Source organism: Spinacia oleracea, chromosome 3, assembly GCF_020520425.1.
Source record: "Spinacia oleracea cultivar Varoflay chromosome 3, BTI_SOV_V1, whole genome shotgun sequence".
NCBI classification, from domain to species: domain Eukaryota; kingdom Viridiplantae; phylum Streptophyta; class Magnoliopsida; order Caryophyllales; family Amaranthaceae; genus Spinacia; species Spinacia oleracea.
The window spans coordinates 29,153,554-29,225,642 of record NC_079489.1 but is presented as its reverse complement, the minus strand read 5'-3'; the positions used below and the strand labels follow the sequence as shown (position 1 = coordinate 29,225,642).

The following is a 72,089-nucleotide window of genomic DNA, read 5'->3' as shown; positions in this document are numbered from 1 at the left end:
AAATCACCCCGATTATTGACACCATAAAAGTCTTCTGTGAAAGACAATTCAACAAATGCGTCCCGATTGACGACTTTTGGATTGACTTGTTTCTGAAAAGAAAGTTGTTTTGAACTTTGTGATTTGCTTATTTTGGGTTGAACTTCACTCTATTTAGGATGGATAGTAATGTGCTATCTGAGTGGATTTTGAGGTAATGTGTTTGGGGTTTATGAAATTGACCAGATAAGTTGGGACACCTGATATGGCCTAAAATTGAATAATAGTTTCATAATAGAAATCATGTCATACTAGACTGAGAGTGATTCATTATAGGTAACAAGATTTGATGATAATAGGTTTTATAGGTGGGTGAATCACTTCACAATCCTATATGACTAAATTTTCAATTTGACCCGTTTATTCAATTCAAGGTCATAAACCATAAGTCACTAGGTTTATCTCATGCAAATGCGAAACGATATATGGATCAAGCATGCAAAGTGATTTAACCAGTTTAATAAAAAAAACACTCGAATAATTTATTATTAAGAAGTGTGTATAAGATAATTCCTTTATTGTTTTATCAATTTGATGGTGGAACTTTAGTTTACAAGTGCCATAAATACAAAAAATGTTACAATAATCATAATTCCTATCTAATGAGTAGCTTCAAGTTTTGATCCCTTCGCCTTAAACTGTATTGCCTTGACTAGTCTTCATATTTCTTCACTTTGGATGTTTGGAAAGTAGAGACCTAAGTAATAAAACTTATATTTAGATTTATTTAGAATTTTCCACTTTACTTAACTTAACCTAAATTAATTTTAGGTAAGTATAACGAAGTGGTAAATGGTTTGGAGTATATATACTTACAAAATCTGTTATCTAAGAAAAAATAGGAATTTATTTTGGGTAAATCGAATTTTATAAGAAAAAACCAATTTTCTTTAAAAAACTGTTGAGAAAATTACATCTCGTTGACTTTAAATTTGATACCATGACCTTCTGAACTCGGATTTGAGCGTTTAATACTTTTTTGGAAAGATATAAGTGTTTTCTTTAAAGTGTTAAAAAATGGGATCAAACTCAAAGGTAGATAATTTATAAATAATTTTTCTTTAAAACTGCTCCTTTTTGAGACCTTGAAGTGAAATTAAATTATAAATTAATTATTTGAAAACAAAATCAAGTTTTTATTTTTAAAATAGACTTTAGAAACATTTTGGAGTAATGTGTATAAAAAACTCATATTTTAAAGTTTATTTAATATTTTTAATAAAATAAAACTTATTTATTTGAAACTGTCATTTTCAAGAAACTGTCTTCCTAGATTTATATTTTTGAAAATATTCTATGAAATTGAATAAAAATCTTGTGGAGGTGGGAGAGGTCAATTTGGAAATCTTAGGATTTTATATTTCTATGGTATTCTTTGAGATTTTAGAAAATAACAAGTTAACCTGGTCGAATTTCAGCAAAGAAGAAATCGGAACCTGAAAAAAGCAGTTTTGCTAGTCCGAAGTGTAGGATTTATTGCGATTTTTCCAAAAATTATTTTTGAAAATTTCCAAATGTCGTGGTCTTCTAAATACTTCAAATTTCTGTAAAAAAATTCTTTTGTGAATTTTGAAAAGTGACGATATTTTATATAATTATCAACAAAATTGACAAAAAGAGAAAATGAAGAAATTGGCTAGTACTAAAGTTCCACCATCTTTCTCTTGAATTTTCTTATGCACCTTCTCACTTTAACTTTATTTTGAGAAAAACATTTTTTGGTGATCAACATCAGGCCCAGCCATTGGGCGGTCCAATCGGACCTACAGCACTGGGCCACATCATTTTGGGGCCCAAAATAAATATTATTGGCGAAGTCCCCCAGAAAATTAATACAATATGTTTTTAGTTTCTTTATTGAACAATATATAAATCTTGTCTTAGTTGGTAAGGGAGACAATGTGTGTAGCTACCAACCATAGGGTTCGATCCTTGCCACATTCCCTTTTCTTTTCTTTTCCTCCTTCTTTTTCTCCTTTATTTTCTCCTTTATTTTCTCAAACTAATCCACATAAAACAAAAAAACCTTATTATTATTTTAACTCTATATTTTGTATAAACAAAAAAATATTAATATATTAATTCTATGTTTTACATTAAATGATTGTCCGTAAAAATTTATAGGGGCCTAATATCCGTGTTTAGCACAGGGCCTCCAAATTGCCGGAGACGGCCCTGATCAACATACAAAAAAAAAACTTCACATACACTCACTCTCGAATCTCACCCGTGGTCGGTCAAATTCTAGTTTGTTTCCAAATTAGGAAACCGGCACGTATAATGCCCTAACAGGTTATAGAGCACACATAAGAAAAGAGTTAGTAATGTATGAAAAATAATCGGAATTCACAAAAATAAAAGGAACAAGAATATTACATTTGGCTCTGACTAGCAATGTTTGAGAGGTTAATCCAAATGATCAATTGAAATAAAATGTGACTGCAAAGTGAATTGTCCAAGAAAATTAAATAACTTCTTTTTTGATTTTCTGAAAATTGATATTAATTAAACTAAAAACTTGTTTTTTTTATTTTTCTGATTTTTCTTTAACTAAAACTATTTTTTGACTTGAATGAAACTTTTTTTTTTATTATTGATTTTTTAGAGAAAGTGAGTGAATGAGAGCTTTTTTTTTTTAGAGAGCTTAGAATGATGGGGGTTGGGCGCCTTTTGAGTGAAAATGATGGTGGTATTTATAGGGGTGAGAAGGGACTAAATTGAAAATAAACAAAAGTTGAAGGTTATACGAAATAAATATAGATTAGTAGGAGGATTTTGTGAATAAAAAAGCAAATTTGAGTAATCATGACTTGATTGACCTCTAACCGCTTTCATTTTATTCGCCAAACTGATAAAGTATACTGTCCGGGAGCTCAAACGGGCTAAACAAGGTACGCGTCTTAGAGAAAAATGAAGACCATTAGCGTCGTCGGCTTAAGAATGTATTTTTATGGCATAATAGATCAAAAATAAGATAATTATTTTGGAAAGAGGTTTGTTCGTTAAAAAAACGTCGGGTGTTAGAAATGTAGGCCCATTATTACGAAAAGGGCGTCATATGAAAATTGGTCGTACGTCATTTTCTTTATCCGAGAGCTCGTTTTAATACTGCATATTAACAAGGTTGTCGTCATATTGTTAGAATAATGACGTATTATACTGTATGTTAATAGTGAAAGTACTTTTGGGAGATAGTATTTCTTGGGAAGCAGTATCTTAGAAGTACTCATTTCATGGTGTATATTCCGATATGGGTATCTCTCTTTTATGAAAGCACCTAACACATTCCATATTAGTAGTAGGGAGACTAGCGATTGTAAAATATATCAGTTTCGCGATTGGATAAGAGAAGGGAAAAAAAAAAGTACGTATACCAGTTGTGTCCAATACATGAACTCTATTTCTATTCAGATCGAAAGACGTTACATAAAAAAAAAACGCTTCAATTATGTATGAATGTAAGTATCGTGCATTGATATTGTACGAAAGGATCAATTCGGTTATTTGCAGTTGATGATGACTCAACTGATTTATGGATGAAAACTCCTTCATCATAAGTTGATACTGAGCTTCTTACCTGTTGCTCTGAATCTGATTGCTCACAAGTTGTGTAAATTAGATTTGAAGATACAAAGAATCACAGATCTTAATTTGTTTTACTGAAAAAAAAGTTGTGGGTTTCATTTATTTTACTGAAAAAGAGTCACATGGGTTTTTCATTCACAAGTTTTGTTTTGTTGTTAGCTTTGTCCTTTAACAGCTAGTTCATTTTAGGTAGTTGATTATTTAGTTAGTTAGGAGTTAGTTTATTAGTAATTAATTAGTTAGTAATTAGTATATAAAAAAACTGGTTAGTGCTTAAAAGTAATGAGTATTATTTCTAAAAGGCATTGTTTTGTTGTAATTAGGCGGTCTCGTATGTTGGTAGTGTTACGTTAGTAGTAAGTAATGTTAAATTTGTTAGTTTGTTAATACGAAATTTTTAACCCGGTCATAGTACGTTATTATTCCGGGTCCTATGAATTGGAGTTTTTGTCTTTTTCGGGTACAAACTCATGGTAACATATAAATTTGTGCGACCCTAGACATTTATACACAACACCTTAAGTAGTGATATTGGATAAGGGGTAGACACAAAAATATTTGCGTGCCGCTACATATAACAAACTCGAATTAAGTTATTGTCAGCGTGTTGGCGTATTATACGGTAGAATCAAAGTATATTATACAATATGGTATACGGAGCACCCCTTTATAAAAGGAGATTACCCCTATCCAATTCACCACTCACCACTTATTTCTTATCTCCACCTTATCCAAAAACATCAAAATCCTCCATTTTCACGGCACATATGGCTCCCAACAACCAAGACCAACCACTTCCTTCTCCTTTCGATGAGCATTTTCGGATGCTAACTTTGTATTTGAACTTGATCATGACGTTATTTGTGCTACTAGTGGCGCTCGTGGTTTTCATAATTATGAAGCTTGGAGGTTTCCGGCACGAAATGCGCACGATACGAGTTGTACTTCAATTTTTTGCTATTTTGGTAGATTAGGAGTACAATGTAAGGATTTTGGGCATTTAAATAAAACGTCTTTGTTTTATTGTTAATATTTTCGGATTTTTAATTACCACCGTTGTTACTCCTTAAATCGTCTTACCATTACCGCCGAGGTAATAAACAAAGAAACTCGAGCAAAAATTATGTTAAAAAAAAGAAATATATATTTTCCTTAACAACGGATCATAACAAAAATTAGGGATCAAAATTTGGCGTCTACAACTGTGAGTCAAGAGTCGTGTCAAGTGTCGAGTCTTGTCTCCATGTTTACTTGTTTATTTAATGGCTTTTGCATGTGGATTATTAATTCGTTGAGTGAAGCATGTTAGGATAGAATGTTATTCTAGCTTGTTCGTACTCAGCTTTTGCTGACTTCGTGCTTCATGTCTTTTGGTCATGGTCTTCGCCTTAATGACCCTATGATGATCCATCGTTGCATTTGCGTTGTTGGGGAGTAGATTTTAATAAAGCAGGTTTGTAGAGATGACTTGCGGGAGAAGTTATCATGGGATTCGTATTGAGAGTTTTTTCTTCCGTATTTTATAAACTCTATTTAATTTCTAGTCATGACAATTACTTAATTTATTTGAACTATAGTTAATGGATTTTAAATGATTAAATACTTTGGTTTTGGGCCTTAGTGGTTCCAAGTTGTTTTAATGACCATTAACTATTTAATACGTTTTGAAAGTGAGTTAAATTCCGCTGCGTAATTCTGGTAAATAGCCTTAGCCGTTATCACGGTGGCGGTAATATCTTGGTAATTCTTTTATATTAGTCGGAAAAAGGTAATTATAAATATAAGGAATTATTAGGGTGTTACAGATTGAATTTCCCCCCTTATCGAAGAAGGCTCGATGTCCTATATGGGATATGCGTTTCCTCTTTTTCGAGAAGCAGCACCGCATCAGAGCCCCCATTTTTTGGACTACTCTAAATTTAAAGAGGCTTTCTGGGGATTTTCTTGTCATCTTTGTTCCTCTCTTGGGGGTAGAGATTGAAAGAGAGGGAGGGAAAGACTTTTGATTTAGCAAACGGCCGAACCGCGGGTAAGCTTTTACTTGGCATGTTCCTACATGGCCCGATCAATTCGATCAAACACTTCCCCCTCTTCAGTTCCCAGTAAACAACATTATCTTTACCTATCATTTGTTCAGGTCTAAGGTTCGAATCCTTATACCCCCATTTGTAACTTCTACTACCTCTTGTGACTCATTCACACACACACACACACACACACACACACACACACACACACACACCAAACTGCTACGTGTACCATTCATGTCTTAATTAAGTACGAGGGTGAACTTTAAGGGCAAAACCATCTTTTTCGCACATTAAATGCGGGCGTTTTTAGAAAACGCATGCATAAAAATATTCAAATTTAAAATTAAAAAAATTAAGATTAAGGCATATAGTGATAGGATCATTCTACCATGGTCATCATAAAAATGACCATTGTTTAGAATTAATATGGGCCACACAACATTCTTTTATTTTATCTTTAAATTTAATAAAAATAATATATTTTAATGAATTTAATTATTATCTTTATATTTAATTACACAATTTCATTTATGAAAATACCTTTTGTAATTTTTGAATTTCCAAAATATCTTTTGTATTATCTGAAATTAATAAATAAAATAATTAGGAAACTTAATTAACAATTAAGTTTATTAATTAAAAATTAAGTTTATTTTTATTTGCCAAAAAAAAAAAAAGTTTATTTCTCTCTCCTCTTTCTTAAGCTAATCCAAGGTTTCGCCGGAGTTCCGATTGCCGGCAAATCGGCCTGCAGTGAAGGACCTCACAAAGCTCGTTCGTCGTTCATCGTTCATGGGTATCTCCGGAGTTCTTTTATATTCTCATAGTTTCATCCTTGTTTCTTACCACGGAATTCTGGGTTTTGGGTTGTCAGATCTGGAAATCAGAAGAGGGAGGTGTTGTGAAGCAAAGAGCAATGAATTTCGATACTTGTTCCATAGAATTTGCAACAATTATCGGTAGCCATGGCCGTAGAAACGAGAAATGACAGACTTTGGTGGCCGCCAGAAAAAATGGAGTGACGACGGAAGTTTGGCAATTCGTCAGGAGTGTTAAATATGTTGAATAATAATAATGTTTTATTGTTAAATCTGGAATTTCCGTCGATTTAATGATGGTTACCATGCCTGGAATTTGTTTGGAAAAAGTTGCAGGTCTGCCGTTGCCATGGGAGAAGGAAGGAAACGAGGTTTTTACTGAATATCCTCATGTTCTTTTGGACATTATCAACATCATTTACGGATAGTATCCAAACACTTTGGTGATTATTACCATCCTTACGTCTTTATGAAATTACTAACATCTGCAGGGGTAGTATCCGTAAACATTGTTGGTAGCTACCTCTCTTAAGGTATTACAGAAACTACCAACATCAATCAAGGATAGTACCCAAACACAATTAAAAATGTTGAGAACCTCTGATTCACGGTCATCTTGTCATGGGTCAAAGGAATTGTCAGAGTTTTAAGTCCTCAGTCGGACATTCTGTTTCTCCGTCCTCAGCCGGACATAAAAACTTTTTTTCACACCCATCCAAATTTTCTAGTCTCCTCTTCATCTCTTAATTTGGTGTAAATTAGTTATTATACCAAGTTATCTAACTTAGTTCAGATCTGCTGCTTTTTGAAATTTTTCATGAAGGATTTACCTTGCTTGGCTTCGATTAATTCGTACAAGCCAAAAGATGAGTTCTTGATGTGGAAATTTGCAGGTGGTGGTTTCATTGTAAACTCAGTTATTAATAATTAAGTTGTTTATAGGCTCGGTGAATATTTAGCCTTTTTTAATTTTATTTTTTTATTTACTCTTCTGAGTTCATTATATTTCTTGTATATATTAAGTTAGTTTCTTTGTTTTTGTGAGTGTATTTCTTGGTTTGCTGTGCAGTTAGTTTATAGTTTAGATTTAGCATTCTTTTTTCTCTAGTGTAAATATAGTGCCGGGTTTCAAATTTGTATTCTTCCGGAGGATGGAGCGCCATCATATACCGTTCGGCTAGTCGTCTATCTTTGAAGTCTATTCACCAAGTTATTTTACTTGGAACTGGGGTTGGGGTAGTACGAGGTTAGAGCGTAGTTTCATTGTATGTTTTGTTACACAAGAATTTTGTTATAATTCGGAGTTATTGTAATTCACCCATTCGAAAGAATGGTGTCAGGTAGTCCGCCAATTTGCAGGTGGTGGTTTCATTGTAAACTCAGTTATCAAGAATTGAGTTGTTTATAGGCTCGGTGAATATTTAGCCCTTTTTTTTTTTTTTTTTTATTTTATTATTATTATTATTATTATTATTATGGGAAACCACCAAAACGTTACAAGCTTAACAAGCTACAAAGATCAAGTAAATTACAAGAAGTTGGAGGGGAGCCGAGATACAATCTGGGCCCCCACTCCTCTAGCTATGGCGAACCCGATCCTGCTGAAAATGTGGGCAGCTGCCCGTGCCCCAATGTCTTGAGCCCTAGAGTACGCCTGGACCCGCTTCAGTAACGAAACAGCACCTTTCTCTAATTCTCCAAAAGAGGAGAAGGAAAAAGGAAAGAAACCGTAACCCAAAGCCCTACAACGTGCCGCATACTTATCCTGCTTCCGCTGCGCTGCAACCGCCACAACCCGACCCGGAACGAAGTCTGACAACCCAGATTGCGTCATGGGGGAAGACCCAGTCAAGTCAACACACACATCGACACCGCCATCCCAAGAATAAAGCAATATATCTGCAGGACGAAGAGCTCCATTACTCTCACTAGTCAGCCCAACATTAACCTCCTTGCGAGCAGAAATCCCCGACCGATAGAAAATATCCAAAAGGGTATCACGAACAACATTATGCCGATGTTTAATACCCACAATCCCAGCACAAGACACGGCATGATCCCCATAAATGTCCCCATCGAAAACCCGAGAGCAAGCAGAACAAGGCGCCGAATCAGAGAACAACGGAATACCCAACCGATAGCAAAGAACCGAACGATAAGTCTTACCGTTCATAGTCTGGCCCAAACCCGAGATGGGGACTGCCCGCAACCAAGCTGAGGAGGAATCCCCCTGCTGTGATTTCCATAGGGCAACATGACGGGAAGATAAGGAGTGAGTGGATTCCGCATCAGCAGTAACCTTCGTGAAATATATGTCTGCCAATTTCTTCATGAGAGTGGGGGCAGCGATCTCACTAGGGCTACTCATAAGGTCGGTCTCCACGGTCCTATTGAAAAGACCAAGAGCCTCATCAAAGGCCGACCCTGGACCATCAACACCTGAACGCCGAAGAAGCGAATCCTGCAAACCAGAAGACTGCAAACGGGATGCAAGAAAAGCATAATGCCGAACATCACCAGCTGAATAAACACCCAATCCTCCATAAGAATAAGGCAAGGTAGCAAGACGCCATTGCCAGTCACCGAACCCAGGTCCCGAAGCAGTCACGATACGCTCTAAAGAAGCCCGAAGAGCCAAATCAAACGATAATTGGGCCGCTTCAAAAAGATGAGGCGGACAAGTGCGCATAGCAAAGTAGAGTTTAGAAACTCCAGTGCACGCACGAAGAAGCAACAACTCACACTGGGGATCATTAAGCTCAGCTACAACATCCATCAACACAACAGTCTTCGACACACGTCGCGAAACCAACTCCTTACAAAAAGAGGAATCCGAACTGACTGGACCACCAAGCAACTTAACACCAAGCGCAGGACGAGCAATATCCGCAGGAAAGACACCCTCTAGACGACTGCGTGGGTCCTCCGAAGGCCAGAAAACCTCTGTCTTCTCAACATTGACATGGAGACCTAAATGAGGACCCTCCTCCAAAATCAACTCCAAGACCTTTCCAACCACCAAAGTGTCACCAACGATAGTGCCATCGTCCAAGTACCAAGCCTGAAATGATAGATCAAAAGAGTCTCTGATTCGACACACCAATGGATGTAGAACCAAAGAAAAAAGCAAAGGGCCGAGAGGATCCCCTTGCTGCACACCTTGACAAGACCACAAGGTATGCTCCCCATAATACAGCCGCGCTGGAGAAGAGTAGCAGAATTCAACCCAACACGAAAGAGCAGGACAATGTAGCCGAACCTCACGCAACAAAGCCGATCGATCAACTAAATTGAATGCATTTTGAAAATCCACCAATAACATAGAGAGGCCAACATCGGCCCCACGAGCCTCAACCAAACGATTGACAACATGGAGAATGGCCTCACCACCTGCCGGAACCCCAACTCCAAACTGAAGCCCGCCTAAGTAGTTTCCTAAACGCGGACCAATCATAGCAGCCCCGACCTTAGAAACAAGGCGCCTCCAAATAGTGCCCACAGCAATAGGCCGAATACCACCACCAGGCTTAACAAGCGGCGTAAGAGGAGCACTAGCAATATATCCCCCAAGCTCAGCAGGACACTTTCCAGCAAGGAACAGATTGACTACCTGAGTAATAGAGTCCACCAACTCATCAGAAACAGCTACAGCAGCGCCACCCAAGCAATCCAAAAGGTGTTGAGCACGCAAACCATCTCTATGTAACACCGCCGATTTACTAACTAGAAATAAATAAGAATATAAAATACTTTATAATAAATTTGCGGAAGCTTACACCTAAATCGGAGGTATCACCGCCACACTTGATCACATTGTCAAGTGCTAAGGCTTACAATACTCAAACTATTACAACTCGATTACTAAGTGGTCTATTTAAACTGTACAACTGAAAAATATTAAACTGTCATAAAAGACTAAACGATAATATTGAGCTCCTTCAACTTGTAATTGCATCTTTCACGATCGATCTGCTCCAGTCAATCTTGACTGCTCACCATAGTGGACAAATTCCAAAAGGATCGTCGCAGGGCCACCATAAGAAAAAGACATGGCCGCAAACACACATAGCAAATAAACACACACGTCAGCAAAAGGCTGAGTAATCACCTGAAATAAAAACATACCAATATAGAATAATAAATGCTCATTTAAACAATGTAGTATGAAACTACATTTCAAGTATAGTCCCAAAAGAATACTTAGCTCCATAGCCTATAGATACTCTAGATCTTCCTTTCAACTGAACCTCAATATATTGATATAATCTTTTTCCTCTACTAAACTTACTTAAACCAATAGGTGCCATATTTGCTCTTTGTTCTATACCTAGCCTTGGACATGGGTAATTCGAATAATAAACCAACAAGTATAAAAACTTGAAACTCTCAATAGCTACTAGAAAGACTCTCTGAGTCAAGGCCACTTTTGGACCAAATCCCACTTTTAGGGAGATTAAGAAAAATAAAGATTGTATCTTGCTCCTTTACTAATGGTTACTATCTCCTCACCAACATGCCAAGGACTAAGGTCTATAACGTTGAGCCTCAACCCAAGAATATAATAATTTATCAACCTTCTCATAATTTTCTCAATATACCCATAATGGGTTTGATAATAAACTTATCAATAACGGCACAAGATCCCAAAATCATATATGGAGTAACTCATTCTATAATAATCTCACTCCTCTACTACAATAAACTTAGTACCCAAATATAACGGTCGATCAATCCCATAATATAAAACCTTAATTATAATGCGATTATTGAATTCCCCAATATAAACACCAAAACCTTGCTAAAACTAAATTTGTATAACCATCTGGGAATATAATCTACGATAAATAACAATTAAAATTTGCTACTGCTACTATAAACTAATTTATATAATCATTGTTATTTAAAACAATCAAACGCAAGTATAGCAAAGGTAATTATAAATCCACGCACAATAATTACACGCAAGTTTCATAATAAACAACAAGTATTTTACTATGTCAACATAACTGAGCTTTATTACAACTAGCTAATACTCCGTATAGACTAGCATCTCAAAGGGATAGACGTGATTACATATAGTGATAATAATTCACACTATACGAACAACTCGAAAATACTAGGTGTGTGTGATTACTACTAATAATATACACTAACAATTAGAAGAGACTAAGCGTGATTACAATTTACATATACAGATAATTCGAATAGACTAAGTACGTGTGATTACCTTCTGAGGTGACATTTTCGAGTATCAAACTCAACCGGCGTTAGAGTTTTTCCTATTACGAAAAACAACAATTTATAAAGATGAATGGCTTAGAAACTCATCGAAAGGAGAATTGTCGATAAAAGTAGATCGAAGGACGTATCATAGAAGTGTAGTTTGTTTGGGGTTTGCTAATGGAAATCAAATTTATGATTAGAGGAAATCAGCGTGAGGTGTTTATGTGATGCAATTGGTGATTTTGATGATTAGGTAAAGAAGATGAATTTGATGCTAATTAACTCATGCATAAGGATCTTGGATTGAGAAATAGAAACGGCAGAGGCCAAGATACCTGTCTTTTTACAAAATAATTAGGGTTTATGGGTATTTATAACTCCCCACAAGAGTGCTACTAATAATAAAATAGTGTTTTAAATTTTCTGAATAAAATATTAAAAGAGACTAACTAAAAAGGAAATATCATTTATTAATACTTATAACTTCATTTTCTCTATAAAATATATAGTATAAAATCATAAAATATTGGGGTATTACAATCTACCCCCTTAAAAGAAGTTTCGTCCCGAAACTTAAAGTTGGGAATTTTTTTTTTTTTAGGGTATTACAATCTACCCTCCTTAAAAGAAGTTTCGTCCCGAAACTTAAAATTAGAAAGATATAGAATATAAAATATACCCTCTTTAAAAGAAGTATTTCCCGGAACTTAAGTTAGAAAAACTTTGTGACTTAATTTCAAAAGCTTTTAAAAAAAACATTATACCAACTTTGCTACAAAAATATTTTGGATATTACATTCTATCCCCCTTAAAAAAAAAGGTAGTTCGTCCCCGAACTTAAAGCTAGTCAAATAGTCACATCACAAGGAACACATAACTAACACATAAAAAGAGATACTTTATAAATTAAACGGCTTGTCCTATAACTTTTAAGCTTAACTCTTAGTTAGTCATTTTAATCCTAAAACTCGAACCAAACACTGGGATATGAAGATCCCTGTGTGAATTCAAGACCGAATAGGCTCTGATACCATTTTGTAACACCGCCGATTTACTAACTAGAAATAAATAAGAATATAAAATACTTTATAATAAATTTGCGGAAGCTTACACCTAAATCGGAGGTATCACCGCCACACTTGATCACATTGTCAAGTGCTAAGGCTTACAATACTCAAACTATTACAACTCGATTACTAAGTGGTCTATTTAAACTGTACAACTGAAAAATATTAAACTGTCATAAAAGACTAAACGATAATATTGAGCTCCTTCAACTTGTAATTGCATCTTTCACGATCGATCTGCTCCAGTCAATCTTGACTGCTCACCATAGTGGACAAATTCCAAAAGGATCGTCGCAGGGCCACCATAAGAAAAAGACATGGCCGCAAACACACATAGCAAATAAACACACACGTCAGCAAAAGGCTGAGTAATCACCTGAAATAAAAACATACCAATATAGAATAATAAATGCTCATTTAAACAATGTAGTATGAAACTACATTTCAAGTATAGTCCCAAAAGAATACTTAGCTCCATAGCCTATAGATACTCTAGATCTTCCTTTCAACTGAACCTCAATATATTGATATAATCTTTTTCCTCTACTAAACTTACTTAAACCAATAGGTGCCATATTTGCTCTTTGTTCTATACCTAGCCTTGGACATGGGTAATTCGAATAATAAACCAACAAGTATAAAAACTTGAAACTCTCAATAGCTACTAGAAAGACTCTCTGAGTCAAGGCCACTTTTGGACCAAATCCCACTTTTAGGGAGATTAAGAAAAATAAAGATTGTATCTTGCTCCTTTACTAATGGTTACTATCTCCTCACCAACATGCCAAGGACTAAGGTCTATAACGTTGAGCCTCAACCCAAGAATATAATAATTTATCAACCTTCTCATAATTTTCTCAATATACCCATAATGGGTTTGATAATAAACTTATCAATAACGGCACAAGATCCCAAAATCATATATGGAGTAACTCATTCTATAATAATCTCACTCCTCTACTACAATAAACTTAGTACCCAAATATAACGGTCGATCAATCCCATAATATAAAACCTTAATTATAATGCGATTATTGAATTCCCCAATATAAACACCAAAACCTTGCTAAAACTAAATTTGTATAACCATCTGGGAATATAATCTACGATAAATAACAATTAAAATTTGCTACTGCTACTATAAACTAATTTATATAATCATTGTTATTTAAAACAATCAAACGCAAGTATAGCAAAGGTAATTATAAATCCACGCACAATAATTACACGCAAGTTTCATAATAAACAACAAGTATTTTACTATGTCAACATAACTGAGCTTTATTACAACTAGCTAATACTCCGTATAGACTAGCATCTCAAAGGGATAGACGTGATTACATATAGTGATAATAATTCACACTATACGAACAACTCGAAAATACTAGGTGTGTGTGATTACTACTAATAATATACACTAACAATTAGAAGAGACTAAGCGTGATTACAATTTACATATACAGATAATTCGAATAGACTAAGTACGTGTGATTACCTTCTGAGGTGACATTTTCGAGTATCAAACTCAACCGGCGTTAGAGTTTTTCCTATTACGAAAAACAACAATTTATAAAGATGAATGGCTTAGAAACTCATCGAAAGGAGAATTGTCGATAAAAGTAGATCGAAGGACGTATCATAGAAGTGTAGTTTGTTTGGGGTTTGCTAATGGAAATCAAATTTATGATTAGAGGAAATCAGCGTGAGGTGTTTATGTGATGCAATTGGTGATTTTGATGATTAGGTAAAGAAGATGAATTTGATGCTAATTAACTCATGCATAAGGATCTTGGATTGAGAAATAGAAACGGCAGAGGCCAAGATACCTGTCTTTTTACAAAATAATTAGGGTTTATGGGTATTTATAACTCCCCACAAGAGTGCTACTAATAATAAAATAGTGTTTTAAATTTTCTGAATAAAATATTAAAAGAGACTAACTAAAAAGGAAATATCATTTATTAATACTTATAACTTCATTTTCTCTATAAAATATATAGTATAAAATCATAAAATATTGGGGTATTACACTCTACCGCACGAAGTACCACGCGGAAAGCCCCTAATCTGCTCCAACACAACAGCGGAGGAAGCAGTAAGGTGATGATCAATAGGGATATCCGGTAAGGAAGGGACCGGAGCTGAAGGGTGCTTCGCTTGCAAATCTGCAAGAGTAGCATCATTGTAAGGGGCAAGACCTGAGGACGAAAGAACTCTAACTGCAGCAGCGTAGTGACCGTCAGAAATCTTTCTCTTGCATTGCTTAATATTACGCTCCGTCAAATCATGGTCCTCGCCAACATCCAATAGTGGGGGAGACACGCTAGCCAATGTGTCTATAATAAGATGCTCAGAACCACCCGGCACACCCCAAGAACGAATAGCAGAGGTGATACACTCTTCCTGTCGGCGCCGCCTAACACCGGAGGAACACTCACGATTACTCCGCGGAGAAAAAGCCGTAAGGACACAAAGTGGTAACACGAGCAACTGAACCCAACAAGCGATGTCATCTGGTCTGCCAATCACCTTATCAAGCGCCCCTTTCAGAACTCGCGAAAAACCCAAACGACATTTGGGAGGGATGGATTTCACAGAACGCAACCGCTTAGACAGTAAAGAGTCTAGAAGAGAAACATCAAAGGAAAAATGATGTTCTCGAGGCGCATCAGAAGAAGACAGCTCGGAAGTAGGAGCTAGAGGTTTTTGAATACCGTAGAGAATAAAACGAATAATACCATCCCCAGAATCAGGTGGATCCACAAAAACAGAACTAGAACCACTGCCATGTCGACACCTAATACGATGAGTATGAGTCTTGAAACAATCTCCACATAGCCAAATTCCCATACGTTGAAAGGTCACCTCAGCCGAAGAAAAAACATGCAAATTGGTTGAAAGGGAATGACGGGTTACATCCCGCACACCAGAGCATAAATGACGATCACGTAAGTGAGTGAGCAGTGAACTCCTCACCAAACCACGCCCACCTCCATCCTGGCACCCGCTAAGACCCACAAAAGGGCAATGAAACTTCTCCACGGAAGCCGCCATATCAAAGTACTTCAACAGAAAGCAGCACCTACACGCCACAACCACCTTAAACACCACCGAAAGCCCAGAAATGCCTCCCAAAACAACACGAACAATGCCGGAGAATCCTACGCAACAAATCAACAACAACAAACTGATTGAACGGCAATAGCAATAGCAAAGCAACACCACCTGATTGTTACCGCACAACCTGACCAAGACTCACAAACTCACACCCTGATGGTTCACGCACACGAAACACCACAGCCACAGCACCGCCCTAATAACAGCCCTACCAAACGAACAACCTGGTTGAATGACGCTGCACAGCACCTGACCGGAAACACAGCCGAAACACCACCGTAACACCACCGAAATCACAGCACCACCGAATCACAGCACCACTGAATCACCCCTGATCGAAATAATGGTGCACCTGATTGGAACACACCCAAATTCCGGCCGGCCTGAAAACCTTATTGAACCCCGAAACTGCACCAAAACGGACCAAAAACGCAACCGAAAGCAACAACACCGCCCTAATAACAGCCCTACCAAACGAACAACCTGGTTGAATGACGCTGCACCTGACCTGAATTACAGCCGAAACACCACCGAACACCACCGAAATCGCAGCACCACCGAATCACAGCACCACCGAATCACCCCTGATCGAAATAAGGGTGCACCTGATCGGAACGCACCCAAATTTCGGGCGGCCTGAAAACCTTTTTGAACCCCTGTAAATCACCTGAGAACCGCACGTAAAACGCCACCGGAAACCGCCTGCAAATCGGACCAACACTGCACCAAAACCTCAACAATTAACGTACCAAAACTGCACCAAAACGGACCCAAAACGCAACCGAAACTGCCCGTGGAACTGCCGAACAACTGCCCGAATAACAGCCGAACCGCCGTGGAAGCCTCACCGAACAAACCGCCGCCGGAATAGCCGTGTATGCCGCCGGAAAAGGGACCTGGAACACCCTAGACGCCCATAATACGGACCCTAATCGCACCCTAGCCGTTATTATTATTATTATTATTATTATTATTATTATTAATATTATTATTATTATTATTATTATTATTATTATTATTATTTACTCTTTTGAGTTCCAAGTTAGTTTCTTTGTTTGTGAGTGTATTTCCTTGGTTTGCTGTGCAGTTAGTTTATAGTTTAGATTTAGCATTCTCTACAGTGTAAATATAGTGTCGGGCTTCGGATTTGTATTCTTCCGGAGGATCCCGTCATCATACACCATTCGTCTAGTCGTTTACCTTTGAAGTCTATTCACCAAGTTTACTTGGAACTGAGGCTAGGATAGTACGAGGTTAGAGCGTAGTTTCATTGTACGTTTTGTTAACAAGAAGTTTGTTATAATTCGGAGTCATTGTAAGGCATTGTTCTCTTCACCTTGCCATTGTTACTTATTGAATCAGATCTTATTAAATCAGACTAGACCAAAAACATTCAGACCAGACCAGATCAGACCAGATCAAACCAGCAACATTCAGACCAGACCAGACCAGACCAGCAACATTCAGACCAGACTAGACCAGACCATGAATTTTTAATTACTTATTATTATTATTATTAATTATAATTATAATAATTAAAAAAATGATTATTAATAATTAATAATATTATTAATGAATAATTTATTATTATTATAAATTAATAATTAATTATTAATTATATTATAAATATAATTAATAATTAGTTATAATTACTAATTAGTTATAATTAATAATTAAAAATTAAAAATTAAAAATTAATTATAAATATTAATAAATATATATTAATTATTAATTAATAGTTACCAATTTTTAATTTTTAATTATTAATTAATAATTAATAAATAACAATTTTTAATTATTCATTATTAAAACTTAGGTATTAGTTAATTTTTATTAAGTACGGAGTATGGAGTAGTCATTAATTATTAAAAATTAATTTTTAATTATTAAATAATTTATATTTATTATTTATTTATAATAATAATTAGAAAAGTTCAGCATGAATCAGACCAGACCAGACCAGACCAGCATGAATAAGACCAGACCAGACCAGACCAGCATGAATCAGACCAGACCAGACCAAACCAGCATGAATCAGACCAGAGCAGACCAACAAAATGAAAAATCGGACCAAACCATACCAGACCAGATCAGACGAAGAGAACAGAGCCTAATTCACCCCATTCGGTGTCACGTACTCCGCCTTGGTTTTCTTTCGTTATAAAAAAAAAAACAAAAAAAAAACATGCTTCATTCTTGTACGGAGTACACAAACCTGAATGCACGAAGAACTCTACAACAGGGCGTAGAATATTTCCCATAGCAATCGTATTCCACCATCAAAAATCGCCAGTCGCCAGATCAGTGCCACCATTCGTCGTCGGTAGATCTTCAACGTCAAATGGGTTGCGCTTCTTCTGTACCTGGTAAGTCGTAGTCAATCTGCATTTTGATAATTTGATCAATTCATATGGAAACCCTAATTCTGGGTTAATATGGTGGCAGATAGAACTGCTAGAGGGCCGAATGGTCTTAATCCTGGTGGTGATGGTCCTTCCGATGCCAAAAATTTAAAAGTTAAGGTAGCTGTTCAATTTTCCTCTAATTTAGCTGCAGTTTTTTTGTGGTGGTCATTGTTTATTCGAGCTGAAATTCGGTGCAATTGAATTATATCTGATGTTAATGGTGATTTTCAGCTTGTGCTTCTCGGCGATTCTGGTGTTGGAAAAAGTTGTATTGTTCTTCGTTTTGTGCGTGGTCAGTTTGATCCTACATCCAAGGTTGGAAAAATTGTTGTCCAGTTATATTTTGTGAAAGCTCGATTTTGTTAGAAGAGGGATTGTAATTTATTGTGTTCTGAATTCCGTTGTAATTTTCCAGGTGACTGTTGGAGCCTCTTTTCTCTCGCAAACAATAGCATTGCAGGATTCAACTACTGTTAAATTTGAAATATGGGATACTGCTGGGCAAGAAAGGTATGCAGAATTTCGTAAAATGTGTTTCTTCTTCTACTCTTCTGTGAAGAGACCTGAATTTTAACGATTTTATATGTAGGTATGCAGCCCTGGCTCCACTTTATTATCGAGGAGCTGCAGTTGCCGTTATTGTATATGATCTAACAAGTCCCGAGTCATTTACAAAAGCTCAATATTGGGTAAAGGTGCGGTTTTGTTGCTTACCTTTTAATTTCATGTATCACATTTTTTAACATCACAGATGTTTGGTTTCACTTGTTTTTATCAGGGCAATAGACTGTTTCACACCCTGATTTATTTTCTGTGTCCTTGAGGTACGATCTGTTCATGAAGTGGCTTCAAGGACTTTCAACATCTTCAAATTCCCTTTAACCATTGGGCATTAAGTAGTATGTTTTGATACATTTCCTTTGGTTGGGGAAGTGTATAGCCACCATAATAGGGCGGCTGTTACTGGGAAGGAATGTGGGTTTCAGAGTAGGCAATTTAAGCACCAAGTTTTATATAGTGTCATCAAGTACTGAGTTGGGACAAACTTTAAGAATTGTGCGTTTGCTGCCCATCGAGATAGAAGTGTAACATTAGAGAGGGTTGTAAGAGCTAGGATAGCAACCCAACAACCATTATTATTTTGGATGTAAAAGCTTCACATGGATTATGTTGCAATGAATCAATGATGAGGAAAAAACTTTCTACCCTCTAAAGAGCCACTGGAGCAATTTATCTCATACCACTTCTTGGCATAAGCTTGATTTAAACTCTTCTATGTGGAATTTTCCTTCCTTTAATGTAGCGTAAAAGTATTAGTAGGTCCAAAGAGAGCTTGTTTAAGATGCTTGTTAGATTCCAACTCATGGCCAAGCACATGCAAATGTTTTATCTCTTGCTCTAGGGTTGGATCTCAAAGCTAAATAGTAGATCAATAAGGATCCAAGTTATGAAAGCTGAGTGAATTGTTTCCTTGCTTAACCAATTATTTATGTACGAGACTGTAGTATGCAACTTTAGGAAGAGAAGACTCGTAGTTTATAAATCTTTCATCGCCTCGTGAGGATTGGTGCTGGTTTGATCATATCTAGAGAACCTGGATGGTAAACTTTTTGAGGTGCATGGAGGCAACTTAGGCCATCTCCATGAGGTGCTTCTGTACCCATAAATCTCTCCTCGCCTCGTGAGGATTGGTTCTGGCTTGTCATATCTAGAGAATCAGGATGGTAATCTTTTTGAAGTGCATTGAGGCACCATAGGGCATCTCCATGTGGTGCTTCTGTACCCACATGCCAAAAACGTTGTAACTTGCAAGATTGAAATAGTGGAATTTGTCTGTTTTGATTAGGACACTAGTTTAGCATTTTCTAACTCATCTAATAACCATCTGTTGCTCGCTTAGTTTATTCTTGTTAAATTACTTGGCAAAATCATGTGAATTACTGAAAGTTACGCGAGGAACGTGATGAATTACGTAAAGTTAGTCTATGCTAATTCCTTTCAAAATATTCATGCATCCACGTCAAACACCATTTGTTCGCTACTCCAATTTCTCGTATTGCCACATACTTGAAGCCTATTTTGGACTTTGTTTCTGCTCGCCAATGTAGTTGAACACCGCTCGCTATATCATCCTAGCAAACTATTCAATAAGTCCATGCCACAATCTCTAAAACCCATCGTTGGATTGACTTGATAATTGCAATGTTTTTCTTTCTATCTTTTATCTGTAAAGAAAGTTGGAATTTCTATATCCCTTTGTTAACTAATCCTTTATTGAAAATTTGCCCCAATTTAGAAGACAAGCTTTTTTCTTTGCTTAATGAGACATTCTAACCTTTCTAGGTGAGTTTGTGCTTCCATTTTAAAATTGTTCGGGTCTAAGATAAATTGTTTCAACATTTTCCAACTTCTGGCTGTCTTGATCGACATTTTACTGGATATTAACCAAACTTTCTGCTTATCTGAAATTTCAAAATTTGCTTGGTTTGCTTACACTATTTGACTTTTAACAAAATTACGGAAGTTGAATTCTTAAACTTAGCAAATAAATGTTTCTGACAGTTCTCAGTTTGGGGTTCAGAACCAGAGGATTTGGTAACCTCCAAAACCTTTGATTATGTTTATGAATATCTTATTTGTATATTCAATGATGAGAGAATGATCAGCACAAGTGAAACCTTCGTAAAAGAGATAACCATCATGGTAAAAGTCATGTCAAGATCCTAGAAGCAAGACATCTATCTAAACATTTATGAAATTACAGAGTATATGAGCCTAAGTGTTTCAAAAAAGCCATGAGCCCATTATGCAAATCAGCTTAGGAGAACATGCTTGCGCCTTGCTATGAAGCCTGGGTACGGCTCCTGGGTACCGTTTCCCGTACCGGGTACGGATACGGTACGGGTACGCCCAGGATACGTACCCATGGCGAATCCAAACCGGCGGGTACGCGGGTAGCTTCTGGGTACGGTTTAGGTAAAGTTGGGTACGGCATGGGTACGTATTTGAATAGGAATGGACGTACCCAACAAACCAGCAGTCAAGATCTCACGATCTCGCCGGCCGTTGCAAGCCCTCGTCACCGGCTCGCCGGCCGTTGCACCCCCTCGTCACCGGTTGATTAAGGAAGAAGACGGCTTTAAATTTTAACAATGGCGGTGGAAGATAAGATTCAGAAGTCTGGTGTGAAGAAGACGAAGAAGACGACGTGAATAAGGAGTTGATTTCAAGGCCCATTCAAAAAAAAAAAACTTTACTACTTTTATTTTTCTTTTATTTATTGCTGTTTTGTCCTTTTTAAAAGGAAGAAAAATTCCTTTATTTATTTTTCATGGACAGCTGTTAATAAAGTCTTTTAAAAAAAATTTTTTGGGGAAGCATGCCAGCATTGTTTTGTCTTTATCAAGAATAGTACATGATACATTTCTTTATTTATTTTTCTTTATTTCTTTTTATTTTGTTTATTCAGAGTTGTTTTTTTTTTTTTTTTAATTATTTTGCCGAATCCATGCCGTACCCGTTTTTTGCAATTTTGAGTTTGCCGTTTTCCGTCCCCGTACCCTTCCCGGTACCCGTATCCGTGCAACTTAGGCGCCTTGATACTCATCAAGAAAAATACCAACCTTAGGAGTAGATGTCTATACCTGATGGTGATGTTGATGAATGATGACTAACAATCAGCATAGGTCCTCATGGAGGTGTTTGAGATCAACATCATTTGTGCTAGAACTGAATTAGGATGCATGTTGAGGCCTTAGACACAACATACGTCCTCATGGAGGTGTTTGAGATTAACATCAGATGTACTAGAATTGAATTAGGATGCATGTCCGTGTAATTTTTTTGGATAGAATTATACTATGGAAGTCCTGATAGATAGGTTTAGGAAAGTATTTTCTGATTAGCCCTAATTTTTTTTATTAAGAGAAGTATGTCTTTATACCTAACACCTTAATATGTCTGAAGAGGTGGTTTTCAGAATACCCCTAAGAAAAAGGATCATCAAAATGAGAATAATGGTGCATGAAAATTGCTTGAAGCAGTAGCATTAGCTACGATATTCATATGCTTCAGGAAATGGGTATATAAAATACCGAAGGGATTTCCTTTTTTTCAGGGGGTCTGTGGTCTGTGTTGGGGGGTGTTGAAACATGTAGCCTCAAAGTCTACTTCTGATGTTGAAGGTATTGACTCTTATGTGATCTTGCTCGTGAGTCGTGACTCGTGAGTCGTTACATATTTGATAAAAAAACTAGTTCAGGAATTCTTATGGTTGAAGGATTTGTCATTGGTTTCTTGTTATCAGTTTTCTTCAACATATTGACCACATTGTTGAATTTACCCAAATTGATTTGTTTTTTACACGAATGATTCCACAGGAATTGCAAAAACATGGGAGTCCTGATATAGTCATGGCTTTGGTTGGGAACAAAGCTGATCTTCTAGATCGTAGAGAAATACCTGCAGAGGTGAGTTACTGTAATAGGAGACTTATTTGTTGCATATTATATTTAAATTGTGTCTTTGATTTGTTGATTGGACTTTACACAATGGTATATGAAGGAGGGAATCGAATACGCAGAGAAGAATGGGATGTTCTATATTGAGACCTCCGCAAAGACTGCTGATAACATTAATCAACTCTTTGAGGTACATATTTCAACATTAATCCTTACGTAGTTTAGACTGCCAAAAAAAATATTCACCGAAAATGTGTGATAATGATTTTAAAATTTGAGATAAATACTGCTTTTGTAGAAGGAAAAATTACTTTAAATAATCCAACCTTTCAACGATTTTCTGTTAATAATCCAACCTTTGGATTATTATCTAATAATCCGACCTTTACCCCCCCCCGTTAACTTTTATTGCACCCAACCGGTCACCAACCCGATACAATAGGTAATATGTACATGTGTCATTTAACCATTTGTTATTAATTTATTTTTACTTTTTAAAATATATAATTTCTTTTTCCTTTTATTCACTTTTCTTTTACCTTTTTTTCGTTATGTTTTTTTATCGTACCTTCCTCCTCTTTACTTCCTCCTCCTCCCCACCCCAACAAGGGAAATAATACTCTGTATATGCATCATCTTCAACATTTAACCTACGCAAAAAAAACTAAGATCGCCATTAATAATATCGATGACAACAACTCCAGCAACACTACTACCCCTTCAACACAACCCACAACACCTCATAGCTCCACCACCACCCTTTCAAGCCACCACCTACACCAAGAACACCACAAGCCCCAATTTTATTTGTTTGGATGTAAAATATTTGATTTCATATGTTAAATAAGTTTCATTTGTTTGATATTAAATAATTATTACTGTAATTCATGCCTAAATTCCAAAGGGTGTCTATATATTTCCCAAATCAATCGAAAATACTAAGAGTTCTGGTGTGGGTACTACGTTCCGACGAGTCCTGGTGGCACAAGTGTTTTCTCTCCCCGTCTTCTCCTGCTTGTTGCGGCGCAAAGACGACGTTCTTGGTCGGTTTTGATGAGAGATTGGTTTGGGTTGGGGTTGGGGTTGGAGTTAAGGTGTCAATGAATGAAATTAATTAGTGTGTTTATGGTGGCCGGAGATGAAGATGGTGGTCGAGGGTGGGTTGGTGTTTCAGGGAGGCGGGGATGGAATTTCTTGGGTGGGGGTAATTTTCTGGTGGGGCTGGGGAGGAGGGAAGACGCGATATCAGAAAAAGGGCTGTGGAGAGGAGTCTCCACAGGAGGAGGAAGGAGCTAAGGAAACAAATAAAAAAAGTTGACCTTCTCTACCGGTTTTCGGTCATTGGGGTCTAATAAAAGTTAACGTGGGGTAAAGGTCGGATTATTAGATAATAATCCAAAGGTTGGATTATTAACAGAAAATCGTCGAAAGGTTGGATTATTTAAAGTAATTTTTCCTTTGTAGAATTACTTTTTTAATAGTCTATACTCTATAGTAATGTTTTTATGTAAAATTTTAGTTGTTCCTGAAGACCGTAAACATCAAATTTCAAACTTGATATGTGATCAGGAGTAGTTCTTAAAGTCGAGAGAGAAAATAGCTACTAAGGTTGTTAACATTAATGGATTAAGTTTCAAGTTACTAGATAAAGATAAGTTCAAAGAAGTTCGTTTAAGGATAATTAAGTTCGGTGAACTTTTATTCTAGGCTTCCACTTGTAAAAAAAAAAAAGAACTTTTATTCTAGGCTTCCACTTGTAAAAAAAAAGCTTCATTTGAGGGGTTGTAAGTTCTGATAAGTTTAAGTCGATTTCTAGGTTTTTAGGATTGGATAAGCTTACTTTGGAGGGATCACACATTTAGTTTAAAGAATTCCGAAGATCTTTAGGTACAAGTAATAGGGCCTAATACTTAATAGCTTGTAGATTAGGGTGACATTATGAGGTAAGTAGAATTCTAGTAAGACCAGTAAACAAATTGATGTGTATAAGGGCCCCTTGAAGGACTCATTAACTTCATCCATAATATTGCGACGATGCTATTTCTAAGAATGATTGTTTCTTACATAAATTTGGATTTGACTCTAGTGAAGCATTAAAACATAATGCTGTGGATTGGTAAAGAAAATAAATTTCTTGATAGAAATAATAAGGAGGATCAAGCCAAGGAATACGACACAATATCCAAAGTGGGATTTGTAGAGGTGGGAGAGAGATCGACTCTGTTACCTAGTGGTGGTTCTACGCTTTTTCACTCCATGACTGGCATCTATAATGCTTAGACCCTATATCCAAAACTTGATGCATGAGTTCATTAGTCTAGAGAATGGAATCTTTGTGGTTTTAATGTTGTGCTGTTGTCATCTTGTCGACATTCATTAGTTACATGAGAGAGATACATACAGGTGCGTCATTACTCATTAGTTACTTCTCTTATCACAGAATTGACTGTGATTCATATCCTTCTATTTTTTAGCCCGTCGGAGATGATATTTTGATGGGGTTTTTGTACCTTTTTTGTTCTACTTAGGAAACTCCATGTGGATTTACTTGTTTTCTGCCTCCTCTGGTTTGTTGGAGTGTAGTTGTAGATGTTGTATATTTACTTGCGTTATTCTATGATCTGCTCATTGAACTGGTGAATATGATCCTTTTAGGGCAGCCTCGAATGATTGAAATGGAAGTTATGGCATTAATGATTTCTGTGCTTACAATAAAGGTCACACCTGCCCATTTGGCCCTTTGTTGCTGTTGATGTTCTCATTTGGAATAGAGATCTTCTATGCATCAATAGAAAGGGTAGGGGTAGTTTAATTTAGGTGGTAGCATTATAAATTTATAATTCAGTTATAGCTTGAAGTATTGTTATCTAAGGAGAAGCTCCAAGTACAGGAGATTAGGGAAAGATATAGCATGTAGAATATCGATGATAATTTTCTTAGCTTTTATATTTTGTTATTTGGAGAGAATCAAGCCTTTCAAAAGTTTGAATATCATTTGTCTTTCCAGTTTATATAAGAAAACATTAACATTAATAATCCAATTATGAGTCGTCTTCTAATATTAATCCCAACTAATATTATTCCATATTAATCCTAATTATGTGCTTCCCCTTCTGTAAACAGTCTTGATAATTTTAGAACCCCTTAGTCCCTTACAGTCGTTAAACTTCATTAATCGTGGGCTCCACCCCTTTGTCCTTTTTAGTTTTCTTTTGAATTATTTTTTTGGGCGTGGCAAGGTTCTTCCTTGTTAGTTGTTACTGTATAACTTTCGTATAAGGAAAGCTTCTTCCTTCTCCTTTTCTTTCTCCCTCCACCGTAGCACTTCAAAGCCCAGTTCCTTTCCATGCCACACCACCACAGCGCAACCCTCTTTCTCTACTATTTGATCTGCTTCCCTCTTCCACACACGCTGACACAACATTTTTTTTTGTTATTATGGGTACTTCCTCAACTCCTCTATCATCTCCATTTTCTTACATCCTTTAAAAAGCGAAAATATGAACATACCAATTCTGGGTCTCGATAGTATTAAACTATCCTTGACAGTGGTCTCGGTGGCAACCAATCACAGCCCCCCTTTGCCCCCCCCCCCCCCCCCCCATTTGTCAGAATTTTCAGCCATATCACCATTGGTCCCCCCCACCCCCCAGTCTTAATAATTTTAGAACCCCTTAGTCCCTTACAGTCGTTAAACTTCATTAATCGTGGGCTCCACCCCTTTGTCCTTTTTAGTTTTCTTTTGAATTATTTTTTTGGGCGTGGCAAGGTTCTTCCTTGTTAGTTGTTACTGTATAACTTCCGTGTAAGGAAAGCTTCTTCCTTCTCCTTTTCTTTCTCCCTCCACCATAGCACTTCAAAACCAGTTCCTTTCCATGCCACACCACCACAGCGCAACCCTCTTTTTCTAATATTTGATCTGCTTCCCTCTTCCACACGCTGACACAACATTTTTTTTTTTGTTATTATGGGTGCTTCCTCAACTCCTCCATCATCTCCATTTTCTTACATCCTTCAAAAAGCGAAGATACGGCTTGACTAAAGCTGGAGTGGCACAAGACAGATTGAAAGCAAAGGGAAGGATCCACCAGCTTGCCCTGTCCTTCCTAACCTTCTGAGAGCTTTCCTGACTGCTATTTCAACTGGGCTTGACTAAAAGGGTTTGCCCGGTTCTGATCCTCATTGTACTTGTTTCAAGCTATAAAAAGGCAAAAAGGGGATTAGGGGAATAGAGTGCCTTCTCAATTATTTTGAGCAAAGAATGGCGATTCCTCAAAGTGAACCCTCCTGATGAAGGTTTAATCAACACCTGGTTTGCCTTTCTGTTCTTCCCATTCACAGAGTTTCACTCGCTACTGGAAAGGCGGAATTACAACATCCAAGCTTTTGTCTCTCAAATCGCCTGACTCTGAGCTTGGTCCCTTCCCTTTCCATCCTCCTATTTGTAGCTCCACCCGGTGACTTTGAACTGTGTAACGGTCTCATCGTATAATTTTTGTAATTTTTTCTGTCCCTCGCTCGGCATCTGCCAGTCACTCTTTCCTCCCTTGCCCCTTCTCTCTGTACGGTAATGGCAATGATTCTCCTCATCCATCCTCCTTTTTCGGTAACTGCATCCTTCTCTTCACCCCTTGCAAGTTCTGCCTTCTTAATAACATAAAAAATGGAGCTCCTTTCTCCTTGGCCATGCAAAAAAGAAACCCCTTCCTCTCTTTTCCTGGCTCTGGAAATCCCAAGTGTCCTCCCCATCTCTGGCAGGTTCTTCTCTCTCTATCTCGTAATATGTGTGTTGTTGTTATGCCTTTGTTACTCAGAGAAAAAGAGGAGGCATTCAAACTGCGATTCAATTTCGAAAAAAAAATAAAAACTTAAATTCAGTCCTCTCACAACTTAAATGTAGCTCAATTAAACGCAGGTTGTTGGAGTATGCTTCGGGCTCTCTTCATAGCCTTTGTCATATAACGTTATATGGTTCCTTCTTTTGCATTACTTTCACTTAGAAAAGGATTAGATATGACTAGCATAGAAATATTGATTAGTTTTGCTAGTTATTATCCTATGACAGTTGATTGGGAAAGCTAAGTTCTTTATTCTTGGGCATTTAGTAAAGCCTGATTTTTTGAAGAAACGAAGTTAAATAGAAGAGAGCCAACACAAAGGCTCACATGGCTAAATTACCTGGTTAACCAGTTTCTTCAGGTCATCAGATCTTATAGGGTATACACCACTTGGAATTATACTGGGGATAACATATACGAAGTAGTTGGGATTATAAAAAGAGAAACAACCATAGTTAGTATCCTACTGTCAATTTTTTTTACTGAACCTAGCTACTTTACCAAAACGATTTTGTTTTTTGCAAAATAAGTGTTCTAAGAGCACAATATGACTCTGTTGACCATATGCAGCCAAAAAGTCATCAAAAAGTGGGTGTGAATAATGGAATAGGAAACATTAGCCATTTAAAAGTTTCCTTAAAATAAATTGTCACGCCAATGATGTGTCCGTGACTCCATGCTAAATGAACTTACTTTCAATCTGTTGTGGAATGACAATAATCCCCCCCAAAATTATTTCCTTCCAAATATTTCTTCTAATTTTATTTTGCTCCCAAAAGGGACTAGCAACTTTTGTTAATGGAGCATTTTTATCTATAAATTTCCGGCCATTTTCCTCTCCGTAGTGATTGGGAAAAAAATTAAATCAATTTTGATACCATATATTTATGACGTTGGTCTTCATCTAATTAAATACGGAGTACCATGGAAGGAAGCATCTCATGAGTCAAAGCTCAAAATTTTCTCACAGCTGAAGATTCATGTGACACAAGATATCAAAACTTTTGTTCTTCAGCGGGACGAAGATGTATGAGTGGGAAATGAAATTTGAAAGGGGGTTTTGCTATTTGACAAACCCTTGAAAAATGAAAACTAACACACTGCAATGTAAGATACTCAAGTCATGCCGCTATTTATTTATTTAGTTCCAAAAGCGGGCGTGACTATGGATTACACATGGAACATATTCCTGAGATTGGATTATTATGAAATTCAATTTTTTTTTGTCTAACTTAGAATTATATAAAACACAAGGTACCTCATAGAATTTCCTCTTTTTTTTCTTTCACCTTTTTACTTGTACTATTTTCCCCTTTTCATGAATATGTTATTGCAGTCTTTCAAAATAGGTTAAAGTTCCCCAATTCAATGAGGATGAAAAATTCTTAGATTCAAATAGCACAAAGAGAAATTTGCAGATGACTTTGCTTTTGCTATGTGGTGTCTCCTTACAATTCTTGATTGTCTATGTTTCATCTGGAAATCTTGGACTCCCTCACCCGTCACCCGGCTTACAGTGGAGTACATGCTTAATTTTTGATGCTTCTGATTTACAAAAAGCAAAATAAAAATAAAAATCGTCCTCTGTCAGTTTCCGCATTTCTGGTTTTGAGCGAATAGAAATCCTGGCAATATCACTAAATTTTGGCTATCTGGTATCTGTATCTGATTTGTTCTCACAGTAAACTAGTTGCTGTCGATAAATTGTTTCTAGGCATTAAGAACATATTGGATACAATCTTTAAACTAAGTAAGTGTTCTACAATGATTAGTTCTGCTCTTAGGGTGTAGTACTGTGGTAGTTATGTGAACATGTAGTCAAGTTATTTTTCTTTCGGTGTTATAGTTATTCAAATCAAAAGAGACACACCATTTTGTTCCATTTTAACTTCTGATCTCAAAATTTATCTGCTTGTAAATGGGATCTCACATCCATGTGATAGCTCAACTCAGTTTGTATGGCTGATATATGTGTCGGCAATTTGTTGACATCACATTTTTTTTCCCCTTTGAACACTGGACTTTGTCTATTTGAGGAAAGAGGGAAGAACTTATTAGGTTAGAGGGAATAAAAAGGGAATGAATCAATTGTGACAAGTGCACTATTTTAGGATCTCCGTAAGCATCTTTACATCACTATTAGGGTACTGGTTTACGAGAAGATTTCCCTAAAAGACACCTCTTGAATTGAGTGATGGGAATATGGTATTATTAACCCAACTATCTAAAAGGTCTTTTGTAACATAATGTCAATTTTAATTTCGAGACATTGGCTCCATGCTACAACTGATTTCTGAGAGAGGGAGTAGCTTATAATGGGAGGAGTCCCATATGAATTGCTGGTTAAATACATCTATATATTTACTAGTAGTATTTGACTTGAATTGACTCATAAATGCGGTTCTGCTGCAGGAAATTGCTAAACGACTTCCGAGGCCTGACACATCACAATAACTGGAGCTCTATTCTAGAAAATGGGTAAAATTGAAGAATGCCACTGTTGTATAAATTTCGAAATTTATGTTTAAAGTGCTTGTATTTGTTGTAGCGAGGATTTTAAGTTGGATGTACAGAGTGGGGAGAACAAATGTAATGCATAGTTGAAAGCCATTGTTGGCGTCAGTCTGTTAATCATCTGGCATTCAGATTGATAAAGTTGGTTAGTACCTTGAACAACTCCTCTTTCCTATTGGCTTGTATTTGATGATGTTTAAGGCTGGTGTATGAAAATCATTGTCTTGTACGTTTAACATATTCTTCTCCGAATGGGTAAAGTTGTGATTGAACAGATCCCCTTGGAAAACATACAGTGTGATAAACATTCTTAAGCTTTCGACAATTCAAAGAAGATGACGATTAGATCAATTTCGTCAAGATGAAGATCCCCAAGGGAAAGTCCACTCCTACTGTATGATGAAGATCTTTACATGTTTCAGACTCCGCCTAAAAGTAGTAATACGACCATCGATAATGGGTGACAATGTGACATATATGACCATCATAAATATTACTTTGTTACAATCTAACTACGGCTGGACGGGCATTAATGGGTGACACATATGTCCATCATTTACTCGTAGACATCAATTTCCAATAATGAGAAGAAAAAACAGGCATATATAATGTTGAACAATATATATTCAGAAAAGAAGTATAATTACAAACAGATGAATACAGCGTTGAATGCACAAGTATAATTACTAGTACAATCTATTTACAAATATGCATGGGTGTGAAAACCATAAAGACCTGGAAAGAGTTTTTAGTGAGCTACTACATTTTTCAGAACACTAGTTACTGTTGGTTCTAATCAGCAATATCTTCGGCTCGTTGAAGAAACTCTAAAAGACTGGAAGCCTTTCTCTTAGCCCTATCAGTGCCATTCTCTGAAAGTTCTTTCAAAACTTGCTCAGCCTGCAACTCCTTTGCCAGTTGCAAATGGTTAACATCACCCATACAAAGTGACCAAAGTACAGCAGCAGCATTCTCTCTGTTACGAGGAGATCCAGTTCTTATTAACTCAACTAAAACAGGAATTGGTTCAGCTTCCCCTATTGCAATTTTCCCCTCAGGATGACTTGCAAGTATTGCTAGTATTGCTAGAGTCTCGTCAACCATGCCACCATCAACTTCTTTCAGAAATTTAATTAGAGGTTCCACAATTCCTGCCCTTACAGCCCGTACCTTGTTTCCCTGATAAATTGAAAGGTTGAAAATTGCAGTTGCGGCATCTTTCTTTCCTCTTGGGGTACCTTGAATGAGTAAATCAATTAAAGCTGGGATTGCACCTGCTGCTCCTATTGCTACTTTGTTCTCATCCACCACTGATAAGCTGAACAGTGTAGCAGCACCATTTTCTCTTGCCTCCATGCTACCATTTTTCAGGACTTGTACTATATCTCTTATTGCCCCAGCATTTACTATAATGCTTTTGTTCATGTCATTAATGGAAAGATTAAGAAGTGCTGTCACAGCATGTTCCTGAGTCCGAGAATCTGGAGAAGATAACAGTTCTACTAGCAGTGGTATAGCTCCTGCCTCTGCAATACATACTCTGTTGTCTGCGTTTCTTTTTCCTAGCAGCCGGAATTCCCCAGCTGCAGCTCGTTTCTCTTCTATGTTTCCATTGGTTAGCTTCTTTAACAAGGCACCAATAGCTGCTTTGTCGCAGTTTGAAGCAGAGTTGCTAGTTCTTCTGTTTTTAAGTGTTCCTTGAGTCCTTGGCAACTCCACACCATTACTCTCACACCACAATGTAATCAGACTCTTCAAAACATAATTTGGTGTTAACGCTGTATGCAACAGAGTCTGTTGTGTCTTAGGACATGTCTTGTGACCAGCATCAAGCCATTTCTGGATGCACGATCTCTCATATGTCTGCAAAAAAGATAAAAAAAAGAACATTAAAATAGAATTCAGATTTATCTGACCCTGAATTGAAATCTTGATATGCTGTTTCTTCACAAGAAATATTGAGGCCTTCTAGTAAAGAAATTACATTCTCTACAATAATTAAAATCTTAAAAAGTGACCCATTGACAAGCTTCTCAAATCAACTAACACAAACAAGAATTGAATAGTAGATGATAATACTTCATTGAAACAAAGGAGGTCTAACCTGCCCTGTAGATACAATAACAGGATCTTTCATTAGCTCAAGTGAAATAGGACAACGGAAGTCATCTGGTATAACTGGAGATCTGTGCTTTATCATGCCTTTATCAACATCACACATGTCAACTTCTGGGCTTACAGTCAGCAGATAGTCGTTAAGCTTCTTAAAAAGGGAGGACATCATCTCAAATGAGTCACCCAGATCACTACTGCTTGTGATGACCATTTCATGAAAGGCGCGTGATTCTTTCCTCAGATCATCCATAGTGAAAAGGTACAGATTCTGGGATAATCTTTGGAGAACTGCAGCATCAGGCTCTTCTTCGTCCTGCACAACTGTTATGTCCATCTCTACTTGCAGATCGGAGGATTCATTTCTGGCTTTTGCTCGTCGAAATTGAGCATGAACAAGTCCAATCTAATGAATGAACAAATAATCAGAGGCTGCCACTTATAAGCATCTTATTTTCGTATGTGTATGAAGCTCCGTATTGAAAATGCTTAAAAATCTATCATCGTATCACAAGGGAACCAAAAATTCCAGATTAATAGAATTACCTGTTCTTGAACTTCCTCTGACAAATCAAGTCTATTATAAGAAACCTTACTCAGTGCTTCTTCAATTTTTCCTGTTATATGAAGAAACTCGGTTGAGATTTTGTCCCTTTGCACAGCCTGACACATGAAACAAGATGTTATGTTATGCTCCATCAACACCAGAAGGGATAATTCTCCTATACATAGATGAACTTTCTTAGAGGATGAATATAATGATGATGACTTGAAGTTCAAAGGAGAAATGGTTAACTTGTGCCCGTGTGCCAGACATGAGCAAGAAACAGCTACTTATACTCCTAATCCTCATTGTAGAATGATGAATTCTTCATTGGCCTGCCTCAATCTTGGGCTAGATGTACTTCAGGAAATTTGAATTCCGTGACAACTATCCTATTCTGTTCTAGTATGCTTCAAAAATGCTATATACATTTATTTTGTCAGTCTTAGATGCATAACTTCACTAAAATGTTCTACCATTGATCGTTCTTAAATCTTAACACATGCCCAAGGAGGCATAAAGGCACATTGATACTCTCTCCAAAACCATTAACGTACCCATCTTATTGGGTGTAGGAAAAAGAAGAAACTTAGGAGAGTGCAATTGACCTACATGGAAAAGATTAATTAATTGGGCAGTAATGTTAGTAGTGTATCCATATGCATGGATCTAAAAGGCTTTACAAAAATGAGTTAACATCAAACCATAGTGTAGACCTCTAATGAAGTTTCTTTGTATATTTAGATTTCTTGATAAAATATGTATTCGAGAATAAAAATGTTGCCCCCCCCCCCCTTTCAATTTAGCTGTTTAAAAGATGGTTACAAAAGCGTTGGAACAATGCAAATTATTACTTACGTGAGTAAGAGTAGCTGATAAGGTAGAAAAGGCAATAACCCCCCCCCCCCCCCCCCCCACACACACACAAACACACCTTTCTTTCCCGTATCTGCAAACTATTGATAATCTTTTATGATGGGACTCATGGAAGTGCAATAAACTTAAGAAACTTGGTGTTTTTCAAAGAAATTTCAATATTTATTTACTTAAAAACCTTTGCAAGCTCTTGCAGATCATATCTATAACTCATCTGTCACCTTTTGTACGTGGGAAAAAAAAAACCATAATAACATACTTTTTTTAGGGGAGAATAACAACGTACTTAGGTATTCAGCCTCATGTTCTTCATACAATTTGGAATCAAGAATCTCCATCAGTGGGGTCAAGAATATTTTAGAATTTCTCCTTTTCTGGAAGTATACTCAAAAACGCTTTTTAATATTTTACAGTTGCTAGAAATAAACAATAAAGTAACTTTGTAGAAATTGGAAATTTCATAACCTCAAAATACTTAGTGGATTTGCAACCTCTCACAAATATTGTTGTACAATTTTATCAATGCAATTTTGTTATATAATTGAGGTCCATCAAAACTTCCGCGTGCGTCCTCAAATTTCTATCATGGTATCAGAGCCGGAAAAGTGATTACGACAAAATTGAAGATCGGAGACCCAAGACATGAAGGGTTACGAGATTTGAAGAAAGAGGTACGTGCTAAATCTAAATTTTCATAAAGAAAATAATAAAATTGGGAAAATTAAACTAAAAGAAGAAATTTATGGAGGAAAATGGAGAAAATAAAAGTTGATGATAAAAATGAGGAAGGATGAAAAAAAGTTGAAGAAGAAAATATGTTTTTTGAAGAAGAAAATATGAAGGATGCTAATGACAAGGGCATTAGCAGAGTAGAACAAAAAAAAATGAAAGAAAAACAAAATATTCAGAAAGAGAATTTTGGAGTTTGCTAATGACATGAGCATTAGCAGTGACGGGTGGTGACATGAGCACCACAACAAAAGAAAAAAATTTGGAGAAACAAATGGCAATGAAGAAAATGTAGAAGAAAATTTTGAAGTTTGCTAATGAAAAGAGCATTAGCGGGATGGTTGGTGACATGAGCACCAATAGCAAAATAAAATTTGAGAAAAAATTTCAGGAGATGGCTGGTGACATGTGCATCAGTGGGATAGTTGGTAACATGGATACCAACAAGAAGATCATAGAGATATTTGAAGATCAAGAAGATTATCAAGGCTAATAAAAGGTATCAAGAAGATGGAGGTTGGTAACACGGGTGCCAACATTATTGGAACTCAAGCGTTCATGACGATTGGTGGTTGGTGACAAGTGCATCAATGAGTTTTTCAAAAGATGAAAGATTTTGAAGCACAAGATTTTTCTAGATTAAGGGGGAGTGTTAAAATATTAATCTAGAAAAATCTAGATAATACACTTGTAAAATATAATAGTGAAATGTACTATATAGAAAAATCTAGAAATATAATTGTAAATTATAATCTAGAATAATCTTAGGAAATATCTAGGAGCTAGACTAGAAAAATCTAGTAACTAAAATGTCTACAATTATCCTAAGAAAAATCTAGATGATGAGGGGAGTAGAAAAATCTAGAAACCATAATACAACTATAAATAGGTTGTATGTGCATAAGTTTAAGGTGAGCCAATCAAGAGAGCTCCCACAAATATGAGGGGTAGAAACAAGGGTTCTACCAAAGAGATAAGTGAGAGACATGAGCTCTCACAAATATTGTTGTACAATTTTATCAATGCAATTTTGTTATATAATTGAGGTCCATCAAAACTTCCGCGTGCGTCCTCAAATTTCTATCATGTTAAAATGTTAATCTAGAAAAATCTAAATCTAGAATGTACTATACAAATATCTAGTAGTAAAGTGTGTAGAAAAATCTAGATGTGTAATGAAAAATGAAGTATGATGTATCTAGAAATATCTTAGACATGTGATGTTTAATAGACAAGTGTAGAAAAATCTAGAAATTAGTATACACCAACTATAAATAGGTTGTATGTGCCTAAGTTGAGAGGTGAGCTAATCAAGAGAGCAAATCAAGAGAGAGCTCCCACAAAAAATATGAGTGAAAGGTAGAAACAAGGGTTCTACCAAAGAGATAAGTGAGAGACAAGAGCTCTCGCAAATATTGTTGTACAATTTTATCAATACAATTTTGTTATATTATTCGGGTCCATCAAAACTTCCGCGTGCGTCCTCAAATTTCTATCATGGTATCAGAGCAATTTTGTCCGTTACAAGAAATAAACAATAAAGTAACTTTGTAGAAATTGGAAATTTCATAACCTCAAAATACTTAGTGGATTTGCAACCGGTCACAACTACTTCCTCTGTTCCATTTCCTTCGTTCCACAAAGTTCTTTACTTTTACTATTCATGTGTTAAATTTTGACCGTAATTATTAGTTAAGATATTAGATAAAATATTATCTTGTTGGATTTGCTAACACATAGTTGAAGAGGTTAATGGTCAAAGGAGTGCATTAGAGAGCGCGCATAATGAAAAAATGAGGAACTTTATGGAGTGGAGGGAGTACATGTTTGACTAATAATTCCGGAATGAGAAAATTTCCCCATAAATGTATATTGCCTCTACATTGATATTTTTAAAGGTGTATTTTAGCTTATTTTTAAAGTTGGGTTTACCAATTCCGTATTCATAAGTCTCTGTAGCTCTTTATATAGTGGATTAAACTAAATTTTCTCATTACAATATCCATGTAGCACATAATCAGATAAAGGTTAGCTTGGAACAACATCGTGGGATAAGGTTGCATACATCAAACCACTCTTTACTCTGCTAAACACAAGAACTATTAGGGTTTAATTGATGTTGTACAATGTATAGTGCACAAGAAAATGTTAAGCCTTCTAGTAAAATAATTAAATAGTTGATTAATTGTATAATGCACAGCACAATGTGATGTGCATAACCCACACCCATTGATAGGGCCTCAAGAGAGAGTTTTGCATTGTTTAGTTTTGTAGCTGTAATCAAATTGGGCCTAGTCTGACCTAACCTAGTGTAGTGTGACCAAGTTCGATCCAATTTTAGTTTCAATCCTGACTAGGCTTGCAGATCATTTCAATCTTTTTAAACTGCGAAGTCTACACTCTGTTTCTAGAAGTTGAGGTTCCATGGAACAGATAGAGGATGACAATATGGAAACAAAAACAACATGGATGTGAAAGGGGATTTGATCATGTAATATAGTTTCAAAACCTAACTCCTCTTCATGAGCAGGTTCCTACTTACTACACAAGAGAACGAAGAAGGTTCATTGTTTATCTTATCCCAACTCAGTGAAACGTTTCCTACATGTTTTAGAGACTTACACAAATCCTATCATATGCATTTGTAGTTCTTGGCCTTAAGTAAGTCCAAAATAGCATGTAGATCCAAATTGATGATGAGTTGCGGACGCCCTCTTATAAGACTAAAATTTGGAAAAACAGGAAGCATTTTCTTTAATGAATGTAATAAAAGGATCATAGAGATTAATTAGGCTAGTGATGAGCGACATTTATGGCGCTCTTAGCCTAGGATTTTATTCCATTTTATTAGCATTTTATTCTTATTTTACTTAGTTTTACCATTTTCCGTTCGTTTGTCGTGTTTTTGCATCAATCGTAATTTTACCTTGTCTTCCGTATATTTTAGTGGTTTTTGCTCCAAAACGTAGCATTTTATGTTTGATTTATTATGCACCGTCATTTAGAGCATTAACATGCTAATATAATATGATACTTAAATGTGCTTAGACGATGATAAAAATGATATCCTCCATTCCACAAATATTGCACCATGTTGACTTTAACACTATTCATGTTGTGCCTTTGACCATATTTTCTACTATATACGGAGGAAAATATGTAATCATGTAGTATCTTGTTAGATTCGTATCAATATAGACTTTCTAAATGTCAATTGCTTTATAACTTTTAAGGTCTTGTACAATTCGAGATATTAAGAGTCAAAATTGTGTGTTGGGGAGCGTAAAGTTAGCATGATGCAACATTTAAAGAACGGAGGAAGTATACGATTTTTGATTGTGCTATACAATGTTTTGTACTATGCAGAGTAGAGATGTGCATACGATGCACCATTATGTGCAGAGACATGCCACGTTGTGCAGCGACAAAGCACAAGACAACAGCACCAAGGCGCAGGTATAGCACAGCAGCGGCGCTGCAGCACCGTGCGCCCACACGGCCAGCTCGTGCGCCCGCACAGAACAAAGAAATCTTTGCACCACCATTGACCTCGAACACCATCTTCATGCACCCACACAGATCTTTGTGTGCCTGCACGTCTGGGTTAATGCGCCCGCAATCCAGCAGCAGGTATAAAGTGCAGCAGCCCTCATTTGCGAGCATGACTTGACAGCCTAGACACATACGATAGAGAGCAGTGAAGACGAGTAGAGTAGCGGAGAGTAGCGGAGCATCTTAGGGCTTAGATTAGGAGTTAGATTCTTCAAATTACACACTAAATTTCTGTTTTGTTCTCAAATTTTAGCTAGTTCTTTATTTTCCAGATTTTTCTCTTCAATTTATTCAAGTTCTTCAAGAAATGAGAACTGAAAAGAAATTTTACAAATTTTGGATCAACTAATAGAATAAACTTATAGTTTGCGAGGTTTAACTCAACCTTTCTGGAGGATTACTAGCCAAGGATGAAAAATCTACACAAAAGAAGGTTAAATGACTCTGACTTACATACATCACTAAACTAGAAGCAAACGAGCTTCCTAAGTAAATCCCATGACAGACTTTCAGATATAAACCCTTAGGAATGAACTTGTTCGGAATTTCTTTAAATTTATCTAGGATCTCCAACTTTCAAATGTGTGATGATAGATTTTCTAGGTTATTACTCAAACAGCAAGTTTTATTCTACAAGAACATTTTTATTCTAGCTGCCTCGCCTGAACCAATTAAAGGCACCTTGACCAATTCGGCTGAAACATAATGTTTGAACAATATGCACAATGGATCCTACATTCCTACTCCAGTTCAACCCCAATACAATCCAGCCATGCATTCTTTCAGGTGAAGTTCTTTCATTTAATGACCAAATTATTTTACCCACGTTCCCCTTTCCTGACTGAACTGTTACAGTACTGCTCTAAGAATTCTAATTGTTTTAAGTGCATCAATTCCATTGACGAGCTCATTCCCTACAGATTCTGTTAATCCTAACTTTTCCATTAAATTAAAAAGTCAACACCTTTTCCATTAAATTGTTTCACAAACTGTTGAGTGTTGTAGGAGTAGAAAGATCAAAGATTTGGGTGTTGTTTATTGATCTTTTGTGGAAGAAAAAAGTTAGTTATCCTACTGGTCCTTTGTTTAATCCATTCTCAGTTTCTCACCCACAGCTATTAGATTCATGGGCAAATATTTTAAAAGCAAAGAACAAAACTAACCAACATTTCAGGGATAAACTAATGTACAAGGCTTCTACCAAGGGTGGGATATATAATAATTCCATGGTATCAACCTCGCGACTAGGTGTGAATATACATTAAGCACAAGAAATTGATAGCTACATGTAAAGGTTGGTTGGGTAAAGACAATAATGTTTCCCGGAGTTGAAAACTTGAAATTACCCTCCACTTTGTAATAGTAGAAATAAGCAATGACTATTAGTGGATATAGTAGGGAAAATAACAACTAACTATTGTTCGCTAACAAAATATCTTCTTACTTGTTAGTACAGGAAGAAATTGAACCAAAAGGTTCACAGTCATGGTTGTACCTTCTAAATTCAAAACTATTGGTCTATTAATAACTCACTTTCCCAATGTTGTATTATTACCCTATGTAACCAGGAAACAAGTACTCCATACCCATTTAGACACTTCCCTCAAGTTCACTTTCCTTAATTTCCGAGGAATTCTAAGTCTCAAGTGGCTTGTGTCCATGTGGACGCAAGTAGACTCGTATTAGTACCCATTAATTTGATATTGGTATTGAGACTAGTATGGTATTGGTATACCAATATATTGCTAAGAAGTACCAAAACTAATCATTTGCGTTTTTGATACTGACATATCATATTCTGTGTGGTAATAAAAATGGTTGTATTTGGGTCACTTGTTTCCATATGGACACAAGCCACTTGATGTGTAGCATTCATCCTTAATATCCCATGGTTAATTTCTTAACGGAAACATGGCTTTGTTGGTCTGTTACATCCATCTTGCCATCTTGGAGATGGGCAATAATTTGCCGTCTCACCGCATCGAGACACTACATTAACACCTACACGAAATGACAAACTTCTCTACCCCTATCATATATCCTCCTTATGAGAGGAGATTTTCAGAAACTCCATCTCTTAGATGGGAGTAGCATAACCCATTGTGTTAAACCAATGCCTTTCAACTAATACTTCGTAGCATAAATTGCATAATTCTAGTAATTTGTTCCTCCTCATCATGATCCGATTTCAAATCAACAATCTAAACTTTCCCAACAAACTTATCCCCTCAAAAAGCTGCTCAATCAACTTCTCTTGCTCAGTCCCCTCTTTCGGCCCCGGCCTGCTTCCCATCAAAACCTAGGTGTTGCTACTAACAGGACAGACTTAATGCAGTATCTAAAGATATCATACCAACAGCAATATTTGCTCTTTCAATTGATAAAAACCCAAATCCAATTCAACCCCTTAATAGAAAATTAAATAAATAATAAATAACCCAACAAAATCACACAAGAAAAGGGGGAGATACCTGATAAAGTTTACTGGAATCCTGAACCCATTTGAGCAAATCTTTGGCAGATTTCAAGACGACTAAGAGTGATTCAAAGGCTTTGACTTGGTCAACAGGGAGCACTTCCATTTCATCTTCTTCTTTATCAACCAATTCCTCGAAAAGTGGGCTCAACAGCTTCACCCTGCGCACTAAATTGGAGTACAATCTCTTGGAAGTGTTCTTGCATTCAGAAAATGAAGAAATTTCTTTGATAATTTGGATGAGTTGGGTTATTATTGTATTACTGTTTGATGAGTTTTCATTTGGAGTCATTTTGAAGGGATTAAGAATAAGAAATGGGGACTTTTTTAGAGTTGGTAAGAGGTTTTGCAGGGGAAAGAGAAAATGGTTCATTGGCACTGCATATTGTGATGAAATTTGATTGCGAAGTCACACTTGTGTTTTTTAAAAATGGAAAGCGAAAGGGAGACAACGATCTGGTCTAAATAAGCACATATTCTTATTTACAATGGGGTACGATAAATCCTGTACACTAAAGTTAAAGTTAACGTAAAATGTTTAAAAATTACTCTTATATATGTAAAGTTTATATATTTTTTTAATGATAATTTCAATTTAATAAAAATATTTCTTCAAAATTACTAATAATATATAAAATTAATCATTTAATCCTTTAAAATATTTATATATTAACTTTTTTAATAATATAAAAGTTAGAGAAAACTGGATAAAAGTTATGTTGATGTACAATAAATTTATTGCACACCTTGTGCATGCAAGACCTTTTGCTAAATAAGAGCGAGTGCATCGGTACCATATCAGAATTCAGGAGTGCTTGACTCGACTTGAAAACTAGGAGTAGTAGCTGAGAAATTCCGAGTCTTGATTAGGAAAACTTTTCAATTAATTGGAGATTTCGTAAATGTTTTGCTTGAAAATTACAGGTATTATAATACTTCCGTAGATGTTTATTGCATATTGCATATTGCATATTGCCAGTTGTTGATGTATTACGAAAATACATCGTTGACTGCACACGTGGCCCACACTTAAGGCAATGTGATTGTATTTGAGGCTCACAATTAATGGTATTTTCGTAATAAAATCATCACTTATTTACGACAATGTAATTTGATTGGGGAAAAATTCCCAATCACTGAAATTAACTCGGAAGACCTCTTAATAGCTAGTGTTCGCTACTTACTAAGCTCGGTAATACCTAACTTGCTCGATAAACTTTATTGTTGCTCGATTTCAACTAGACACAGCTTAGAACTAAGCTCAAGTGCTCAATTTCTGCTTGGAATGTCGGGCTCATTTTTATTTTTATTTTTTCCCTTTCAAAGCTCATCTTAAGCTCGAAGAGCATCAATCTAAAGCTTATAATGGAGCTCTAGCCCTAACTCAAGTCTAAGAATAATTCTACTGATTAAATTAACATAAGTCTAGAAAAGAACGATTGTCACACAATATCCTTGATTGGCCAAAAAAGCCAATTCATTGGCAAAAGAGTAATAAACAAAAAAAATGAGTAAAATGGTAATTGTAAAGAGATGAAAAATTTAAAAGAGGTTAACGTCTCGTCATGTTGGATGCTACATGGATCATAGTCATTCCAATTTTTTCGAAAAATTAATGATGTATTCGTATGTATTATCTGATAAATAATACTCGTTTCATTCTTGAATGTTAGTCCTCTCTCCCTATTGAGTTCCCTTCTCTTCGTATGGTCTGATCTGGTCTGATTTTTCTAATTGTTGGTTAAGTCTGGTATGGTCTGGTCTGGTCTGGTCTGAACTTTTCTGATTAATAGTAATTGCGGAGTATTGTGTGCAGGACAAAACAGGACAGAAGCGAAGAACAGTGGTGCAAACCAAATATACCAGGATCGAAAAAAGAAATTTGTGGAAGCTAGATCTAAATCTTAAGCTCTGATATCATGTTAGATATTGTAAAATTCTGTGAATTGGAGTGATTTCATTAATCAAATATATATAGTGGATTACAACATTAGTCTTATTTATATTAGGAAACCTAATGCGGCTAAAGCCTATTGTACATAAAATATCCTAAGATCTCTATCAATAATAATAATAATAATAATAATTATTATTATTATTATTATTATTATTGATAGAGATCTTAGGATATTTTATGTACAATAGGCTTTAGCCGCATTAGGTTTCCTAATATAAATAAGACTAATGTTGTAATCCACTATATATATTTGATTAATGAAATCACTCCAATTCACAGAATTTTACAATATCTAACATGATATCATTATAATTATTATTATTATTATTATTATTATAATTATCATTATATGGTCTGGTATGAACTTTTCTGATAATAATAATAATAATAATAATAATAATAATAATAATTATTATTATTATTATTATTATTATTATTATTATTATAAATCACGTGTAAACATATTACACAAAGTTAGATGGGAGTCTAGAAACAAGTTGTGCTCCCACCCCTTTCTGAATGCAAAAGCTCAATCGATGAAAAATAAATGCCCCACTCTTAACATTGTTGGAGTGACTAATAGAGAGAGACTTGATACGTGAAAGTGTATCCAAGGCCTCCTTATCCAACTCCCCGAATGTAGAGAACACAAATGGGATGAACTTATATCCATTGTCCTCACATTTGGACGAATACTTCTTCCTTTTCTTCTCCACAGCATTATGCAAGGCCACTCCGGGAGCCCAAGAACTCACACCCACACCTGCAAAGGGAGAGATGCTAGTCACATCCTGTGAGGGGGTCGAAAAAGCACGAGGCTAATGCGTGACCTCGTCCCTCGTGGGTGTGACGATTCTTTTTATTCAATCAAGTGTAATTGGATTTCCTGTGAGTTTACACCCAATTGACTAGTAATATAGGAGTCGCCATTCAGTTTTTAACGACAATGAGAAAAACTGACAAAACCCGGTTATCGTGACATAAAGGGAGTGCAATTATGTTTGACCACGACGGCCGTAGGTTCCCTTGTGATCCCTGGTGTGGGGATCTCTCAACATACACCCGCAAGGTAGAGATTGAGGGTTCGGGGGACTGTAACTACCGAGAGGAGTACTTCGCTCGTCGATAACTCCAGAGACAGGATATCCTTACTAGCTCAGCATAAATAATTGAAGGGACATGCGTTAACTATTAAACTAATCTGAGTTAATTTTAGCAATATGCAACATATAATACTAGATCGATCGTGATTATCTGATTTAAATAGTATTAAGGGACCTAGCATGATAATCCGATTTCCCAAAAATATTATATTTATTAGGCGTGATAGAACAATCAGATTTAGTTAATTTAACAGTTCATAAAAAAGGTGAGGAAAGCAATTAAATCATCGAGAAGGGGCACATTACGACGCACCCTTGAGAGGTGCGTCACGGTTCTCAGAAAACTAACCACTTTGACTTTGCTATTTCTCCTTTTTATTTAACGAATCTCAATTATGGGACAGGATACGTTCTGTTCGATTTATGGATCGATTGCGACAGAACGCGTGAACAATTTCGCAGCGTGAGGCTTAGGCTAAGGGTTGGAGTCAATACTCAGAATATAATTGTGTTGTGTTGTTCTTTTCACGTCGAATTTGGGGCTGTATTTATAGGGAAGAGTTCGTGGAAAGATAGAATTGCAGAGTTCTAATCCACAAAGAATTAGGAAAAAACACGTACCCAGGTATTTTCAGCGCCCAGAGCCAGGCGTTGAAAATAGGGTCTGGCTGTTTTCCTTAGTCAGATTCGGATTCTTGAAATTCGTAGAGTTTGAGACTTAATCGAGTCTTTTAGTGCGTATTAACCTTGCGACGGGATGCGTCTGGGCCCGTTACGAACTCTAGGCTCGTTAGGATTTTAATTAATACGTAACTCTTATTTCCGAATAATATTAGGAATAGGATTCTCGCAGTTTTCTATCTCATTTAGGATTTATGTTGGAATGCAACACCTAATTCTGACAGGTTTCTATCCTTTATGATTTGCCACTTTTAGAAGCTACCTTTTACGGCAGTTGCTATTTTTAGCAGGTTTCCATAAATAGCAGTTTCCTATAAATATCAGGTTTCGGGTGAAATGAAAAGGGGAATTGAGATTCGTTTATTTTATAGGAGGTGCGTTGTCAAGTGGAGATTTATGCTTTCATCATTGAACCTTTCCCTTTCGGGAATGGGGACAAAAGTAGGTGTCTACAGTTAGCCCCCACTTTGACTGAGTCTTGGAGTAAGACGATGGTCAAAGTATTAGACGGAGTGCGTCACACAAGCCATGGTGTATGTGACCTATTTTGCAAGGGTCTCACGAGCCCCCGAGTGATAACATTTGACTTAAGGGTCATCACTTGAAGTGTCGACATATCCCTCACGTGTCATTGGGATTTGTCAACTGATAGTATAGAAACTTTCTCACTTTGTCATTGGAAGGATCTAAAGGTGCGTAGAAACTCCCTCACTTTGTCATTGGGAGTAGCTACAGATGTTTTCGAAATCAAAGCTTTAAAGTGTAATTGGGCCTGGCCAAGCCCAACCACGAGGTAAAAGTGTTTTTAAAGATTCTCATTTTCAGGGCTAGCTAAACGAGAAAACCCCCTTGTTTTTATGGGACGTAAAACGAAGGAAAATCCAGCACATCGCTCTTTTTTGGAAAAAACGGAAAACCAATCCTTTTAATTTTTGGAAAAGGGAAAACCAGAAAAAGTTATCGCTGCAGCGACTAAGGACCTGCACGGTTAGTGATGCAGACCCCGCCGGCTAAAGATGGCGAGCCTGTCCGCTAAGGGTGGACACCCCGTCCGATAGAAGTGGACGAATCTGTTTTTGAAATTTGAAAATAAGGACCTACGCGGTTTGTGACGTAGACCCCGGCGGCTAAAGATGGCGAACCTGTCCGCTAAGGGTGGACACCCCGTCCGATAGAAGTGGACGAATCTATTTTGAAATTTGTTTGTGCTTTTTGAAAGTAAGGACCTACGTGGTTTGCGCCGTAGACCCCGCCGGCTGAAGATGGCGAGCCTATTTTGAATTTGAAGACTTTATTTTTCGAAAACTGAGGACCTGCGCGGCTAGTGACGCAGACCCCGCCCGCTAAAGGTGGGCGAGCCCTGTCCGCTAAGGGTGGACACCCCGCTAGCTGGAGGTGAGCGAACTTGAATTCGTCTTTTTGATTTGGGATTCGCGTGCCGCGGTCTTGCCAACTGAAGATGGGCAAGTTCCTATTTCTTTGGTCCTTTGTGATTTCTTTTGAGAATTTCTTTTTATTCATTCTTGCAAGAGCGAATTCTTTCGAGGGATGCTCGAATTTAGTTGTAACCTGAACGTGGGCTGACAACGTGTTCAGACGGACCTTTGTCTTGCGACCGTCTTCTTTCGTGATTTTGAGCTAGTCTTTACGGCTCGACTTGGTCTTCGATCAGAGGACCGTGCACAAGTGTCAATGACGACCTTTCCCTGAGGTCGAACCTGTGTTTTTTTTTTTTTTTGAGATATCCAAACATGATATGGTGTATGGCGCAGTCCGAGAATGTGATTTCGATTGTGCGCTCCTTGTTGGAGTCTATTTTCCGCGAGCTCCCAAGCACTGGGGCTCGTCGGTCGTTTTTCGCATCTTGTAATCATGTTTGGGGTCATGCTCGTATGTGCGAGCGACCTTTTATAGTAGTGTGCTACTTTAACGAAGCCGTGGAGTGCGACTTTAGTTTTCAGGCGACATCCGGCTTTAGCTTGGCCCGGGTTAATCCTTTAACACACAAACATTTTTTATTTGGAAAACCACGACTTGACGACACATATTTGGTGTTTCGAAGAATGACCATGATATTTAACTTGTTTTTTTTCGAAAAGTGTACATAAGTATTTTCTGAGACGAGTCTAAGTTTCGACCAAGTTTTAATGTTCATATTTGCTTATTTGGGAGCTAAAGGTGCTTTGAGCTTGATCCTACTTGCAATAGGGCCTCGTGTTTAGCAACACGGTCTTAAGTCCTTTCCTGTTCCGTGTTTTGTGAAATCTGGGCCTTGGGCTGCATTTTCAGCGCCCAAGGCCAGGCGTTAAACATTTCGGCGCCCAGCCGTGGGCGCTGAAAGTCTTTTCCTGGTGATTTTTGACTTTCGGATTTCCTAACACGTTTCCGAATGGGATCAGGATGTCATTGGATGCGTTCAGCTATATATAGGGGCTAGATACGTCCCTATTTTCCACCACTCTCAAATTCTTTCTCTCTTTTTGCTACGTTTTAATTACTCATTGCTCTTGCCAGTCGACCCCTATTTTCTCACTCCAACGGACTGTTAGGCGTTGGCTACGAGCCCTTACTCCCACAGAAAAGGCTTTGTTAAAAGAATACCACTTAGAGGCACTTTTAGGCTTACAACAAATTAATATTGATTATAACTTTCTGCATGCTGCCCTAAGCTTTTGGGACTCCGATCATCATGTTTTTGCCTTTCGGGGCAACAAAATATGTCCTTTGCCCGATGAATTTGCTGCGATCCTTGGTTATCCTACCAATGCTACTCCTGTTACCCCTGGCACTATTGAAGAGGGTAAAACAACCATAAGGGCTTTCCTAGGACTAGATGATAACATGTTTGCTGAAATTGTTGTAGATGATAAGGTTAACTTGGCAAAACTTGTAAAACATCACTTTAGGCCTAGTAAGAATATGACCGAACAGAAATTGAATATTCGAGCCCTTGTATTTTGCTTGTTGAATCATTATTTGCTGTCGAATAACAATGGTGAGTTCGGTGACATAAGGTTGATCCCCTTGATTAGCCAGATGGAAAGTTGCTATTCTATTATGCCGTTGGTTGTTGCCGAGACTTTGCTGAGTGCGGATGAGCTGAAGAAGGATGCCAAATCTGAACATTTTAAGGGAAGCCCCCTATTACTGCAGGTAATCGATTTTTCCTTGCGCACGTATACGTCCCTTTTGCATATATTTCTTTTTTGCCTGGGGCTGAGTTTCAGCGCCCAGGTCTGGGCGCTGGAATTATCGGCGCCTAGTCCTGGGCGTTGAAACTGCGCCCCAGGAACCGTTTCTTTTTTCTTTCTTTTCATTCTTTTTATTCGATCGTACCTGTTTTTGAAGATTTGGCTTGCGGAACGGCTTAGACTTTTGGAAGCACCTGCCGATCCTAAACATTATCGCCCTATAGCCTTGGGTAACCGAAAATACTTGCACCAAGGCCAGGACGAGGCCGAATGGACCTCCTTTTTTACTTATGGCATTTGTTCTATTAAGTGGGTGGTACCATGGTGGGGTTTGACTACTATGACAGGGGGTTCTGATGTATCGGTTTATGTTTCTTTGGTGGGGCTATCTCGTCCCATTTATATTTTCCCTTACCGAGTCATGCGTCAATATGGTTTAAGGCAGACTATCCTCTTTTCTGATACGGTACCACCTAAGGTAGCGGCCTTTTCACAAACACGGGTCCTAGCGTGGGCTAAGTATTATGATGGTCTCCCGCGTTGGGCCGTAGCTACAAATGGCTTTGTGGGTCTTTCTGAAAACTACAAGTTGTGGATGAGCTCCGATGATAAAGATGTGAGGACCGAGGCTCGAAATGGGGAGCCGGCTGAGCTTTTGATACCTCGTATTCGTGTTAAGTATGAGGGTCCTGATTCTGCCAGACCTCGTACCTATAGTATTAAGACTGTGAAAGCTCGTCCTGATCGAAAGCGAAAGGAAGTTCCTCCCCGTTCCAGTTTTAGGCCTAAAAAGATGCCTAACATGAAGGGGCCTGCTGTTGTTAAAAGAAATGCAAGCTCTCGCGGAGATTGTCGCCGGAACAATGTATGGGTCAGGAAGGCTCAGCCGCCTGTAGAAACAGTGGCTAGTCTAGTTGATGATAATAATCCTTCTCCCACCATTGTCTGTGCCCTTGAGGCTGAGCGGGCTATAACTGAGAATGTTTCTGAAGCCTTGGCATCTTTGGAAGTTAGTGTCCAGGAGCCGGTTCTTATGGAGATTGATATTGGGGCAGCGCAGAAGACTGTGGGGGTGGATCCTGCAAACATTGCCCTCTACAAGACTTTATTTGATGATCTGGAAGAACTAGAGTAGTGTAGTTCTTGCTAGGGTGTAGGTGCCCTCTATTTATTTCAGTTGTGTTTGTTTTTATTCTTAGCACTTTGTTTTCCTTCTTATTATTTTTTAATAAAGGCGTATCTTTATTTTTCATTTTCATTTATTTTGTTTCTCCTCTTTTTTTATGTTTTTATATGTCTAACACTTTTTGCACAAAGAATATTCATTTTTTTTATTGGACCGAATCCTTGGTAAGGATTGCCTACGTATCTTGTCAGAATCAGGTCGCGCGTAGTTCTAGCTTTAGAATAAGTTCTAGTATGCCGGATTTCGGTAGATATGCCCTGAGGTGGAAACATGTTACTTAATCGGTCAAATGAGTGAAGTATTATCATTATTTTCATCTGCCGTTTTTTTTTGCCATAAGTCGCGGAAAATATGAAATTCGAAATTCGACTAATTTGTATGGGTATATTCTTGGTTGGTAAGCCTATTTGGATACTTGGATACGTACTGTACCCCCCCCAAGTGTTCGTTATTTTTCCGTTGTGTGCGGATAAAATGACGAGCACTTTTTGAAAAGAAAATTTTTGTCAGGCAGAGAGTTTCAACGCCCAGGCTGGGGCGTCAGAAATTTCGGCGCCCAGTCCTGGGCGCTGAAAATGACTTGGGCGGTCAATTTTTGACGCTATGCTTCACATGTTCTTGCATTTATTTCTTTTTTTTGTGCCTTGATATTTTGCTCGTATTTAAAGCCAATTTTGAGGCTACTTCGGAGGCTTTTTTGACTGTTAGCGAGAAATGCGTTTATGTCCGGATCAATTTTTTCTATTCGTGACTCGAAACAGTTTTGAAAATGGGGTTAGGGTGCGGAAGTTATTAAGATCTTTGTGTAGGCTTTTGAGGTGGGTTGAAGTGCGTGTTGTTAGTGAAGGGTATGATGGAATATATGTTTTATGAATCTGTTTTTTTTTTTGGTAATATTTGCATTGTTTTGGATTTTGATTTCCTTTGATTCTTGGTTGCATGGATTGACTCTTATGATGACACTGGTTTGGCTTTTTAGGTTTTGGGGATATGAATGGGATAGTGTGGTTTATTTTGTGGGTTTTGGGAATTGGTTCCCATGGCACTATTTCAAAACCGAGTGGGCTTTGTTTGTTGGGCCTGGAGTGGGCTGCCTCTTTTTTGTATTTTGCAAGTACATTTGGTGTTTATTTAGTGTTAGAATAAAATTTTTAGGAGAAATATTACGCCTTTATTGATTCGGAAAGTAAGGAAAACACACTGAAATAAAACTGACCCATATTCTAAGGGGCCTTAGGACCATCTAAAGTCTCTATTATTTTTTTTCTATCAATCTAAAGAACTACTAGGCGCTTTTTTACTAATGGTGCTCTATATGGCTCAAGCCTGGGGTTTAGTCTCATAAAACTTCGGTCCTTCACCGGTACTCATCTTGAATTCCATTCCTTTTGCGTTGACCCACTGATATGTCTTCACCCATCCGTTCTCGACCTCTTCTAGTGTTGATGCAGGAGAGATTAACCGGGTTGGATCGAAACCTTCATCTTGTAAAGCTAGGGTAGTCATCACAGTCTCGTTCTCCATAGGCCTCGATTCGTTAAACAATGTCCATAGAGCCTGGTTGTCCAATATTTCAGCTGTTGTAGTCTTGGCGAGGTGGGGTGCCTCATCCAAGGTGTGGCAGTCATGGAAAATTTCAAATCCGGGTTTTAGCAAGCCATCCTGAACGAAGGGTTCAGGGAAATCACAGCATGGGTGTTCTTCTCCTTCCCGAACGAACATCCCGTTAAGGGTCCTTTGATACGGGGGAAGGAGGGTGGTTTGTTTGGCCTTTTTAAGGCGTAGCCTAGACAGGCGGTCAGCAATATCTTCCTCCGTTGGTTCATAGCCTAAGCCAAAGGGAGTAGATTTGTTGGGAAAAGGATGGAATGTGTATTCCTTCTTCCTTATGCCCAATGGGGTTCCTGGGAAATAACCTTGAGCTAACAGCATTCTAGGGATGACTCGGGATGCATGCGGGTCTAGGAATGCTGGATTATAATCTTCGATGAACTGGATTTCTTCTTCCATTTGAAACCCATAAAGGTCGTCTGCAGTTTCGGCCGTTCCAACCATAGTGCAACTGACGTCGAGAGGAGGGGCGCGGATTTCTAGTATTACCCCGTTATGGTTAAGTTTAACCATTTGGTGCAAGGTAGAAGCCACACTGTTGTTCCTAAGTTTTGGTTGATGACACACACATATTGCAAACTTCCTGATTATGGTTGCTAAATGACTTTGAACAGGTAAATGCCCAAGTTTCTATTAGGATAGGAACTTGAATCAGATGGTGAAGTTCCTGGTGTACACTTGGAACAGTCACTGGAGTTCCAGAGCTGGAAGTTGTATTTGTTCCAGTTTGAAGTTACAAGAGGAGCAACACAGTTACATAACAAGAGTTCCGAATATTCACAAGAACTATTACAGACTCATGGCAACGAGTTCCTATTTAAACATAAGAGGAACTCATTAATGTTCCTGAGCTGGAACAAGTGAAGCTTCAGAATTGAATGCCTCACCAAAGGAAAGACATATATGTCTAGGTAGTTTATCTTGCTTAGATTATATGTAATATGTTAATATGTTAAGTAGTATATAAGGAACTAGAGGAACTTGGATTACTCGTGTGTTTTTGTCAAAATATCAAGCAACACAGTTTTAAGGAAAATACTTTAAATAAAATATCTTTTCCTGTTTAATAAAAATAAGATTTTCATCACATTCTGTTACTTAAATAAAAACAGTTTTTATCTTCCTAAAACTTCTCCTAAATATTTTGACAAAATAAATAAACATTTTTCAGTGATTGACATAGTCTTAAACACGTCCAGCAGTTGAGGAAGTTGTGTGGGAAGTGGTCTCCCCTTGTTCCTCAAGTCTAGGGACGTGAAAATCAAAGTGTCAGTTGTTGGCAGTTGAGTTTTTGAAGGGAACAAACCCTAAGGACAAAACTCTATATAAGGCCAAGAAGTTTTCTGAAAAAAATACACAAACTTTCTAAGAGTTCTTGCTTTCCTAAAAACGCATTGTCAAAGATTTTTCTAAAAACAGTTTGTGTCCTAGTTAATCCTAAGTTCCTAAGTGACATATATACACCAAAGCATCATTAATATCTAGAGTTATCCAAACACGAATTGTATTTGGTATTAGTAAGGATAGAGTTATCTTGTTGAGACTTAGAGTTTAAGTCTGAGAGAGAGAAGTGAAAGAGCTGTAATCAGAGTAGATTACTGTGAGAAACACAAGTTTGAGAGGAACTTGTGTTGGAGAGATTATTGTAATCGAGGCATTACTATAATAAAAGAATTCTCTTCTTGATTAGTGTCAAGAAGTTTTCACAATTGTTGTTATTGTCTTCTCTATTCTCAGTTCCTTGATTGTTTCTTAAGTTCCGCAAGAAACTTTATCAAAGTTCTAATTACAATTCACCCCCCCCCCTCTTGTGCGTGTTCCTACTGGAATAACAGTTGGTATCAGAGCCAGTACTCACTAAAACACAGGAAACCATGTTTGAGTCAAGTTCCTGAAAGTATGAACTCACAAGAGAAACTGGAAGAAGGTTACTCGACACAAAGGCCACCTATGTTCAATGGCAAGTTCTACTCATACTGGAAAAATAGAATGGAGATATTCATCAAAGCTGAAAATTACCAAGTTTGGCGTGTAATTGAAGTTGGAGACTTCGAGGTAACAAAGACCAATGCTGAAAACGAGGTAGTTCCTAAACCAATGTCTGAATTTTCTAAAGAAGACTTTGATAAATATGAGATGAATGCCATGGCTGTCAAAATCTTGCATTGTGGGCTTGGACCTCATGAACACAACAGAGTCATGGGGTGCAAGAACGCAAAACAGATTTGGGAACTACTTCAAGTAACCCACGAAGGAACTAATGAAGTTAAGCGTTCCAAAATTGACCTTTTGATGTCTAAATATGAAAGATTTGAAATGCTTCCAAAAGAAACTATTCAAGAAATGTTCACTAGATTTACTAACATAACCAATGAATTAGTTTCTCTTGGTAGAATCATTCCCACAGATGAACAGGTAAGAAAAATACTAAGAAGCATGCCACAAGATGATCGTTGGAGAACAAAGGTCACTGCACTGTTTGAGACCAAGGACTTTACCAAGTTCAACATTGAACAACTTGCTGGTTCCTTGATGACACACGAATTGCATCTTGGAGCTGCTGTTCCTGAGAGCTCAAGAAGTCGAGGACTTGCTCTAAAGGCTGAGGAACTCGATGAATCTGAACCAGATGAAGAAGAGGCTGCCATGCTGGTCAGAAGAATGAGAAAGCTCTATAGGAACTTCAAACCAGGAAACCAGAAAGGAAGGAACTTTGCCAAGAAAATCACTAGTTCCAAAACTGAGCAAGGTTGCTTCAAATGTGGAGAAACTGATCATCAAATTCGTGAATGCCCTCTGTGGGAGAACGACAAGACCAGAGGAAAAGGGAAGGAACAGGTCAAAGATCGCTTTAACAAGTCTACCTTCAACAGACCAAACTTCAAGAAGGCCATGATAGCTGCATGGGGCGAAGCAACAGACTCAGAAGACGATGAGGAACAACCAAATGAAGAAACTGCAAATCTCTGCCTTATGGCTAGAACAGAAGGAACTGATCAAGTTCCATCAGAAGAAGTAAGTTCCTCCACTCTTCAGTGTCTCTCAAAGTCAAAACTAATTGAACTGTTGCTAGAAACTCTAGATGATTACAAAAAGCTAAGTATATTAAAAGCACAAAGTGATAGAGCCTTGGAACTCAGTAAAGACCACATAAATTATCTGAACAATATTAGATCTGATGTCCAAGGCAGGTTCTTTGAATTACTAGATAGAAATACCTCTATTAATGAGTCATTCGAAAAAATTAGAAATGAAAACATCCTTCTACAAGTTCAACTCAGTCAATATAAGATGTTTAATCTAAGTTTAGATCCTACAAAATCCTTGGAGATCAACATGGGAGTTTTTAACATCGACTTAGAAAATTTAAACAAAGATCTGATCACCACAAAGGAACAAAAAGAGAAACTGGAAAGGGAACTATCCATGGCCAGGGCACAGAGACAACCACCTAAAGTTCCTCCCAAATGGATTGAGAATGCTCAATCTAAGAAAACAGAAGGATTGGGCTTTAACCATAAAACTAGTCATAAGAAAAAGTATGTGGGTCTTCCTAGTGTAAAAGTCTGTTTCTCATGTGGAAGTGGAAGTCATATAAGTACTGAGTGTTCCAAGATGAAGGAACAGGATCAAAGAAACATAAATTATGTAAAGCAAAAATGGGTCAAGAAGTCTGAAGTTATAGTTGAAAAGGAACTCGAGGAAACCCGAGTTCCTGTAACTAACCTTTGATCTCTTTACAGATTCTAGTGAAGGGGAACAGCTCGTGGTATCTCGACAGCGGGTGTTCCAAACACATGACAGGAGACAAATCTAAATTCCTCTCACTAGAAGCCTACAATGGAGGAACTGTGACCTTTGGAGACAACATGAAAGGAGAAATTGTTGGAATTGGAAAAGTTGGAAGGTCAAGTTCCTACGCCATTGAAAATGTATTTTTAGTCGAGGGTTTGATGCACAGTCTACTAAGCATCTCTCAATTCTGTGACAAAGGAAACTCTGTAAGTTTTACTTCTGAAAACTGTCAAATCATAAACAATAACACTGGGAAGGTTATTTTGGAAGGAACTCGTAAAGGGAACACATATTCTGTGGATCTCAATACAGTTCCCAGGAACAATCTAACCTGCCTCAGTGCCCTTGAAGAAAATTCCCTACTATGGCACAGGAGGTTTGGACATGCTAGTTTCTCTCTGCTTGACAAACTAAGATCAAAGGAACTGGTTCGAGGACTCCCCTCAATCAAGTTCCTAACTGATAAAGTGTGTGATGCATGTGCAAAAGGCAAGCATGTCCGAAGTTCCTTTAAATCTAAGAAATTGGTAAGCACCACAAAACCATTGGAACTCATCCATATGGACTTATGTGGACCAATGAGAATTCAAAGCAGAAGTGGGAAAAAATATGTATTAGTTATTGTTGATGATTACTCTCGCTTTACTTGGGTCATATTTCTAACAAGCAAGGATGAAACGTTTGATGAGTTTGTTACATTTTCAAAGAAAATTCAGAAAACCACAGGTCATCAACTGATCCATATAAGATCAGATCATGGAACAGAATTTGAAAATTACAAATTCGATGAATACTGCAAGGAACAAGGTATGGACCACAATTTCTCAGCTCCCAGAACTCCACAACAAAATGGAGTTGTTGAGAGGAAAAATAGAACCTTAGAGGACATGGCAAGAACCATGTTAATAGCCAGTTCCCTGCCTAGGAACTTCTGGGCTGAAGCAGTCAATACTGCTTGTTATATTATAAATAGAGTTATGATTCGAGCAATCCTAAACAAAACCCCCTATGAGCTACTAAAAGGTATAAAACCCAACATCTCTTACTTTAGAGCCTTTGGTAGCAAATGTTTTGTCCACAACAATGGAAAAAGGAACTTGGGGAAGTTTGATGAAAGAAGCGATGAGGCAGTGTTCCTAGGATATGCCTTGAATAGCAAGGCTTATAGAGTTTATAACAAAAGATCTATGTGTGTTGAGGAAAGTGTACATATAATATTTGATGAATCTAACAAAACTGATATAGTACAGGAACAAGAATTTTTCGAGATTGGTTTATCTCGTGCTGCAGAAAATGATGAGGAGTTCCAACCAAGCAAACACACAGCCAGAGGAACTGCTCAACAAAATCAAGAAGTTCTCGTACTAGAGGAACAAGCAGAAAACCAAGAAGATCCAGAAACAACACCAGAGGAACCCCACAATGACCAACAGGAAACTCAGGTCATAGAAAGAACTGACGAAAATGCCACAACACCAGTAGCTCAATTTCAACCTAAACCTTGGAAGCATCAAAAGTCCCACCCAATGGAACTCATTGTGAGTGACATCAGAAAAGGAACTCAGACAAGGGCACAACTAAGGAACTTTTGCGCATTCCACGCGTTCCTCTCCATATTTGAGCCAAGAAATCACACTGAGGCTCTGGAGGATGCTGACTGGATCATAGCCATGCAAGAAGAATTAAATGAATTCAAAAGAAACAAGGTATGGCACTTGGAACCCAAACCAAAGCACCGGAAGGTGATAGGGCTGAAATGGGTGTTCCGGAACAAGAAAGATGAACATGCAACAATCATAAGGAACAAAGCAAGGTTAGTGGTCAAAGGTTATAACCAACAGGAAGGTATTGACTTTGAAGAAACATTTGCACCTGTTGCTAGATTAGAAGCCATTAGAATCTTAATTGCTTTTGCTGCTTTCATGGGCTTTAAACTTTATCAAATGGATGTTAAATGTGCTTTCTTAAACGGTTTCTTAGAGGAAGATGTTTATGTGGAACAGCCCCCTGGATTTGAAAATCCCGAATTTCCAAATCATATTTACAAATTAGATAAGGCTCTCTATGGACTAAAACAAGCCCCTAGATCTTGGTACGAGAGATTATCAAAGTTCCTCCTTCAAAATGATTTTAAAAGAGGTAGAATAGACAAAACCTTATTCTTAAAATCTAGAGGAACTGACTTGTTAGTAGTTCAAATTTATGTTGATGATATATTATTTGGAGCAACTAACGAAAATTTGTGCAAGGATTTTGCAAGCTTGATGAGCAGTGAATTTGAAATGAGTATGATGGGGGAACTCAATTTCTTCCTTGGTTTACAAATCAAGCAAACCGAGGAAGGAATCATGATACACCAACAAAAGTATGTGAAGGAACTCCTAAAGAAATATGAGCTAGAATCAGCCAAAGTAAATCACACTCCCATGGGAACTGCTACCAGATTAGACACTGATCCAAATGGGAAAAGTGTGAATCAAACGAAATACAGAGGTATGATTGGATCACTATTGTATTTAACAGCCAGTAGACCTGACATTTCTTTTAGTGTAGGACTATGTGCAAGATTTCAATCAAATCCAAAGGAGTCCCATCTAACTGCGGTGAAAAGAATACTAAGATATCTCAAAGGAACTGATGACCTATGCCTATACTATCCAAGAAGTGGATCTTTCGAGCTAAGAGGATATGCGGATGCTGATTATGCAGGTGACTTAGTGAATAGAAAAGGCACATCAGGTATGGTACAGTTCCTAGGTCCATGCATGGTTTCTTGGGGTTCCAAGAAACAGAACACTGTTGCTCTATCCACAGCTGAAGCTGAGTATGTAGCTGCTGCAGCTTGTTGCTCACAAATTCTATGGATAAAACAACAGCTAAGAGATTTTGGTATTATCTATGATTGTGTTCCTATCTATTGTGATAACGCTAGTGCTATTTGTATTTCAAAAGATCCGGTTCATCATTCCCGGGTCAAACACATCCACATTAGACACCATTTCCTTAAAGATAATGTTGAGAAAGGTTTGATCAAATTAGATTTTTGCCAAACTGATCACCAAATTGCTGATATTTTAACTAAGCCTTTGAACAGAGAGAAACATGAGAAAATGAGAATGGAACTCGGAATGATCAAGCTAAGGTAATTGCTAAATTGAAGTTCCTCTAAGGCAAAAGCAAAAATCATGGTACATATAGACTATTACAAACACAAAATCTTGTGTGCAAACACAGTTGAAGCTTACCATCGTGGCAAATTCACTCACACTCCAAATGAGCAAGGTAAGCAGTTCCTTTCAAACTAGTTAAGTCAGAGATACGAAATTAAGCAAGTCAAAGTCAAACACAATTTTTTTTCTACATTTTCCTTTTATTTTTATTTATTTATTTTTTAAAATTCAAAACCGAATACCCATATTCAAAGAATGTTTGGAACGGTTCCATTGGCAATAAATAGGAGAAACTCTTCCCTTTCCACATTCAATCCATGCAACCCCCTTTCTCTCTCTCCCACACGCCTTCTCCACTGACATCACCTCTCCTTTCACCTATAAAAACCTTCACCATGGTTCTCACAAGCAACAACACTGATCTCACTTCCCTCAAACGAAAGAGAAACCCTTCATCTCCAGTTCCCATGGATACCTCACCCATTCAATCGCCAATTCCTCTTCGATCCCACAATCCAATGCTCACAATCACTCAGGGGGAACAAACCGACACTGACATCGAAATGAAATCCCCAATCTCAAACCCTAGATCCTCCACAAGAAAATCCAAAAAACGACGAGTGGAAGCTTCTGGTGAAAACATCGAGGAAACAGAGGAGAATGCTCAAACTCAGGGGGAAGCAAAAGGGTCCAAGAAACTCACTGCAAAGGAAAACAACCTGGTCGAGGGGTTCGCAATCAACTCAACATGGAGTGAAGCCACGAAATTTAAAGAGTTGATGGAAATCCTTGAACAACAAAATTGGGTAAGTCTGTTGAGTACCTATGCCAAATCCCCCTTAATTCCTGAAGCTATGAAAGAATTCTGCAAGAACTTTGCATGTGTTGATAACGTATTTTCAAGTAAAGTGAATGGAACTCGCATCGAATTTGATGCCTCTTATCTGGAACAGCTGTTTGGTACACCCAATAGGGGTTTTGATATGTGGCTCAAAGGTCAAATCACAGTGACCATAGATAATGTAGATGAGAAAGATATAGTTGGTTCCATTGGAGGAGATTCTAAAGTATCCACCTCCACCTCACACAACTGCTTTTCACCTCTTCAAAAATTACTGTTTAATATTGTGTGGAGAGGTGTAGTTCCTCGAACTCAGAAAAGGAACATAGCAAGTCTGTTTGATGCATGTCTCATGTATTGTCTTGAAAGGAAAATTCCCATAAACTTTCCTGCAATCATGATCAAACACTTATCCACCTGTATCCCCAAATTCAAAATTCCATACTCCTCCCTTCTTACAGAAATCTTCAAAAGCTTCTCAGTTGACCTTAGCCCATACTTTGTGATTCCCTTAAAATCCACCCAAATCCTTCAACTTGAAATGCTCCATCTATTAAATCTTAAAGTGGTTCAGGGTAAAGTCATTAGGGCTGGAAAGGAAGAGAAACAAGATGAGGAAGATCAGGAAGGAACTGTAGTTAAAGAAGAAGTGGAGGAGGAGGAGGAACTCGAACAAATAGAGGTCCCTTTATCTCGAGGGAACAGGAAGAGTGTAGGATCCCAAGGAAAAAGAAAGAGCTTGAGGGTGGCAATGAAGGAGAACAAGAAAAGAGGGCCTGTCTTCATGGAAATAAATGAGGAAGGGGATGTCAAGGAGATGCCCATAGAGGAGGATGTTGTTCCACTGAATCAAGAGGAACTGCCTGAAACTGTTGGGCCAAGAAAAAGGACACCCAGATCCTCCAAAAAGTCCAAAGCTCGTCGTGTTCCATCTGAACAGGAACATGTTCAAGATCATGGGGGTGCCTGGAACACAAAGGATGATCAGATATTGGAGCTGAAGGCAACAGTTGCTCGTCTGGTAGAACTGCAGGAGGGAACAGATCACAGGATTAGCTCAATGCAGGCCCACATAGGTGCATTGGTTACCAGTGTCAAGACTCTCCAAACCACTCTTCACCACTACTCAGAACAAGCCAATGCAACTCGTGCCACAATCCTCACCAAGATCAACAATCTGGAATCTTTTGAGGAGACTGTGATAGAAGAAACTGCTGGTTCTGGTTCCCCATCCCAAGCCTAATCACCCTATCCCATGTTTCTTTTATCTTTTTCCATGGAACAATCTTTTTAATTTGCTTTTGGTTTGTATAATTTTCAAACTTGGGTATTTGTTCCATCTTATTTTGACTTGCTTGGTTACACCTATCCGTGCTTTCTAGTTTTGATCATTACTGCTTGCTTTCAATTTATTGTATGAGTTGGTTTAATACTTTGAGGCTAGCTTAACTTGCCAAACGTTGATCGTGGGGCACTGTGTTTGGAATGGCTATATTTCGTGCTATGCTTTTTGTTGATGTCAATAGGGGGAAGTCAAGGGTGCAAACTTCCAAGGCACACTCAATCCCAGTTCCTGCATCAATCTCTCTGAATCTCTCTGTAAGTTTATTTTTCTTTATTTCTTTCTTCTCTTTAATCTTTCTCTTTTGTTTTTCAATTTTTATGTTCTGTTTCACAATAGTCTGTATAAGTTCCTGTTTGTACTTACTCTCTTTGTAAAAAGTTTGCAAGTGTTGTCATCACCAAAAAGGGGGAATATTGTTGTTCCTAAGTTTTGGTTGATGACACACACATATTGCAAACTTCCTGATTATGGTTGCTAAATGACTTTGAACAGGTAAATGCCCAAGTTTCTATTAGGATAGGAACTTGAATCAGATGGTGAAGTTCCTGGTGTACACTTGGAACAGTCACTGGAGTTCCAGAGCTGGAAGTTGTATTTGTTCCAGTTTGAAGTTACAAGAGGAGCAACACAGTTACATAACAAGAGTTCCGAATATTCACAAGAACTATTACAGACTCATGGCAACGAGTTCCTATTTAAACATAAGAGGAACTCATTAATGTTCCTGAGCTGGAACAAGTGAAGCTTCAGAATTGAATGCCTCACCAAAGGAAAGACATATATGTCTAGGTAGTTTATCTTGCTTAGATTATATGTAATATGTTAATATGTTAAGTAGTATATAAGGAACTAGAGGAACTTGGATTACTCGTGTGTTTTTGTCAAAATATCAAGCAACACAGTTTTAAGGAAAATACTTTAAATAAAATATCTTTTCCTGTTTAATAAAAATAAGATTTTCATCACATTCTGTTACTTAAATAAAAACAGTTTTTATCTTCCTAAAACTTCTCCTAAATATTTTGACAAAATAAATAAACATTTTTCAGTGATTGACATAGTCTTAAACACGTCCAGCAGTTGAGGAAGTTGTGTGGGAAGTGGTCTCCCCTTGTTCCTCAAGTCTAGGGACGTGAAAATCAAAGTGTCAGTTGTTGGCAGTTGAGTTTTTGAAGGGAACAAACCCTAAGGACAAAACTCTATATAAGGCCAAGAAGTTTTCTGAAAAAAATACACAAACTTTCTAAGAGTTCTTGCTTTCCTAAAAACGCATTGTCAAAGATTTTTCTAAAAACAGTTTGTGTCCTAGTTAATCCTAAGTTCCTAAGTGACATATATACACCAAAGCATCATTAATATCTAGAGTTATCCAAACACGAATTGTATTTGGTATTAGTAAGGATAGAGTTATCTTGTTGAGACTTAGAGTTTAAGTCTGAGAGAGAGAAGTGAAAGAGCTGTAATCAGAGTAGATTACTGTGAGGAACACAAGTTTGAGAGGAACTTGTGTTGGAGAGATTATTGTAATCGAGGCATTACCATAATAAAAGAATTCTCTTCTTGATTAGTGTCAAGAAGTTTTCACAATTGTTGTTATTGTCTTCTCTATTCTCAGTTCCTTGATTGTTTCTTAAGTTCCGCAAGAAACTTTATCAAAGTTCTAATTACAATTCACCCCCCCCCCTCTTGTGCGTGTTCCTACTGGAATAACACACACCTCCTAAGTCATGGAGCCAAGGTCGCCCCAAGAGGAGGTTGAAAGTGGGCTTGATGTCGATTATTTGAAACTCCGTGGTGCGTGCCACAGGCCCGGTTTGTATGGTAAGGTTGATTTTTCCCAATACAGGCCTTCGGGAGTTATCATAAGCTCGTACCCCTTGCGTGGAGGTTTGGAAGTCATCGTTTCCTAGCCCCAAGCAATGGGCGGTTCGCAATGGGCAGACATTAACCGCCGAACCATTATCTACGAGCGCTAGGGGGATGTTTTGTCCTTTGCATCCAACCACTAGGTAAAGGGCTTTATTGTGAACACCCCCCTCTTTGGGTAAGTCTTTATCACTGAAAACTATGGCCTTTTCTCCGGCATCTCTCGTGACATGGCTAACCAATGAGTCAGGTGTGATATCTGTAGGTACTGAGATGAGGTCAAGTGAGCGAATAAGCTTTTCGCGATGTTCCTTTGAAGTACACATGAGATCCCAGATGGTAATCTCGGCCTTGGTTCTTTTTAGTTGTTTCAGGAGAGGATTTTCAATGACTTCTGAGACGGTAGCGTGCCGTCCATTCTCAGGAGTTTGCCTAACCGGGATGTCGTCCATAGGAGGTGGGTGAATATCCGGTTGGTATATTCTTCCGGATCGGGTGAGGTTGTCGACCTCGGGCTCCTGAGGGGTGGTGTCAATGAGAGCATACCCGGGCCAAGTTTCAGTGAAGATGTCCTGGCCCGACACTTAAGATAGTTAAATATCTTCAGCATCATCATTCCACACACCGCACACTTCTCTCTCGATTCGATCCATAGGGACCACAGCGAGTGGTGCACCTTGAGGTGTAATATACACCGTGGGGTCGAAATTTTCTGGTTGGTCGAGAGAGATGTGACAAGAGCCGAGTGGGCTCTTGTTGTTGTTGGGTTTGCCAACGTTAGGGAGAGGTATCACTTCATCCTCTATCATGTCCTGGATCGTATGTTTTAGATTCCAGCAGTTTTCGGTGTCATGCCCATTTCCTTGATGGAATTTGCAGTAAGTACCTTCGACCCAATATTTGCTTTTGACAGGAGAGTCACGGGTGGGGCCTATAGGTCTCAACTTTCCTTGATTGGTTAGTCTTTCAAAGGTTTGTACCAAAGTCGACCCGAGTGGGGCAAACTTTCGGTCTCGGACCCATGTTCCAGGGCTTCTTCGGGCGGGAGTCTCTTCTACAGCATGGACTTCTTGGGCTTGGGATGTGTTACCCCGATTATAGGTGTTGTTCTTATATATGGGTTTGCTTTGTATGGTTTTGGCGAGGTCGTCCTCGATCTTTATTCCCACATCATAGACTCTTTTGAAAGTGTCAAGTCCCAGGTACCTAAGGTGTTGTCTGTAAGCAGGGTCCAGGTTGTCAATGAATTTTTGGACCAATTCTGTTTCGGGAGGCCTATTGATTAGCTGGGCCGCCTGGTCCCTCCATCTAGCAAAGTAGGTTGTGAAACCCTCATTTTTCTTTTGGAAGAGAACTTCCAGCTCGCGCATGGTGACTTGGAAATCCATGTTTGACGAGTATTGCTTGATGAAGACATTGACAAAGTCTTCCCAAGTGGGGAAGAGCTTAGGGTCCTGGTGATAGTACCATTTGAGCAGCACAGGTTCCAAGGACAAAGGAAAGGCAGGTAAATACATGGACTTGTCCACGCCTTTCAAGTTCATGGCATTCACAAAGCTCAGTAGATGATCACGGGGGTTGTCCGTGGCCTTGAACTTTGGTAAGTCAGATGAACTGAACTTTTCTGGTAGTTTGCCAGGAAAAGGTTCAGGATCGAGGGAGAACTATTTGCTCCCCATGGTTTGCTGTAGGACCAGTTTTTCAATCCTCTTCTCGTTATCGAGGTCATTTTTGGCTTGCGCAGCCGCTAAAGCTTCATTTTCCATTTTCAGTTGGCCCATGAGTCGGGTCATTTGAGCCATCTGCTCTTGCAAATCTTCGATGGACATGTTTGAAGGTGCGATTCGAGGTTGGGGAAGCGGAGATCCTTGAAATGAGGGATGACGGACGGAGCTTGGAGTCACTAAACCTGATGTTGGCGATGTATCTTCGAGACGCACTAACCGTTGATTCCCTGATCGGCACCAAGTGGCAGGACCAGTCCTAGGCATAATATAAGCTAAAGTTTAGGTCCCCAAAGTTTCAAGCATTACTTAGTCTAGACTTCGACTCTCTAAATTGGTTTTTCACTCTTTCTTTTGTCGGTACACTCTTTTGGTTTTTTTTATTTTGGTCATTCTTTGGATTTTCGAAACACTTGCCCGTGTGACATTCATAGTTATTAGCATGTTCGGTTTTGGTGCCGAGCATTGCCGTCGTAGGAGGCCTAACAATGACACAAAGAGTTATTAATTTTTTTTACGAGTCGCTTTCGAAATCGAGTGCTTTTCTTACGCCCTCGTAGCAATTCTTTTTATGAACATTTTTTGCGCTACGTATTTTCCTTTCGCGCGGGCACCGAGGCTGCTGCGCCTGACCAGAAGGCCAAGCAGCAACTTCAGCGCCCAGCGAGGGGCGTGAGAAATTCTGGCGCCCAGCCAGGGGCGTTGAAAATGTGTCCCTGACTGGTTCTCGTTTTCTGTCTTCTGTTTATGCGACTTCGATTTGCGTGCTTGCCTAATAACGTCCTTTACGCGTAGCAGCGTTTGTGGGATTCGTTACAGGCCATCCCGAGCGTCACTTATTTTTGTGGCGATCATTCGGGTTTGCGGAACACGTGTTTCGGTATAATTCTTTGGCAAATTAGTCTATGAATGTTTGGGCAATTTTTAAGGTCGTTGGTTTTCTAGGATAGTTTGTCACACACAATCACATATTTCGCTACACATAACTACATTACAAACATGGATTTGCAAATTAAATATGTCACGTAGTTTATGATAGGCTTCTATGGGTAGTTTATTTGCGCCTGGCTTGGTACCGCTTCTATCGTAGATCCAACACATGCCCCGGTCGAGGTAGTGTCTTCAACAGACGAATTTCGCTCAAGAGGCCAACCCGCAAGTGCAAGCCAAGGGGGCATGCAGGCGAGAGGGACCTAATGAGCGAGCGATTGGGTTCGGGATAGGTCTACTACCTGCACAAGTACCGAGTGGGCAACATGCGCGGCGTATGCACCCCCCTATTGGCGAAAAAAGGTATCCTTAGTCCCAACTCCCGAGGGAGCAGAGGTTCGTTATGCGGTTCTGCCCGTTCACATTAATATGCTGATTTTCAGGTCGTCCCAACTTGATGGGGAAATAAACGGCAGGATCGTTTCACCCTTCGGCTATTTTGATTACCTACAAGCACGAGTATTTCCTTCACTATCCCCAGTGGAGTCGCCACTGTGAGGGGGTCGAAAAAGCACGAGGCTAATGCGTGACCTCGTCCCTCGTGGGTGTGACGATTCTTTTTATTCAATCAAGTGTAATTGGATTTCCTGTGAGTTTACACCCAATTGACTAGTAATATAGGAGTCGCCATTCAGTTTTTAACGACAATGAGAAAAACTGACAAAACCCGGTTATCGTGACATAAAGGGAGTGCAATTATGTTTGACCACGACGGCCGTAGGTTCCCTTGTGATCCCTGGTGTGGGGATCTCTCAACATACACCCGCAAGGTAGAGATTGAGGGTTCGGGGGACTATAACTACCGAGAGGAGTACTTCGCTCGTCGATAACTCCAGAGGCAGGATATCCTTACTAGCTCAGCATAAATAATTGAAGGGACATGCGTTAACTATTAAACTAATCTGAGTTGATTTTAGCAATATGCAACATATAATACTAGATTGATCGTGATTATCTGATTTAAATAGTATTAAGGGACCTAGCATGATAATCCGATTTCCCAAAAATATTATATTTGTTAGGCGTGATAGAACAATCAGATTTAGTTAATTTAACAGTTCATAAAAAAGGCGAGGAAATCAATTAAATCATCGAGAAGGGGCACATTACGACGCACCCTTGAGAGGTGCGTCACGGTTCTCAGAAAACTAACCACTTTGACTTTGCTATTTCTCCTTTTTATTTAACGAATCTCAATTATGGGACAGGATACGTTCTGTTCGATTTATGGATCGATTGCGACAGAACGCATGAACAATTTCGCAGCGTGAGGCTTAGGCTAAGGGTTGGAGTCAATACTCAGAATATAATTGTGTTGTGTTGTTCTTTTCACGTCGAATTTGGGGCTGTATTTATAGGGAAGAGTTCGTGGAAAGATAGAATTGCAGAGTTCTAATCCACAAAGAATTAGGAAAAAACACGTACCCAGGTATTTTCAGCGCCCAGGCCTGGGCGCCGAAGATTTCGGCGCCCAGAGCCAGGCGTTGAAAATAGGGTCTGGGCTGTTTTCCTTAGTCAGATTCGGATTCCTGAAATCCGTAGAGTTTGAGACTTAATCGAGTCTTTTAGTGTGTATTAACCTTGCGACGGGATGCGTCTGGGCCCATTACGAACTCTAGGCTCGTTAGGATTTTAATTAATACGTAACTCTTATTTCCGAATCATATTAGGAATAGGATTCTCGCAGTTTTCTATCTCATTTAGGATTTATGTTGGAATGCAACACCTATTCCTAATAGGATTCGGAAATAAGAGTTACGTATTAATTAAAATCCTAACGAACCTAGAGTTCGTAACGGGCCCAGACGCATTCCGTCATAAAATTGATACGCGCTAAAAGACTCGAATTAATATCAAACTCTACGAATTTTAGGAATCCGAATCTGACTAAACAAAACTGCCCAGACCTTATTTTCAACGCCTGGCTCTGGGCGCCGAAATCTTCGGCGACCACGCCTGGGCGCTGAAAATACCTGGGTACGTCTCTTTTCCTAACTCTTTGTGGATTAGAACTCTGCAATTCTATCTTTCCACGAACTCTTCCCTATAAATAGGCCCCTAGTTTCGACGTGAAAAGACACAACAACACATAATATATTCTGAGTATTGACTCTAAACCCCTTAGCCTAAGCCTCTCGCTGCGAAACTGTTCACGCGTTCTGTCGCAATCGATCCATAAATCGAACAGAACGTATCCTATCCCATAATTGAGATTCGTTAAATAAAAAGGAGAAATAGTAAAGTCAAAGTGGTTAGTTTTCTGAGAACCGTGACGCACCTCTCAAGGGTGCGTCGTAATGTGTCCCTTTTCGATGATTTAACTGCTTTCCTCGCCCTTTTTATGAACTGTTAAACTAACCTAATATGATTGTTCTATCACGCCTAACAAATATAATATTTTTGGGAAATCGGATTATCATGCTAGGTCCCTTAATGTTATTTAAATCAGATAATCACGATCAAATTAGTATTATATGTTGCATATTGCTAAAATCAATTCAGATTAGTTTAATAGTTAACGCATGTCCCTTCAATTATTTATGCTGAGCTAGTAAGGATATCCTGCCTCTGGAGTTATCGACGAGCGAATTACTCCTCTCGGTAGTTATAGTCCCCCGAACCCTCAATCTCTACCTTGCGGGTGTATGTTGAGAGATCCCCACACCAGGGATCACAATAGCCGAAGGGTGAAACGATCCTACCCCGCGTTTATTTCCCCATCAAGTTGGGACGACCTGAAAATCAGCATATTAATGTGAACGGGCAGAACCGCATAACGAACCTCTGCTCCCTCGGGAGTTGGGACTAAGGATACCTTTTTTCGCCAATAGGGGGGTGCATACGCCGCGCATGTTGCCCACTCGGTACTTGTGCAGGTAGTAGACCTATCCCGAACCCAATCGCTCGCTCATTAGGTCCCTCTCGCCTGCATGCCCCCTTGGCTTGCACTTGCGGGTTGGCCTCTTGAGCGAAATTCGTCTGTTGAAGACACTACCTCGACGGGGGCATGTGTTGGATCTACGATAGAAGCGGTACCAAGACAGGCGCAAATAAACTACCCATAGAAGCCTATCATAAACTACATGGCGTATTTAATTTTCAAATCCATGTTTGTAATGTAGTTATGTGTAGCGAAATATGTGATTGTGTGTGACAAACTATCTTAGAAAACCAACGACCTTAAAAACTGCCCAAACATTCATAGACTAATTGGCCAAAGAGTTATACCGAAACACGTGTCCCGCAAACCCGAGTGATCGCCACAAAATAAGCGACGCTCGGGATGGCCGGTAACGAATCCCACAAAACGCTGTTACGCGTAAAGGACGTTATTAGGCAAGCACGCAAGTCGAAGTCGCATAAACAAAAGACAGAAAAACGAGAACCAGCCAGGGATGCATTTTCAACGCCCTTGGCTGGGCTCCAGAAATTCTCACGCCACTCGCTGGGCGCTGAAGTTGCTGCTTGGCCTTCTGGACAGGCGCAGCAGCTTCGGTGCCCGCACGAAAGGAAAATACGTAGCAAAAAAAATGTTCCTAAAAAGAATTGCTACGAGGGCGTAAGGAAAGCACTCGATTTCAAAGCGACTCGCGAAAAATTAATAACTCTTTGCGTCGTTGTTAGGCCTCCTACGACGGCAATGCTCGACACTAAAAGTCGATCATGCAAATAATCATGAATGTCACACGGGCAGAGATTTTCAAAAACATAAAGAGTTCAAAGTTCACACATAACAGTCCAAATATACTAGTCCGACTTAAGGGTAGTCATAGAATGTCTAAAAAAAAAAAACCGACTCACGAACCAAACTAATATGTCTCCTACTCCACAACAATAATGCAGGGCCCCTGAGTACTTGCCCGTGATAGCCATCAAGGAACGCGATGGAAGAAGAATATCCCGAACGTCTGTACCTAAAGGTCGCACAAACCCAAGAGATGCATGCTCTGGGACACGACCCTTTATGTTCTCAAAGGCCACTCGCCCCGAAGAACCATGCTATGCCAGAAACGCTCCCCAACTCTCATGCTTTCGGGCTATTGTTAGGGCTAGAAAATAAAAGAGCGAAGAAAGAAACAGAAATTATGGCATTAGCTCTCCAAGATGAAGTGTTCGATCCTACTAAATTGATCGCTCCATCACCCTCAAAAGATGACCAAATCCAACGAGGGTGGCGCAAGACTTTCAAATGGACTAATGCTCGTGGGATGAAGTTCAAGATATATGCGGGAGAGGGTCCTATGTATGAAGAATTAGAGTCTGAATCCGAGTCTGACTCCGAGTCCGAACCTAGCAAAATTGTAACCCCTCCCAAAAATAGTTTAGACCCGGAAATCTCTACTCCGGGAGATCTTTTTGATGTAATGCTTCATGACTTTAATAAGATAAACAAAACTTTTAAGTATGTGCCGCTTAAAAATCAGAGTAATAATGCAGAATGTCTCGCCACTAATGAGCACGAAAAAGAGCCAGAAGAGGAATATACCGAACTAATAAAAGCTGTAAGTGAACAAGAACTCAAAACCCCTATAATTGAGGATACAGAATCGGTAAATATTAGAACAGAGGAAAATCCTAAAATTATTAAAATTGGCCTCACCTTAACTCCCACTGAAAAGGCCGATCTAATCTCCACTTTGCGGGAATTCGAGGGTGTCTTTGCTTTGTCCTACAAAGACATGCCATGAATAGATCGAGAAATCGCTGAGCATAAAATTCCGCTAGATCCCAAAATGACGCCAGTAAAACAAAAGCTACGGCGGCTCAAACCAGAGATAGCCTTGAAAATAAAAGAAGAAGTCACTAAACAATTAGACGCCGGCTTTATAAAAGTCTCCAACTACCCAGAATGGGTGGCCAATATTGTCCCCGTAGCTAAAAAAGATGGACGAGTGCGAATGTGCGTAGACTTTCGAGACCTCAACAAAGCCATTCCTAAAGATGACTTCCCCCTACCTCACATTGACATACTAGTAGACAACACCGCAGAACACGCGCTCCTCTCCTTTATGGACGGGTACGCCGGATATAACCAAATACTAATGGCAGAAGAAGACATGGAAAAAACAACTTTCATTACCCCTTGGGGAACATATTGTTACACTGTAATGCCTTTTGGTTTGAAAAACGCGGGGGCCACCTATCAAAGAACAGCCACCACGTTACTCCATGACATGATACATAAAGAAATCGAGGTCTACGTGGACGACATGATCGTCAAATCTAAAGACCGGCGCGGTCACCTCCCGGCACTTAAAAAATTCTTCACCCGAATCTTGAAATATAACATGAGACTAAATCCACAAAAATGTGTGTTCGGGGTAACCTCGGGAAAATTACTAGGATATGTTGTTAGTACGCGAGGAATCGAGATTGACCCATCCAAGATCAAAGCCATTACCGAAATGCCCCCACCAAAAACTGAAAAACAGATAAGGGGCTTCCTAGGAAAGTTGCAATAGATACAAGTCACTTAGCAAAACAAAATAGATACAAGCTCTCTAATCCCGATCCCAATGATGCATCATCTTCAAACCTGTAGATGGACAATGCTTATTGATCCTTAGAGACTACTCACCAAAATGGGTCATCACAGGATCAATAAGGCATAGCCATGATCAACACACACAAACAAAGCACGTAATCAGCAAAGCTGAGTACTACATACTAACACAATAATAATCCTAACATGATTCTATTAAACGAACAATTCTAACATGATGCTAATGAAACATAAGTAAGGGCAAACAAAACATATTAATTTGAAGACCACACTTGACTAGACTAGGCTAGACTGGACTAGACTTTTATAACAATAACATTATTTTAATTGAAATAGTCAATGGATCGAGTTGCTACTAGAAACTTCTTCACTAAGAAAGACGAGGTACGGGTGCGACTCCGTAAACCCCAATGACCTGCGATATCGAGGGACTTTTGAATAAAATAGAACCGGTGATCAATCCGGCCCTAGAAAAAGCCATAGGCGACCCATGACCCCAACTCCTGATTGTCCGTCACTTTAGACGTGCACAGTCTAAAGCTATTGCTACTCAATTTCACTTTACATGATTTACAAATTAATCTCTGTTGTGACTCAACAATCATACAAACAACATTTATTCACGACTGTTTTTATCTTGGAATTAAGTAAGTGATCACAAAGATATCAATCAAGACTCATTCCAATTAAATCCAACCTTTCCTTTAATACTGATCAATCCCTCTATATGGGTATAAGGTTTCAACTTACTAAACAAGGTCCTCGGCCCTCATAAAGTAGTGAAAAACTAAAAGGGAACAATGAACAATCGATCTGAATCAATATATATAATAATCTAATGTTCCCAACCAACATGTTCGCATCAATCATCTACTAACATGTTATAATTCTCATAACGAAATATATATGCTTAACATGTCCATCCAACGATATTAAACATGCACTTTCAACATAACCAAGTTCATCAACAATTTCAACATAACCAAGTTCATCAACAATTTCAACATAACCAAGTTCATCAACACTTTCAACATGGTTTCAACAAATCACACACATTCCAAGAACACAGGTATGTACGTACCTTGTGTAAACAAACTGATAGGCCACTTTAACACTTTCAAAAGTCGCCTAAAGAGAATTCTCCGCCTAAAACAACCAACAAATAATCCCAATCAATTTCTAATCATTGGCAACCATCATAAAGCATTCTAATTGCATCCTAAACATATTTAGAACAATCCCCAATATCGAAACTTAGCTAAATAACCTCCAAGCATAATAACTATTAAACTAATGATCCCAAAACGTTCTAAACTCCAATAAAACATCCCTTTTAAAATTTCCAGCAATATAAAATAATTTCAAACGTCCACAAATCATAATCAACGTTCTTAAAATCATAAAAATAATAGCTTTAATAATATATAATAATTCTATTATGATTTTAGAATATTAAAACCTTAAAAATCCATGCTTTAATAATTAAATTCCTTATTTCAATTCAATTACATAATCTGAAAATTAAATTCCTTATTTAAACATAGTATATAATCTGAAAATATAATTTCATCATAATAACTTATAATTTACATTCAATAAACATGAATTAAATCACTAAACTAATTAAAACCCTATCTTATATATTAATCAACCAAAACTGAAAATAATTAATTAATAACATCAACACCAAATTTGAAAATTATAATTTAACTATAAAGATTAATAATTTAATTTCAAGAAACATAATTTCAAATTAATAAACTTAATTAAAAGATTTAAATAACTTAGGGTTTAAGAAATAACCAAAAGGAGAAAGAGAGAGGGGAGGTGCTGGCCGGCGGGCAGGGCGGCGGCGCTGGTCGGAGGAGTGCCGCGGACGGTGTCGGTGTCCACGCGGTGGTTGTTGGTGGTGCTGTGCAAGAACACGGTTAATGAGGGGGAAAACGAAAGGGAAGGACGAAGCAAGAGGTGAGAGAAGGAGGGACATTACCGGCGACTGGGCAGCGATGTTGGGCGCGGCTGGTGGCACGGCTGGCGCTGCACGGTGGGTGGAGGTCGGTAATAAAAAACTAGTGAGTGAAGAGGAGAGCAGCACGAAAGAAGGAATGAAAGAAGAACCGGCCACGGAGGGGCGGTGGTGCAGTAGCACGACGACCAAGCGACGGCTGACGAAGGTGGTGCAGGTGCCGGCTGAGAGCAAGGAGATGGTTTGAGTTCACGTGAAACAGAATAAGGGAACAAGAGGAGTTGTGTTTTGGTTTTACGTGAAATAGAAAAGGGGAGGTATGGGTTTTTATTTTGGGCTTTTCCCATGTGGGCTAGGATTAGGATTGGGTTTTAGTGTTTAAGTCAAACCGAATAGGATTAGGATTGGGTTTTAGTTTTTCTCAATGACACCAAAGTAGCACTTTGCCAGAGTTTTCATTATCCGGGGGGCAGAAGAGCCATTGGTGAAAGAGAGAGCATCAACGTTGCAAAAATCATTGAAATCATCAAGAGCATGGTGAAAAGAAGGACCGGAGGAGACAATACCTGTCTTTGACGGAATCTTGGCCTGCAGTGTGCTCGTATGCAGGCGTGAAGCAAGAAAAGCATAACGGGTTACATCCCCTGCATAAAGGATGCCAAGACCGTCCAAATTGATTGGGAAAGTGGCGAGCCGCCATTGCCAGTCACCCAACCCTGGCCCTGAAGCAGTAACAATCTTCTCCAAAGAGATACGTAACGCCATATCGAACTGA

At 38.2% G+C, this 72,089-nt stretch overlaps 2 protein-coding genes across 2 annotated transcripts; one reads left to right on the top strand and one right to left on the bottom strand.

The window, feature by feature from the left end:
* Positions 1–18,056: 18,056 nt before the first annotated feature.
* LOC110796914 (ras-related protein RABF1) lies at positions 18,057–30,332 on the top strand. The gene is made up of 8 exons (XM_022002004.2): positions 18,057–18,245; positions 18,325–18,401; positions 18,516–18,599; positions 18,700–18,794; positions 18,874–18,979; positions 22,664–22,753; positions 22,848–22,934; positions 29,995–30,332. The coding sequence occupies exons 1-8, from the start codon at positions 18,221–18,223 to the stop codon at positions 30,034–30,036; spliced, it is 606 nt and encodes a 201-aa protein (XP_021857696.1). The 5' UTR covers positions 18,057–18,220; the 3' UTR covers positions 30,037–30,332.
* A 368-nt stretch (positions 30,333–30,700) lies between these two features.
* On the bottom strand, positions 30,701–40,795 carry LOC110796913 (U-box domain-containing protein 14). The gene is made up of 4 exons (XM_022002003.2): positions 40,381–40,795; positions 32,755–32,871; positions 32,201–32,614; positions 30,701–31,959 (listed from the first exon to the last, which is right to left on the bottom strand). The coding sequence occupies exons 1-4, from the start codon at positions 40,756–40,758 to the stop codon at positions 30,889–30,891; spliced, it is 1,980 nt and encodes a 659-aa protein (XP_021857695.1). The 5' UTR covers positions 40,759–40,795; the 3' UTR covers positions 30,701–30,888.
* Positions 40,796–72,089: the final 31,294 nt, after the last annotated feature.

What these genes read in the sequence shown, in the direction of transcription:
- LOC110796914 (XM_022002004.2), top strand. Translation starts at nt 18,221, where the DNA reads ATGGGTTGCGCTTCTTCTGTACCTG. An exon ending in TTGCGCTTCTTCTGTACCTG is followed by an intron (nt 18,246 to 18,324) that starts GTAAGTCGTAGT and finishes ATATGGTGGCAG; the next exon opens with ATAGAACTGCTAGAGGGCCG. An exon ending in AGTTTGATCCTACATCCAAG is followed by an intron (nt 18,600 to 18,699) that starts GTTGGAAAAATT and finishes GTAATTTTCCAG; the next exon opens with GTGACTGTTGGAGCCTCTTT.
- LOC110796913 (XM_022002003.2), bottom strand. Translation starts at nt 40,758, where the DNA reads ATGAACCATTTTCTCTTTCCCCTGCAAAACCTCTTACCAACTCTAAAA. An exon ending in ATTCCAGTAAACTTTATCAG is followed by an intron (nt 32,872 to 40,380) that starts GTATCTCCCCCT and finishes TTCATGTGTCAG; the next exon opens with GCTGTGCAAAGGGACAAAAT. An exon ending in CAGAGGAAGTTCAAGAACAG is followed by an intron (nt 32,615 to 32,754) that starts GTAATTCTATTA and finishes TTCATTCATTAG; the next exon opens with ATTGGACTTGTTCATGCTCA.